The sequence below is a fragment of the Bidens hawaiensis genome, unplaced genomic scaffold (assembly GCF_021521415.1).
Source record: "Bidens hawaiensis isolate Kalapana, Puna unplaced genomic scaffold, B.hawaiensis_p1.1 tig00024639_1, whole genome shotgun sequence".
NCBI classification, from domain to species: Eukaryota; Viridiplantae; Streptophyta; class Magnoliopsida; order Asterales; family Asteraceae; genus Bidens; species Bidens hawaiensis.
The window spans coordinates 1-72089 of NW_027493898.1; the positions used below are offsets into that span (position 1 = coordinate 1).

General features: G+C 36.6%; 2 pseudogenes across 3 annotated transcripts in view; one reads left to right on the forward strand and one right to left on the reverse strand.

The window, feature by feature from the left end:
* The first annotated feature begins 7727 nt into the window (after window positions 1-7727).
* Window positions 7728-19940, forward strand: LOC143569736 (DNA mismatch repair protein MSH1, mitochondrial-like; annotated as a pseudogene). Its single transcript, XR_013141789.1, has 20 exons — window positions 7728-7853; window positions 10955-11059; window positions 11145-11411; window positions 11818-11937; window positions 12078-12125; window positions 12215-12279; window positions 12385-12460; window positions 13361-13532; window positions 13615-13726; window positions 13820-13923; window positions 14001-14076; window positions 14367-14425; window positions 14747-14814; window positions 14914-15087; window positions 15755-15961; window positions 16036-16292; window positions 16382-16525; window positions 17667-17724; window positions 17932-18222; window positions 18950-19940. The product of XR_013141789.1 is annotated as a DNA mismatch repair protein MSH1, mitochondrial-like (transcript).
* Window positions 19941-70267: 50327 nt separating this feature from the next.
* LOC143569733 (histone-lysine N-methyltransferase family member SUVH9 pseudogene) overlaps window positions 70268-72089 on the reverse strand; it is a 3531-nt pseudogene continuing 1709 nt past the window's right edge. Inside the window, exons 1-3 of one of the 2 annotated variants that reach the window (XR_013141788.1) lie at window positions 71620-72089; window positions 71118-71225; window positions 70271-70375 (exon numbers count right to left, since the gene is read on the reverse strand). The exon at window positions 71620-72089 is cut by the window's right edge and continues 1709 nt beyond it. The product of XR_013141788.1 is annotated as a histone-lysine N-methyltransferase family member SUVH9 pseudogene, transcript variant X2 (transcript). Of the gene's footprint in view, window positions 70376-71117; window positions 71226-71619 lie in introns of both variants that reach the window. The other variant, XR_013141787.1, reaches the window with a different exon arrangement.

Genomic DNA, 72089 nt, shown 5'->3' on the forward strand with positions numbered 1-72089 from the left:
AATCAAATAAACCTAGTAAGAATGGTTAAAAAGTATCTAAAAAATAAATAAACAAAAATGTATATAAATTATTTAATAAATAATAGATTAGCCAAGCTCAAGCTTGAAAACCTACTCACGAGCTGAGCTCAAGCTCGAGTTCTTGTAAGTTAAAAAAGAGCCGAGCTCAAGCCTGGTCAAGCTTGGGCTTGGCTTGGCTCTGCTCGTTTACACCTTTATGCATAATGTCTCGACTTGTCGTAAGTAATGACGGCTGTGTCGTGTTTTTAACAGGAGCTAGAAGGGCGGTCGATACGTGTTAGCCTAGCACAAGGAAAAAAGCAGTAAAAGCCACAAGATTCAAGATTTTAAGTGCAAGCACAGTTAGATAGAGGGGTCCAGTGGATCTTTTGTGTGGCTGGTACTCACTATCGATGCGCGCACTGCATACCGTTAGCATTGTACTAAGAAATTAATCAGGAGCCATGTTTGCAATGGGTATAACAGTTTGCTTAGGTGGCCAAGTTTGGTTATGATGGTAGATTTGTACGTGTGACACAAAACTAGAAACATTATAGGCATTATTTTGGAGCATTAACTTTCATGGATGATACATCCAAAGGTTCAACAAGGTACATTTACCTTACAAAAGTAGCCAAATTTATGATGGTGTCACCAGCATATAGAAAGACACATGCATCAGCAACCGATAAGTGAACTGCAATATGGAAATAAACTGAGCCAAGAAAAATAAGACCCCTTAATAAATATGATACTAATGTCTAATGATCAAGCTTATGTCATACAATCAAGCCTGTATGGATTTCAAAGTAAAAAATTAACAAAATACAGATACAAATAATAAATGAGAAATTCAGGGAAATTTTAGACATTATAGACCGAATAAAACTATTACAACAGGCCCCTTTTGAAGATACGTTCTAACCTTGCAGGATATTGTAAAGCATTAAAGCTGAGTCTTAAGGGGTAGAAAGATGCGACATAGGGGTAGAGCCAATGCCTTGTGTCGAGCAAAATTAAGTATTTCTTGCTAGTCATACACAACTAAACATATCTTATCGGTATAGTTGTTTCCGGTGAGGAGACATCGAAATAAGCTAAAATTAAGTATTTTGATACTTTCATTATGCAATATATGAATTTATATTTTATTAGACCCATGCAAAAGTTTTGGTTAATCGTATTGATGTTGGGAATGTAATACAACTATGTCATGGATTTTGTGATACTTAGTTTGAAGACGAGACACTACAAGTCACGTATGAATATAGTATATTATTACTTGACATAAGGAATTATGCGCTTCAAGATCAAGTGATGAATTATTAACCACAAAAGTAGTAGATAAACTTTCACAAAAGACCAAAACCCATCACTTATAAAGAGTTAAAGGATGTATGAATGAGGTGAAATATTATATACATGTCACTATTTTTCCCTTAGTCATGATTTTGTTCCATTAGATTTTTCAGTCAAGGTTTTTAATGAACCAACATCTCTAGTATATTCAATTAATAACCAAGGAGGAATGTTACTAATTTAAATGGTTTATCAATATTATCATAAACATGATTTATGACACAATTATGTAAAGTTACTTTCTAACCCTATAATAGTTACTATTGTATTAGCTATTACAAATCAATAAGAATGAGTTTCTTTCATTCTCTTTTCTCTTTCTCTTCATATCGTAATTTTATAATTAATTCTCATATCATATGTTACTAACTAGTTTTTATTCCCCGTATTACGGGGGGCTGTTTTACATTACTCGTTTTTAATATTTATGTACTTTTTTGGGTTTAATTTTATTTTTTGTAATGAAATTTATAATATACTTAGAGTTTGATGATAAAAAGGTTTCACAAATAACTAAGATGTTATAACCCGGTTTAAAAGTTATCTGGGTTTGGTAAGACCCAAGACCCGCTAATTTTTTTTACTATAAAATTTTTTCTTAATTATAAATAATATTTTTAAAAGAAAAATCATATAATAATTTTTGGTATACCCTATTTTATAGGATTTTCACATCAATAATTTGGTGAGAATAATTTTTAATTTAAAGAGATGTTATAACCCGTTTAAGGAATATCTGGGTTTGGTAATTGGGAGCGATCACATCGCGACACATAGGATTTTTATGTTTTCGTTTATATATAGATTTTTTTTGAACAGCAAGCAAATGTTGCATTGTTTTACAACATTTGTCTTAAAATCACTGATGATTAGATATCGATTATGTGAAAAAATGGTACTTATGAAATTTTTTACTTTTATTTTTTAATTTTTTCGTCTCATGCGATCAAACTTTATACACCGATAAAATCCTTGACAAATTAATCTTATTTAAACACTTTTGTACGCTTTGATTTCTCAGCAAAATTATGTTTTTACAAAATGAAAAAAATAAAAAGGAGGAATTTTATGTTCCAAGTATTTTTGAAGCTTAAAGAGAATATATAATTCAATTAAAAGCATTAATCAATGTGCATTACCAACCAGCAAACTAACAAAGTAAATCAAATAATCAACCGTAATAAAATGGGTTGCAGAAACTTGTGTTTGTGTGGTTAGAGGTTGGTTATGAAAAATGAGAGATATATGTCGACGAGCTTATAGCTTAATCTTGAATTTTTACCTTAAATAGTTAAAAGTTTGAATTAGATTCATAAGGCTAGGTGTAGTGGGCAAGTAATAAAGTGCGACAGGGGTGGGAACACCATCCACGGGGGCGACAAAAGGGGCAATTAGGGGGTGGGTGACTATTTTTTGCCGTCTGCCATCTTTGTTTTTCATTTATTATTATAATAGTTTGTGAGTGTGATATATATATATGGGATATAACACCATTACACCACTAAAACAAAAACACATTATTTGCTGACTGGACGTCACATAGCGCAAGTCGTCATATTTTGTAGCCCCTCCACTACACATGGTCTAAGAAGTCTGGGTGCGTAGATTCTTCAGGGAAGCTTGTGCTACCCTTCTCTCTGATCTGTTATCTTTTGACTCAGTAGCATTGTTTTATCATAGCACAATTTGTTTGTTATTCTATACCAATAATATTATCTATCTATTCTAATAAAAGACTATTATTTTTACCACTTGCCAATCTCATAGCCCTACTCACTTTTTTTTTCAACCAATTTCAATATATGGTCCTTATCTTTTAAATAATTTCAATATGTGAATTTAAGTTTATTTTTATTAAGGGGGTGTTTAGGATTTCTTATTTTACCTCCTTATAACTTTTCATTAAGTTAATAAGTTAAAACATTGTAACTTATGAAACTTTTCCTCTCACGATATAAGCAATCCCAAACACCTTATTATTTTTAAAAGAGTTAATAAGTTATAAGTTGGTGAAAATAAGCAATCACAAACACCCCTAAATGTAAATACTAATCGTTTATTCATTAACATTAATGGTGAAATAAGAAAATATCAAAATTGAAGTTGCATGCCTGTTAAAATAAAATTTGAAAGCCACATGTAATTGCAAATAAAAAAAATAAAGGTGCATCATTGTCGAAAAAATTTGGATTTGTATGGTATACTACAAATTGTTTTTAAGCAGAGATTTGAACATCAGTGCATAATTTTTATATAAGATTGGTTTCAAATTTGGATTTAAATTTTCTCATATTCATTTGAACTCTGGAAATGTGTATTTTCTTAATTTTCTACAAACATTTTGTATAAATATTACAAACATGGAGAATACTTACTATATATATCTTGATATTTAACATTAAATCATTGAAGTTGCATATTATAATTATAATTCATATGTATATCGATTTACTATATGAACTATATGTCATCTATTTATATGACTTTTTGTATAGTATAAAGAGTTTTAGTAGTAAGAAGATTAATATTTAGTTTTCAATATTTTCTTTCATAACTGAGACCAAAATGTTTCAGAAACTTACGTTTTATGACTTGATTTATACTTTTTTATAAATTTAAATATATATAATTTTAAATCCCTTTTAAGATAAACTATTTAATTAAAAGCATTTGATATTTTAAACCAAAAATTTGTTTCAATCCCATTCTGTTATTTTCGTTTTTCAAAAATCTTTTAGGATATTGAAACCTAGAATATCATTTTCATTAGTTATATATATATATATATATATATACAATTACAATATTATATTAACTTATTAATTTTATTTTTATACAGATACAATGAATTGAGGTTATGTTAGTGTTACATGTTGGTCAGTACATAATTAAAGTGTTTATTATTATTTAAATTCAAAATAATAAATATTAAACAATCGATTCATAATATGTGGTATGAGAACAATCGACTTAGACTAAATCCTGATAACGCCAGTGGCTAAGGCTTAACCTTTAATACCTAAAAATATATATGATTTTAAAACTAAAAGTTTATTCGGATTAACCCGAAACCTAGAATTCGGACCCAAGAGCCAACCCAAATTACTTCGGTTCAGCTTTGGGTTAGTATTTTCTTGGGTTCAAGTTTCTCGAGTCGGGTTAGTTTGGGTTTGGGTACGGGTTTTCTGGGTTAGGTTTCAGGCTACGGGTAGATGTTCTATAATGGCATCATTTTAATTGATTAAAAGCTATGATATTTTGTGTGTATTAATACTTTTTATTAGTTTCATGGATATATTATTATTTATCTAGAGTTGGTATGTACTTGGAGAACTTTTTTTGTCACACAGACAACTTTGCGTGACTATATAAAGAGTTATAAACATACATATTTGTTACTTTATTAAGAGTTACAAGCAGACATGGACTAAAGATATTGATTTTTTGATAAAAAATGTATATCTACTAATACAATCACAAATGTAGTGTAAAATAAGGATTTTTACTTATTGTAACATATTTGTGTAATTTTAGTTACGTAATTTTATATGATTTTAATGTAAATTGTAATTGTATCAACAATATATGATCAATTTGTTGACTGTATTTAACTAAATGATTAAAATTGAAAATTTTCATCAATTTAACATGGTATCAAAAAAACTAGTACAGTGTTAAGTCTATATAAAAGAAATAACAATTTAATATGGTATCAAAAAAACTTGTCGCTATATCATTTCAAATCAAATCATAAAACAGTTTGGCCCACTAATCCATGATCCCACGATCACTCACGCAACCCCTCATTAGTCATTTTTCTGTCACGTTTTCCCATTTGGCAAGCACAAAAACCCACCCCCCATTTTCTTCAACAAAAGTAAAACCAAGAAGAAAATGATCGCTTCCAGCGAAGACCTTATATCTGATATCCTTTTCCGCCTCCCACTTACCTCCATCCTTCGATTCAAATCCGTACACGAATCGCCGACGGCGAAGACCATGTTTTGCGTGTGAATGTGTACGAGATGTTGAGGGATCATTCGGGGTGGTTTGTCAAGTATCGACTACAACTTAATGAGCTTCTGCGTGATTTTCCGTGCTTGATCTCTCAATATGAGCGTCCGGGTGCTTTCGGGGAGATGGAACATCCATACCAGTGTGATTTTCAAGTCGTTGATGTGGTTAGAGGTAAAGAAGAAGAAGAAGAAGATACATTCTTGGTGCTGTTAACTCCCGGGAAGATAATATGGTACAATGTTCACGACAAGAGTTACATGGAAACCTTATTTTCTTTCTAGAGGACAGGTAGGTTTCTTTATGTTTTTTTCATCATGGTGTTTGAATGTGTTTTTTAAATATTAGTAATGTTTTGTGTTTGTTGAAAACGTTGTTTATTATATTATCAGGTTATGCCAAGTTTTTTGTTCTAGACTTCATAGACATTAGGATGCCCATATGATGAGCAAGAAGCTGAAAGGCTTCATGATTCTCTTACTTATTTGACTCTTTAAAGTCAAAACTCAAACAATATATTCTTTGTATTTCAACCAATCTGAACAACTGTCAAAACAATATATTCTTTGTTTTCCCAAATTTACTAAAAAGACATATTAAGAACTGAAAAAAGGTGAGCAACTTGTAAGTCACAAGAGCCCATACAAACAAAAAGACAAACAGAACAAGAAGAAACAAGCGAAACAACCAAACAATTACAAAGGAAAGTTAACAAAATTGAACATGCACCGTTCTTCCTAGTCAACACCCGTTCTTCGACTCAGATTCATGAACCATAAGAAAGAGGTTGCTTTATATCCATCACCACCTTGTCCACCAATACCGGAATATTTTTGAAGATTTTGCCATTCCTCGTTTTCCAAATCAGCCAACCACATCACTGTATAGATAGTTTGTATTAACATGCATTCATCCTCCTTCCTTTTGAACTTCACTGGATAATCTTGCAGCTCCTTTACCGAATCAAAGTCAGGCAGGCCCGGTACCTTAACCCAGATGCGGATAATTGACCAAATCCATTTGGCCACACGACAATGTAAATGTAACATTAAATGTTCGATGATTCCAGGAATAAACCACATAGAACACAAATGTCATATCCAACGCTTATACCTCTAATTAGTAATGCCTTTTTTTTTATTGGTACCAACTTCAACCCGAAGTTCGTCTCGACCACCGGGTGCCTTACGTTATCGAGCTCCCATCTGTAAATACATAGCTGTATTTTGGGAATTTGCCGTATCTCTGCAACAGCGCGCAGCTCGCCGGAATGATTCAAGATTACGGCAGCCCGGAACTTGAGGTGCTTAACTACTAATCCTTACAATTATTTGTTCCATGCCTCCCATATATGATATATCATTATTTCATCAACTTTAGAAAAGCTGAATCTTTTGCACATTAGCTTTATTATCATAAGAGTGTAAAACATGTAATGCTTTTATTCATGTCAAAACATTAACTCTAATCCACACACACTTAATATCGTGTCACCCAAACATTAACTTGTTTAATACATTTATCTAAACGTGTCAAATGGGTTGGTGAGTGATAATCAAGTCGTAAACATGTTAATCGAGTTGGTGGGCTGTAAAAAATGGGTTAAACAACTTATTTGTCGATTGTTTAACTAAACATGTTGGCGGGACGATATGTCAACGCAAAACAGCTGTTTAATTAAGCATGCCAACCAGTGGCGAAGCTTGGACTGAGGCAACGGGGGGGGGGGGGGGGGGCGGACTCAAATTTTCGGCCAAAACAGGCTAAACTTACACTACGTATAAAATTTTTCGGCCGAAAACGGGTAAATTTACACTACTGCGCAAAAAAACAGGGGGGGGGACCCCTGGCCCCAATGAAGATTCGCCCCTGATGTCAACCTGCACATGGCCCATTTTTTAAACGTGTTAGATATGCCAACCCAAAACCTAATTATTTTCGTGTATGTGTTCAAGTCGCATTTCATGTCATGTCATAAATTGTCACCTCTTTTTATATGCATCCTAATTTGAGAAATTACATAAAGAATTATATGTTGTTTTACCAGGTACTCTACAACAGGAAACCTGTAAAAGCAGAGGCTTTGCATTTAAGACCATGAGCAGTGTTGAAGATTGCAAAGCAGCTACCGAAAACCTTGATGGATGGGTATGTTTCCTTTAAAATCATTAATTCAAAGCCCGTTTCATGTAACATTGTTTATTTGTGTCACACGTTATATCAAGCGCTCCAAATGGGATACAAATAGCCCAAAGTCTTTTTATGTCAAGGAATGAGATTATTACTAAAGGCTTTCATGGTCAGTTACTCAGTTACATCCGAGAGTCTAACGGAACTGTTTTGTGAACAGGGAAATGTGGTTGGACTTTGGAGCACGGGTTCTGTATGATGGAGAAACCGGAAGGTCTCGTGGTTATGGGTTTGTTAGTTACTACACAAAAGCCGAAACGGAGACAGCAGTTCAAGTTCTCAATGGAGTGGTAATAACTAATAACTTTAGCTAACCGTGACCCTTGCATGATTAAGGGTGTACACGGGTTAAGCCGCTTGTGAGCTACTCGAGGTCGTCTTGCTTAAAGCTCGAATCAAGTTGACATTAAACAAGCTCGAGCCTAAAACTAGGCATGTTTAATAAATGAGCCCGGGCCCACGCTTGAGCTTCGATTATCAAGTTCAAGTTGGCTCGCGAGCAACGAGCCTATTATTTAAATAGTTTTAATTTAGTATACTAAATGTGTATTTGTAATAACTATTATCAATATATATAAAATTATGATAAAAATAATTAAATAATATATATTCAGAAAGAGATGCATCATCAACAGATGATGGAAATAAAATGAGACAAGAAAAATAAGACCTCTTAATGAATATGATATTAATGATCAAAGTTATGAGATACATTCATTCAAGCATGTACCAATGAGTGCATCTTTAAAATAAAATGAAATTAACTAAATACAGATTTCAGGTGGTAAGCATAGTGGAAACACAATTAATAAAATAAGGAAAAAATGATACATTTCAGATTGAATAAAACCATCAATCGAGCCCCCTTTTGTAGATAAGTTTGTTCGTGTTTGATTATCGATTGAGACTTTACAGCCTAGTTTTAACTTTTTAACTAAATGACTAAATAGGTGTGTAAAACAATCAAAGAAAAATAATCAAAATTGCTAAAATTGAAAGAACTCCGAACATAAAATCGGGGTTTAGATGGGGTTGACGAGTCACACAAAACGCCTATGGTGTTTGTAACATTCGACCCGCTTTACCATTTCCTTCCATATTTTATGGATCCATAACTTCAGATGGATATAAAGTTATGCAATTTTTTTCTGGAATGGCAAGTTGAGTCCTTTTTTAATACACGTTTTTATTTGGTTGCACCTGATATAAGTTTGTCAATTTACGTATCATCTATGCTTCTTATGTTGTATGCAATAGACGTGGGCGAATTCATGTACATGGCAACACGCAACAAATCCAGTATTCCCACTTACACTAAAAGAAAAAAATCTAAAGTTTTTTAATTTATTTGCTTGTTTAGATTCCTTGTTTACCATTAGACCATGTGTTATGGTAAGCAATAGTAAATGTTGTCACGAAAAATGTTTACTATGAGTCTATGATAGTGTGTGGTCTTTTTTAATTATTTAATGTATTTAATTAAATATTTTTAATCAATTGCTTCTCATCTAAATTGTCAATCAAAGCACGTGTCAAATAATTTATGATATTTATTTTTGAAATGCCAAAGTTAGTTAATGCTATTTGAGTTTAAACCTTATTATTATGGTTTGTTTTAACTTGTTTAGTACAAAGGTCCGATCCACGATTCATCAATTTGAATAATCAAACAAAAAAATTTGATTAGACGAAACAAGAACTACCAGATGTTATGATTGAGACGGTATTACACTTCTAGTTTAAAGAAAGACGATTTTTCTCCCAAAAAGAAATCATAGACTATTCTTTTTTCTATATACTTCTCCTGTATGTGCATATATCAATATCTTTTAGAGTCATTCTTAAACGAATACTATATTTCTATGAGAAAACAAAGCATCTTGCAGAATTCTTTCTCAAGGTTTTTCAAGACATTTTATAGCTATTTAAAATTCTTTTATGCATTATGCTAGGTCTCAAGAAAATAAATTGTTGCTTCAAATAGTAAAGAGAAGACAATGATGAACCAAATGAATGTCGATCGTAACTTGAGCATGTTGAATCTCCAAACTTACTCTCAAAAAGCCATTCAACTTTTCTTTATGTGCATGTACATAAGTCCTAAAATCAAAAACCATCTTTTAACATCACATTTTGATCTATAAATTTAAACATTTCAGATTAAATATTACTAATAAAAATATATATTAATACATTTGGTTCTTTCAACATAAAACAACCACGTTTTTTTTAAAGTTTATATCAAAATGTTTATAATTTTATTAATAAATTAAAATATAAAGAATTAGAAAACACGACACAAGGTGTTGCTTTTTTTTTTCTCTCTACCAAGTCAATTTTCTCACATTGGAGTTTTTTCACGCCTGTATTCACCATGAGTATACCCGTACATCGTGCAGCGTATGCTGCAGTGGTGATGTAGAGATGTGACACTCGCCCAAACCGCGTTCATGTGGTCTAACAAACCAGTCTTAGTCATGGTGTAACTTATGATGAACACACTTGTTTAGGAAATATCAAAAGATGTCATCACAAACAGGGGCTGCTATTAGGCTGTAAACGAACCGAATGAACACGGACAAGACCTTGTTCATGTTTGTTTGTCAATGATATAATGTGTTAACGGTTTGCGAACACAAATAAAATCGGCAGAGCCTAGAGATTGAGGTTGATTTATTCATCAATGTGAATAATGAAAGCCATTAAACGAATTGAACGAACACGAACAAGGGTGTTTTCGTGTTCGTTCATTTAACTTTAAGTGAACACGAACACTTAATCGAACAAATTTATGTTCATGTTTGTTTAAAATCTAAACAAACATAACCAAACAAAGATAAATGAACATAAATGAACAAATGTAAATGGACACAAACAAATATAAATGAACACAAACCCTTTTAATTCGATAACTCATCCATGTAATATTTATTTAATAATTATTTTCTATTAATACATAAACTACGGTTCATAAACATACGTGAACGAACGATGCTTAATTAAACGAAAACAAACGCTGCCGAACAGTCAAAAACAGGGCGAGGCGCTCGGCTACTAGAAAACAACAATGGTGACTGAAGGAAAACTCCTCTGTCTGTTTGGCATTCATCTTCTACTTACTTTTATGGCGGGAAAGCTTGACCATGGGACAAGAAGAAGAAGAAGAAGAAGAAATAAAACATGTGTTGGGTGACGGTGGCAGTGGCTATCTCAAAGGCCGCTTGGTGGCGTTCTTCCTCGCCGTTACTTTTCTTCCTGGCCGTAAGTTCCTAATTAGGGATGGATAGATATATTTGCTTCATTTAAGTAGTCCTCTTTTATTCCAAAACTGATTAAAAAAACACACACACACTCTTATATATATATTGGTCTTTTGTTTTTTAAGTAGCAGGTTTTTTGCTTCAAAGAGACAAGGGCTGCAAGCACCAAATCAGCAAAAAAGCTCAGGGAACTAAAAGATGAGAAAGATTATCCTCATATTATGTGGTGGAAGGAGGTAATGTATTATTATAGATAAACATTTAACTAGATGGTTTGGGTATTTCTTTTAATAATTACTACTGTCTTGTTTGTTGTTTCAGAAAATGCAAACATGTGTCAAGACATCTTCTGTTCAATTGGTAACGAGGTTGGTTAACTCTAATCTGCTTGGTTTGGATGACAACTTGAAGAATGGGAGGCAAGTGTTGTTTCCTTGTCTTCATTCAATATTCAATTGTCTTATTAAATCTTTGGAACTGATTTTTCTTCTTTTTTTTTTTTTATTTTCAAGTCTAAAAGAAGGAACACTTAATTGTGAAATATTGAAATTCAAGTCAAGGTTCCCTCATGAAGTTTTACTTTGTAGGGTATGTTCATACTGCTTTATCTTCTTCTATCTAGAGCTGGCTTGATGCGTGGGCTGGGTAACGCTTTGAGATGGCTAAGTTTTGGTACAGGCTTAAACGTGCCCGGTGGGGGTGTGATTGGGTTGACCCTCAAGTAATTATTTTTTCGTCTTTTAAAATTTTTGGTAAATAGGGTGCAGTTAATGACTCTAACAATAATAATATTAATCTTTGAACAAAATGATTCAAGAGGTTGTATGCATTGACAATAATCTCGGGTGAATTTCAAGTGGTTCGACCTTTCCTAAATCTATTAATTTGACTCGTTTGAGATAAAATACAGCCTAAATCAACCCATCCATGAGTAATTTCGTTGAAATTAATAGTCATAAACTCATAACTAATATAATGATGCTTATTTGTTTAGGTTGGGGACTTTTATGAAGCCATTGGATTTGATGCTTGTATCCTTGTGGAATATGCTGGTTTGAATCCTTGTGGTGGTCTTCGTTCCGATAGCGTTCCAAAAGCTGGCTGTCCTGTTGTGGTATGACATATAAATCACTTTATTAAAAGTTTTAACAACTAGCCTCTATTTGTTAAGCTTGGTTTATACACAATTGCTGTGATTGGCTATTTCTTGGAATCATATTTGAGCAATCAGTGTTATCCGTTTTTACTCTGCAGAATTTACGTCAAACATTGGATGATCTAACACGTAACGGGGTTTCAGTGGTAAGTTCTTTGACTTTTGATTTCAGTCAATTTTACTCATCATGGTTGACTTTTGATTGCGGAAAAATTTGTATTGTTTGTGGTTGTAGTGCATTGTTGAAGAAGTTCAGGGTCCAACTCAAGCCCGTTCTCGCAAAAGCCGTTTTATATCCGGGTAGCTAGTTACATACTCAAATCTCATCTTTGCAACTTGGTTCTGAGTATGTTTTTAACTGCCCTTTGCATTTGACCAATTGAATTTTGCTTATACTTTATAAAGGCATGCATATCCTGGAAGTCCTTATGTTTTTGGGCTCGTTGAAGACGATCGTGATCTTGAGTTTCCCGAGCCAATGCTGTTGTGAAAAACGACCACCTAGCCACGAACGGCAAACAAAAATGCGGAATTAAACTTCGTTTGGCTAAACTTTTTCCCGACCCGAATGAACCAATGAGGATGCAAACAAATAGGGTAAATAAAAGTAAATAGTGACACAATAATTTTTAGCGTGGAAAAACTCTCAAGGCGAGAGTAAAAAACCACGGGACTACTAGAGCCGCTTCAAATCCACTATCACCAATAATGAGAAATACAAAAGTTCTTCTCTAGATAAAACTAGAGGCATACACAAATCATCATATACTTGATACAAACAATCTTCAAGTATATGGAACCAAACTACAAAAGAGTAAACGAGTAAGAGGTATCACCAACGAGAGAATGAGTCGATCTCTGGCACATCCCTTATCTTCACAAAACACCAAAACCTTGGAGCAATAAAAAACTTCTCTTCGTAATACTTGATTCAACAGAAGAGGAATAATAATAATCAATTCTTTCGTATGTATTTTTGCGGCAGAATAAATCATCACCACAAATAAAATAACCCTTTATATGTATTCCGTTTCTTGTCCTTTACGTGAACAAGCCCATCTCCAGAAGAAAACAAAGTCACCACATATTCATGTGGGTCACAGCCCATTAAATAAACCAGCACCAATTGTTCTTTTTTTTTCTTTTAATTATTAGAACATAATAATAATTATACTTATAAGAATAATAATAATAGAGTCCATGAAGGATAATTATTGTCGGGTTTTCTCATGGGCAAAATAACCCAACAAATGCCGGTTGTTGGTATGTTCAAATTATAACTTTATTCATTTATCTCAGTAGCTATCAAAATTATGCACTTATTATTATTATTTTTATTTTTAAGTTTTCCCATGTGAACTATTCTTAATGTTATTGTTTACAATTTATAGGCATATCTCGTTCTGCAAAAGGGTATTGCATGGTTTCCGTACTGGAGACTATGAAGACATTTTCTTTAGAGGACGGTTTAACTGAAGAAGCATTAGTTACCAAGCTTCGTACTTGCCATTACCATTATTTGTTTCTTCATAAATCACTGAACAATTCTTCGGGTATTTTTTTTTTACTTTTCGATACAACGTTTTGTGTAATAAAGGCCATATCATGAGTTCATGACTCTCTTTTCTTTAACAGGGACTTCTAGTTGGAGAGAGTTTGGTGAAGGCGGGCTATTGTGGGCAGAATGCAGTGGCAGACACTTTGAATGGCTTCAAGGGGACATGCTTGATGAGATCTTATTTAAGGTTTGATACAGATTATATGTATTTTTATAAACTTCTATACTTGCATCTGTCAACATGTTATAAATAGTTTACTGTTTATGTTGTATTTTTAGGTAAAAAGAGGTATATGGGCTCGATGACAATGTGACATTTAGGAATGTGACGGTTGCTTCAGAAAACAGGTCTCGACCATTGCATCTTGGAACAGCCTCACAAATTGGTTAGATGTCATCTCTTAATTATGATGTATTTTGTATCATTGTGTTGTGTTCTAACATGTGTCATGTGCATGTTCAGGTGCTATACAGACTGAGGGGATACCTTTTTTGTTAAAATATTTGCTCCCATCAAATTGTACTGGACTACCTGCGATGTAAGTGTAGAGTCTGTTATTTAAAAATCTGTAATATAAAATGCATTGGTGGCAGAAACATACATTGAAAAGCTATGTTTACATTTATAAGTCTTGAATTGGCTCAATCTTACAGAATGCCCAAAGTTCTTGTCTTCTTTCGTGATGCTTCCCACAAACAAAATAAGAATGTCAACTAATGCAATCAATTTTTTTTATTTTTTTTTATCTTTGATGATAAAATTTTGGTTTTCTTTTCATTATTGTTTTGCCATTAAGTTTCCTTGATTTTTTTTGTGCTCGGTATACAGGTATGTTAGAGATCTTCTTTTGAATCCTCCTGCTTACACAACTGCATCTACCATTCAAGGTCCGTTTCTAGCTAACATTGGTTGGCATGAAATAATGCATTTCAACCATAATTTTTGTGTGATAGATTAGTAATCATTCATCGCATCTAGAACACATGTCTCATTGAAGGTGTGACTAGGAGACTTATGTTGGAATTTGTTATAGTTAGAGAGTTTGTCAGCTGAGATCAAACTCTTTTGACAGCGCATAAGTAACTTTGTGTTCAAATTTTGTGAATGATGTTCACAATGTTGCGAAACCTCTCCTAGAAACTATTGATAAATAATATCTGCCTTACTTTTATGTTAACTGCTTTTGTTTTCTATTTCAACATTTTCAGACATCTGCAAACTAATGAGCAATGTTTCATGCACAATTCCCGAGTTCACTTGCATCACACCATCAAAGGTATTCAAAATTGATTCAATTTTTTGGCACTCATAAATCTTTAGATACTTTTCTTGCTATGTTTCCTGAGTTCAATATCTTTGGCCCTGTATCCTGCAGCTTGTAAACTTACTTGAGCTGAGGGAAACAAACCACATTGAGTTCTGGAAGATCAAAAGTGTGCTCGATGAGATCTTACAGTTGTATAGTAACTCTGAACTCAATGAGATTCTAAGATTATTAGTGGATCCTACTTGGGTGGCAACAGGACTGAAAATCGACATGGAGACACTAGTAAGTGTTCAGTTTTCTTCAAATAATTCTTCTTGAAAGATTTTGATTAGCGGTGTAAACGAGCCGAGCCCCTCATGAGCTACTCGAGATCCAGTCGCTAAAAACTGGAATGAAGCCGAGCTTAAACAAGCTCAATCCTAACAATATGCTTCTTTAATAAACGAGCCAGAGCTTCACCTATTGAGTTTGAGTAGGCTCGCGAGCCTAAATGAGCCTGCTATTCATGTATTGTTTAATATATTAAATATATATTTACATAAATAAATATTATTATATATAAAACTATGATAAAAATAACTTCATACTGTATATTATGTTATATATAAAAATTTTAGTTGTAATTATATATAAAAATAAATATAAATGTACTAATAAACTAATAAATAATAAACGTGCTGAACTTGAGCTTCAAAAACTACCCACAAGCCGATCCCGAGCGTTAGAAATAGAGCTCAAAAAGAGCTGAGCTTGGCTCATTTAAAACCCCTACATTTGAGTATCATGATATATAAGTACAAAACAGCAAGAAATAGTTTATGCATTAGGAACCATGTACATAAGTGTATGACAACTGACAGCACTTTTATATATGCCGTAATTATACTTATTTTTTTGAAATTGACATTGACAAACGGTTAGTTAACTATATCTTGTTGGTGATTTTCAGGTGAAAGAATGTGAAAGTGTCTCATGTAAAATTGGTGAAATCATCTCTTTAGACGGTGAAAGTAATCAGAAAATGAGTTCGCATGTGAACATACCAAATGAATTCTTTGAGGAGATGGAGTCTTCATGGAAAGGCCGCGTTAAGAGGATCCATCTTCTAGAAGCTTACGAGGAAGTTGATAAAGCTGCTGAAGCCTTATCGTTAGCCGTAAGTATTAATAGTAATCTTGTTTTATACCAAACTTTTAATAACCATAACCGAACGTGCGTCTATTCTTTTAGGTTGCGGAAGATTTCCTTCCTATAGTTTCAAGAATTATAGCTAGTACCGCACCATTTGGAGGCCCAAAGGGAGAAATTGCATACGCGCGTGAGCACAAAGCTGTTTGGTTTAAAGGGAAACGGTTTGCACCAGCTGTGTGGGCCGGGACCCCGGGAGAAGAACAAATAAAACAACTTAAGCTGTGTAAGGATTCGAGGGGTAGAAAGGTTGGGGAGGAATGGTTTACCACAGTGAAGGTGGAGGATGCACTCACAAGGTTAGTGTTTTTTGTTTTTGGATTTAAGAAATAGTTTTTTATATACTTGTTCATGTTACGGAACTTGTGGTTTTGCATTCATGTTTTAGGTATCACGAGGCTGGGGCAAATGCAAAGGCAATGGTTTTAGAGTTGTTGAGGGAGCTTTCTGGTGAATTGCAATCTAAAGTTAATGTTCTTGTTTTCGCCTCCGTGTTGCTTGTCATTGCAAAGGCATTATTTGCTCATGTGAGGTACATATTACCTTTACCTTGGTTTTAAAAAGCATGAGGCATTGCTCTATGTGCAACTAGATAAGCTTTATGTACACCCAAAAGTTGCATCTCTCTCATTTCTTTTACATATTAACCTTCATCAAGTAAACCATTTATAGTATGTTCTTCCTTTTCGTTGTTTTTACATATAAGCCTCCTTCAAACCCTAATCTTGCCCCACATATGCAACTGTGCAAGAAGTGCTGCCTCCATACCCCTGTAGCGTTTTTTCTATCGCCTCGCGCCTAGGGGTGTAAATGAGTTGAGCCAAGCATAACTAGGTTTGAGCTCGGTTCATTTAGCTTACGAGAGCTCGAGCACAGTTCATGCGTAGTTTTTCAAGCTCGAGTTCAGCTCGTTTATGATCTGCTAATTAACTTATATATGCATTTTTAATTATTTTTTAACATTTTAATTATGATACTTATATATAACATAATATATATTATTTATTTATTTTTATTATAACTTTATATATAAACTAATTATTATATAACCATATTTAATAAACTAAATAAAATTTCTATATATAATAGGCTCGTATACGCTCATGAGCTCGAGCTCCATAAGTGAAGCTCAGGTGATACAAACCTGGTTACCCCCTTAACGGAAACAAGTCAGACCTGGTTGTTCCTGCCTAAATCCTTTGACTGCAATTAATTTGCATCAATGAACTAGTGGGTAGCAGTTTCATAACTGTTCATAGAAGTAGGTTTAATATATTTTTTTTCATTGGTTTTGTTCTTTGTCAAGTTTTATGATCAGTATCCTTGTAATTGGAGAATTAGCCCTTCTCGAATCGGGCCATCTATTATGAATTTTCAGTCAATAAATTTCAGAAAAAAAATCCTAGTTTGTCACCGGGCCTGGGCTCATTTAGTAAACAAGCTTATTATTAGGCTCAAGGTTGTTAAAGCTCGGCTTGATTCGAGGTCGTAACGAGCCGATCTTGAGTAGCTCACTGGCGGCTTGGCTTGATAAGTTGCTTCTCTCGTATTTCTTGTACATGGCAGTTTCTTAAAATACCCTTACAAGCGTGTGCTAGTTTGTAAGATTCTTGATTATTAGGAGGTCAGTCAAGATCTTAATATGCTTCCTGATCTCTCTGATGTTGACACAGTGAAGGGAGAAGAAGGAAATGGGTTTTCCCTGCTCTCATCGATTCGTTTGCTTCTCAGGTATCTCTCACCATTTTGGGTTATCAGTAGTTTACTGTTATTATTTTATTACCTTTTGTTTTGATTCACTATGTCACACTTTATGTTATCTATGTGAGAATATTCTATAGTAGGAAATAGAAAACCAAGTAATACAAAGGTTTCATATCATTTAACTTCTGGGGTGCAATGCAAGTATTTTGTTCTTACATTGAAATTTCGATGCAGGAAATGGGACAAACAAGTGGGATGCAGATTACGGGTCTATTACCATATTGGTTTGATGCAGCTGAAGGCAGCGGTGTGAGGAATACGATTGATATGAAGTCCATGTTTCTTTTAACTGGACCAAACGGAGGTGGTAAATCAAGCTTGCTACGTTCCATTTGTGCTGCAGCACTCTTTGGAATATGCGGGTTTATGGTCCCGGCTGAGTCAGCAACAATTCCTCAGTTCGATTCTATTATGTTACACATGAAATCTTATGATAGCCCTGCAGATGGCAAGAGCTCATTTCAGGTGGTTTAACTGTAAATTCTTCTGCCTTAAACGTAAAGGGTGTGCTGTGGTTTTAAGCTGATGTCAAATCAAAATCCGAAAAAACGTTCGGTTTATTTGTCAGTTTTCCCATATTTTGGTACTGGTACCATTTGGTTTCGATATTTTTGGGTGTTTTTAATGGTATTGGTAATAAAGTCGCTACGGAATTTGGTTTATACAATTATTCGTTTCCGGTATCGCTATTTTTGGTTACGGTACTGGTTCGGTTGTGATTTATCCTTAATTTAGGGTTGAAATTTTTGGACTGAAAAATGGCTCAAAATAATAAACTCGGGCCTAAATCTTTGAGCCTAACTTTTTTAAGTTAATTAATTATTGATTTATTACTACATGTGCAAAATTTTTGGGATACACCGTTTTTTTACATTTTTATAAATTACTTAACATTCAAAAATAAAAATTATAATCCATAAATACAATAACATAAGTCGTTTTTATGGGTCCAGTTCTTGTATAAAAGTTGGTTCAGTTTTTGCTAATTGGGTTCAGTTTTTTCGTGTTTTTGGTGTTTCCGGGACATGCAAACCGAAACAAAACGGAATTCGGTCTCTGAAAAAAATATATAACCAAATTGTTGGTTCTGGGTTGGGTTCAGCTAGTTTGGTTACGGGTCGGTTATTTCGGTTTAATGCAAATCCTTACTAGATATTAAAAAGCAACACTAATCTCGGATTAGTGATCTCAGATTGAAATGTCGGAGTTGCGGTCTATTATCGCGGGGGCCACTTCAAGGAGCCTTGTCCTTGTGGACGAAATATGTAGAGGAACCGAAACCGCCAAAGGGACATGCATTGCTGCTAGTATTATTGAAACTCTTGATTCGACTGATTGTTTGGGCATTGTATCAACTCACTTGCATGATATCTTCAAGCTGCCATTGAGCATAGCGAATACAGTTTTCAAAGCAATGGGAACTGAACACGTGGATGGTCAAACAAAACCCACATGGAAGTTGACCAATGGAATATGTCGGGAAAGTCTTGCGTTTGAAATGGCTAAGAACGAAGGGGTTCCCGAGGCAATTATACAAAGAGCCGAAGAGCTTTATGTTTCAATGCACACGACATATGAACAGGATTTATTAATGAAAATGGGTCTCATAAAACCGACAAAAACCCGACTCTTGAACTGACTGAGCCGAACGAATAACTTTTTGGAGGAAGTTGAGGATGTTGTTAGCATGATATGTGAGAGGGGGCTGATTGAGGTTTGCAAGATGAGAAGTGAATATGAAGGTGGAATAAGATGTGTTGTAATTGCTCCTAGGCAACAACCGCCACCATCTGCAGTTGGTGCTTCGAGCGTTTATGTGATTATAAGACCCGATAACAGACTTTATGTCGGACAGGCAAGTCATCTCACTTAACTATTATTTTGAAGAATTTTTTGATTTTCCGCTAATGTCTTTGATATAAATTATTATTTCAGAGTGATGATCTGGAGGGGCGGGGTGCGTGCTCATCGATCAAAGCAGGGAATGCAAAATGCTTCCTTTTTATATTCTTAGTGCCGGGGAAGAGCGTGGCGTGCCAGCTGGAAACTCTTCTGATTAACCAGCTACCGAAACATGGGTTTCAGCTCACGAATATAGCCGATGGTAAGCATAGGAACTTTGGCACCTGTGATGTCTCGATAGAAAGTGTAAGCTTACAGAGGTGATTAACGGAAGGACTGCGTAAATTTTTTAGTAATTGATGTATCGTAGTTTCAAATACTGATGAAATGGGTAATTTTGTTGTCAGCCAGCCACCACTAATTTGGCGGGCCTGAAGGTTATAGCTCTTTCACCATCTTAATGTAGGAATTTTGACCCGTTTACTTTTGGATGGATCTGTCGGTCTAGGTTGTGTTTTTGTCTCATAGCATACATTAAAGAATTAAGCTAGAAGTGGCACGGGCCGAATTGAGTTGAGGTTGTCCAAAGTCGATTTTTATATAAAGGCCAATCACTTGATATGTATGTTATGTCTTAACGTCCTACTAAAATGACCCGTTTTCAGACGTCACTATCAACAAACTACTGTCATGACTCGCACGTCATCCGAGTCTTTTACTGTGGTTCGTGCCTCTGAGAAACTGGTAGGTACTTCCGGGTTATGTTAGGTATACGCAATAATAGATTATGTATGGACTTCATCCTATTATATAAACTGGCCATTAGTTCTTTTTTAAGTTTTCGTGTGGTTTCAAGATTCTACACAATAAAACCCATTTAGGCACTCACTATTGGGATTCCTTATTTAGAGTAAGATTAAAATACAAAGGGAGACAAAAATGAGAGGTGTGAGAAGTATTTGTGACCAAATAAAAAACTTTTTAAAAATAAATTCGAAAAAAATAATAAAAAAGTCATAACTCAAAATATATATAAAAAACGAAAAAATATTAAAAAGTAAAATGTTTTCGCCATTAATCCCGTTCAACAAAAAAGAAAAAAAACGAAAAGACACAATGCCGAGATCAAAGACACAATTATAACTAAAATAAGACACAATATATCGCAAAATATAACACAATACCGAACAAAATATAGCACAATGTTGAGTAATATAACAAAATATAAAGAAAAATGACACAATCATCGACGAAAACAAACCCAAAACACAATGATAAACAAAAAGACACAACTTTTTTCACCTACCATTGTTTTTTTTCGAAGGAGAAAGACGGTGGAAATATTTTGGTGTTTTTACCTTTTTAATTCTTTTATTAATTTTCGAGTTATGATTTTTTTATTAAGTTTTTTTCCAATTTTTTTAGGGGTTTTTTGTGTGACTATAAATTCTTCTCATCATTCTCATTTTTGTTTCACTTTGTAGAATAACTTGACCCTTATAACCTTCTTATTACTTATATAAGTCATAAGTTTCCAAGTTGTAACTTCTGATTTATCCACTCATAACCTTTAACTTTTTTAAACATCTTATAACTTAAAAATCATAAGGAGATAAAATAAGCAATCCCAAACACCCTCAAAATTGTCCTTGTATCTCTTATGGGTTTCTTTAATTTGCAAGCACTTATATAACTTGCCTTGTATCTCTTTTAGGTCTCTATCATGACATACTTGGATTTTAAATACATATAATAATATAAGAAAATTCTCAAAATGTCTCACTTTTAAAGAGAAATTTCAAATATGTCCATTCAAAATTAAAATTCTTTCTTTCTCTTTATTAACTCGTCGTCGACTCTACGTTAGGAAATCGAGATGATATGTTTCTTAACTCGCCGTCTACCCTCCATATTAGCTCATAACATGTCGCCTCCCCGCCATGTTAGCTCAAAACTCATCGCCTCCGCTCCATGTTAGCTCAAAACTCATCGCCTCCACCCTTTGTTAGCTAAAAAATTAAATCTAATATATCTTGTTATTTACTAAATACATATAAGAAAGGTACACATAAAATAATTTGATGGTATGCATGATTTTTCTAGATCATACTATTATCCAAAATTCAATATACAAGAACTTAAAAACCAATAAAATTTAAAATATTCAAATATTTTTGTAACATCCCGAAATTTCTAAAATAATATTATATATATTATTTGCGTCGGGTGAAATAATTGAGTTAGTGGATAATAAGAATAATAAATATAAAGGATAAGTAGGCTAATTAAGGGGAATTAATTATGGACCAAAGAAAGAAAGATGGGCTTTGAGCCCATGGGCTTAAGGGAGTATAAATACCCCCTTAAACCCTAATCCTTTCCATTCCATCCATCTTATCATCCTAATCTCTACACACTCAAAAACACACACATACTTCCTACAACATATACGGCCGCGAGCTAAGGAGCAATCCGAGACCAAACCGAGCCTATAACTTAATAGATCTTGAGCGTGAAAGCAAGATACAAGATTTTAGTTTATCACCAAGCTAACCGTAACCTTAAAAACACGTAAAGGTATGTCCTTTATCCTTAAAGTTTACATTTTTATGAACGGTTATCCGTGAAACTCGAACCTAGCAAAGATCGGGTATAAACGAGTATTAAAGTAGCAAACTTGACGTTAAAACAAACCTAACGAACCTATAAACATGTACGGTTCGTTTAAAGAAAACCTTAGATCTTGTGTTGAACGTTTTTAGCTTAAAGGTCCAAACTTTATACTTTTCCGGGCCGAGTTTTCCCCGATATCGATCATGGAAATGTTCACGGGGTTGGTTAATATCATTTCAAGGGGTTACACGTTAAAATGAAGATGATTATGGGGGTTAAGGACGAACAGTAGCCGCTGCTGGGCAACTTCGCCTGCAGCCAAGTTCGCCAAGATAACTTCGCCTTAACCCAATTTAAGTTCGCTTGCAGCCAAGTTCGCCAAGGTAACTTCGCCTGCAACTAACTTTGCCTGGTGATAAGTTCGCTTAACACTAAGTTCGCTTACAGTAAGTTCGCTTAATGTTAAGTTCGCTTAATGTTAAGTTCGCTTAATGTTAAGTTCGCTTAACACTAAGTTCGCTTACAGTAAGTTCGCTTAATGTTAAGTTCACTTATTGTTAAGTTCGCTTAATGATAAGTTCATTGGAGTTAGCAAATTGGAAAATAACTTACAAAAACCTTATGAAAAATGTGTTAAGACAGTTAATGGAAATAAAATTTTTCCAAGCTGACCTGGCAGCTCGACCCCAGCCAGGGGCTTTGCCTCTTGGACCCTGCTAGGGGCTGCCGCCCCTAGAACTCCGCTGCCAGGGGCGCTGCCCCCGGACCCCCGTTCGTTGTGGGTTATATGAAGATAGAAATACAACATGAGTAGTAGTAGTTAACTGATACATGTAAATATTATACAGTTAGCCGTGCACAACTCAAGAAGGGAATAACGATTAACAGAGAGCGTAACAGGATTCAGGTGAGTTTCTAGCCCCATTCCTTGTTATGTTTTCTGGGCTGTGTGCATACTCAATGTGTTGTTAATACATTTATCCTAAGTGATAAGTGTATGCCATATGTGATATATGTGATAGATATGAATGATTGCTTGTCGGTACGCGAACGATCTTCGGATATTGCGCGTACTGTCAGGTTAAAAATAAATGTACGAATATTATATATCGAAGATGTAAGAACATTACAAATGAACACTTGTCGGGGCGTGAACGATCTTCGGATATTGCACGTATCGACAAGGGGTATGGTTGTTAAATGAATGATGTAAAGAACGCCTAGAGTGTTCTTATGCTATAATGTAATTATTTTATATGTGAAGTATGTGTATACAGGTACACTAATGGTATGTGAGTCCTACGTTCGACATAGTAAGTTAGGATGGCGAATCCCTCTAACTTCTGTTGGACATAGACTTGGCAGGTGATGGCGTAGTTAAGGACTGCGGGCCTTATACGTGATGTAGATGATAGATGTAAACATAGATAGGGACGGTGGGCCTTATACGTGTTATAGGAGATAGACGCCAACGTAGATGAGGACTGCGGACCTTATACGCATTATAGATAGGCGTCAGCACAGGAAAGGACTGTGGACCTTATACGTGCTATACTTGTGTTCTGGTAGCATAGGGGAAGACTGCGGACTTCGCACGTGCTATGGGTTAGGTTGCAACATAGGGAAGGACTGAGGACCTTGTACGTGTTGTCAATATAGGATTGTACAGGGAAGGACCGCGGACCTTGCACGTACCATAACTGGTGAACATAGTTAAGGACTGCGGACCTTTTACGTGTTCATGATCTTGAGTACAGGTATAGACGGCGGACTATGAACGTACTCTAGGTAGACTGAGGTTAGTGATTGTAGATATGTACGCATGTATGGTAGTAGGGTAACGAATTAAGTATGGATATGTATCTTCGGATATGTATGTATGTGTATGTATTATATGGCGTCCGATTAACTAGAACTCACTCAGCGTAGCTGACTTTTAGCATGCACGCAGGTGAGTAGATTGAGACAACTAGCTTGAGCGGGCACATGGTGGGCGAATAGGAGACTGGCATCTGAAGACTCAAGATGTTTTAAATGTTAATTGACGTTTATTTTGAAAGACAAGAATGTTTAATTAAGGCAAGTTTTGGATTGCTGTAATGTTTTATGAAAGTTTTTATATTCCGCGAAGGTTTTAATTAACTCTGATTTGTAAGAACTGTATTTATGAGTAAATCCGACGCTAAAGTAGGGCTACCGGGTTCAGGGCCTTACATTTTTTAATTAAGTTTTGGATCCCTGTTTTTAGTAAAGATAAGGTAGATTTTTTTTAGCTAACATAGGGTGGAGGCGACGAATTTTGAGCTAACATGGAGCGGAGTTGATGGGTTTTGAGCTGACATGGCTGGGAGGCGACGAGTTATGAGCTAATATAGAGGGGAGACGACGAGTTAAGAAACATATCGTCTCGATTTCTTAACGTAGAGCCGAAAATGAGTTACTAAATGGACAAAGAATGAATTTGAATTTTAAAAGGACATATTTGAAATCTCTCTTTAAAAATGGAACATTTTGATAATTTTCCCTAATATAAATATATGGTATCTATGTACAACCTAAATAACTATATATACAAACTCTTTATCTACCTTGAATATAATGAGTCACATGAGCATGATGATGATATTAAAAAGCAACTTTTACACTACTTGCTACTTGATGTTCATTTTCGTTGCTATTCATTGGTTGGGTATATTATATTATAATTTCAAGTCTATTTTCTACTATATATTTATATATATCATAAAATTACATTAAAAATTATTGTATTTTATCTCCCATATATAATTAAATAATATCCTTATATCTTATTATTATATTTTCCCTCTCATTCACTCACAAGTACAACCACTTTCAAAAAAATATTAAAAAATTATATGTTATGAGAAGTGAAATCATAAATTTAACTTTTCAATATAACATTTTCTTTCTCCTTGATGTGCGAAAAGCTATATATATAAATATTAAGGCAATTCGTAGTGGGGCTAGAGTTTGGGCGACAAATGGCGAGAAGGGGCGCGAACACCGCCCCCCCGGGCGATTTTTGGGCAAAAAGGGAAGGGGGCGGGATGTATTTGTCGCCAGAAAGGTGTGAAGAATATTATTAATTTAATATGTTGTGTTATATATATATATATATATATTATATTACACACACACCCACACATATATATATATATATATTATTACTATTTGTAGCCCCTACACCATTACACCCCAAAAACAAATTCCCACCTCTTGCTGACTGGGCGCCACACGGCGCAAAACGCCCAAATTTGTAGCCCCTCCACTACGCATAGCCTAATAACTAATTCTCCCAATTCACCACAAAGTCTTAAATTTATAAACCCAAACAATCCTAACTAAACTTTCCACAAACGGCAAGTGTACCGATCGCGTAGCAGCACAGTCTAATGGAAGCCCGGATGTCGAGCACAAAGATACGTGAGAACGGCTAAGATAATTAACCCTAATCTAAGTCCTGCCTAAATAATATATTTATTATCTTAATTATTTAAACTAACTTAACTAACTGTGAAACTTAACGGAACTAACGATAATAAGAAAATGAATCACCTAGGTAGGATGACTTAACGGCTATAAGATGACACGGGTGCTAACATGTGGTTGAAACTAAGGTTCTTAAGATGAGCTAACACAGGTGAGGTCAAGGCAACTGGGTCCCTACGGTCAGTTTTACCAGAAACCCTAACAACGTCTAGATAACTTTTAATTCGTGGTTGTTTATCTACATACCCTAATGACTCATCACTTGGTCCAAGTCTAAATCACAGATCACACTATGGCTCGAGCTAATTACAATGTAGGTTCCCTGGATGGATCTGCACGAGATATCTCGATCTACGTAGGTGCGGAATCCCTGCGTAGGTCGTTACGAGCGTAGAAAACTAATCGATAAAACACACGATACGAATAAACGAACACACGTTATATTATAACCGAAACACATGATGTAATATCACTGATTACAGAGAACTCTCGAATACACGTCTGACGACTTACAATTCACGAACTGAACGAACTAGATCATCATCTTAACCTAAGCCGTAACCTAGGTATATATACACGACAACTTCGCCTGATATGTTCAGGCGAAGTTTTTGCTAACTTCGCTTGACTAACAAGTTCGCCTGATAAACGAACTTGTCAGTAACTTCGCTTAAACATAAACAAAACACAATTAACATTACAGACTCGATTACAGACACTAGACTATGAACTACTGACATTATGCACCAACAGTCTCCCCCTTGGCAGTAGCTTCATATCTTTATCTTTAAGCACTTGTCTTGTAATCTTCATGCATGCACTCCCTCTCTTACACAGACCATGACTACTCGCTGATATTTCCTCGCTTCGTCTTTCCAAGCAGGAATATAGAATATCTTCTTCTCGTTTAACACCTGCAGATCAGCTTTAGATAAATTAACAAGATGCATCGGATCATACACTCTTAGCACTTCTTGTTCGTCTTCATCTTCCATCACGACTTCAGCAGTCTGGCAATCCACATACCACCATTTCAGATCTTTCAGCACATCTTGAGGCATAGTCTTCATTGGAACCTCTTTCAAACACCGAATCGGCTTATATTTCATCACCATCCAAGGTTTGCCATCTGCTCTCATTCCTCTTTCAGTATCTTCAACTAATTTCCCTTTCTGTGGTTTTAACAACTCAAACTTTTTCTCTTTAATACTTTCTTTCCATACTATCTTCCCAATAACTCTGGCCATATTATCATCACTTCTATTAATCAACCCCAGTCTGGCCAAATCCTTTACCTCACACTCAGGTAAGGTATTTAGAGATCTCAACGTCCTCTTAAAGTATTGGATCCCATCATATCTTTTCACCACGAACACTTTTAGCTGTTCATCATATAACCAACAGATAATGCCTTTCTTTGACTCAGCGTACCCTTTAATATTATAACTTTTCTTGAACATTGTAGGTACCACTGGCTTCTTCGTTTTGATAAACCAATGAGCATAGCCTTTCTTCCATCTAGGCTGCTCCTCCCATTCTGTATCATCAACTACTGTATCTTCACATACATTCGACTTCTCAACGGTTGGAAGCTCGTGTTCAACATTCTCCTCTACAATTTCACCTTCTTCAACATCATCTTCTATCACTAAGTGCACCAATCTTCTCAATTTCTTCTAATTGCAGCACATCATCATCACACACATCATCAACATCTAACATATCATCATCCAACTCCTTCAAGGCATCGATCACATCATCTCCCATCTCCTCGTCATCTACCATCACCACCTCATCACCACCAGAACCGCCAGCTGCACCTGCAGACTCCCCCTGAGCTGTGGTTGTCCCAAGAGCTTGAGTAGTTCTTGGCAACTCATCACCTGCACCATTCGATGCATTGGGATCATCGTCTCTGTCATTCTTCTTCTTTGTCCTGAGCTCGTCGCCTTTACAGCTCGTCTCCCCCTGAGATGCCAAGAACTCCTTCATAGCATCTATAATTTTTCCATGTTCAACTAGGAGGGACGACTGTAGTTGATTTTCTGCTACTAGGCGCTGAATAGCCTGGGTCTGGATAAGATTTATCCTAGATTGCTCTGCCACGACCCGCTCTAGTGCAGCTATTCTTTCTGAGTCTGATAGGGTTGCATCGAAATCGAACCTCATGTGAGATATGTCTTGAGAATACTGAGGAGGGATTTCGAATGAAACCGGGACATCAGAAGTAGCTGTGGACGTAACCGCAGGTGGTATCGTGACCGACAACCCTGCAGTGTGAACCACTGTCGACTCAATAACCTGTGCAACAACCTCCGACGGAGTAAGCGTTGGAGGCGGCAACGATACAATATCTGGAGTCGTCAGCTGGAGTGTGATGGATGGGAGGCCAACAGATGATGATGTAGCCACCACGGGAACGTCCGTGGCGCTTGGCCTTGTGATCTGTAATGGTGTAGGGACAATTGACATACCGGACAGTGCGGGCGGAGCGAAACGTATGACTCTAGAGCTCTCACCAGCTCCCCTACCTGCACCTGTCCTGTCCCTTCTTGAACGTCTGATCAACTTATGAATGTCTTCTTCTTCTTCTGACTCACTGTCGTCATCTGTCCTCTTTCTCTTCCCATACATCCTCTCTTGATTCACCATCATACGTCTTGCCTCATCCATTACATCATCAAAATCTGAGTCATCCACCGTCGTAGCTGCTCTAGTAACATTTACTCCCATACTCTGTGGAACCGAGACCTGTATATTTTCTTGAAGATCAACTCGGTCCATGTAAAAAAATCCTTGGCCGCCAAAAGCAGCGTCAAGGTCTATCTCTTCTTCAGCTGACACAACAGGCGCATCAGGTACAGCTTGAGGTGCTCCCGCCTGTTGTGTTTGAGGATCTCTAAACTCGTCCCCGTTAGCAGGAACATACTCCGGGTTGATTAAATACCCAAACAGTGGAGTATGCCTAGGACGCAGTTCAGGCTTGCTTCTAGCACTCGAAGTTCTACATTGAGCAAAGATACGCTTGTTCACACTCTCCACGTATCTGATAGGGCGACGTTGAGGCAACGTGGGAGCAACATGATTCAAGATCATTTGGAGAAATCTTGGATACATGATGAATCTCTCACGCCCCATCGCCCTTCGCTGTCGATCAATCTCATAGAAGACCATCTGACTCAAGCTGTAACGCTTGTTATAAGTCAGAGCAGTCATCGCCGACTGCAAGGTCGCGCCCATCCCGTCAGTACCCGCCTTCCTCCCTGACATGCAGACAATCATTACGTGCATGAGGAAGCGCCACTGATCGAGCAAGAAACCTTTCCTTCTTTGTGTATCCCCCAAGGGACCAGAATATCCCATTCGTAGAAATGCTCCATCACGGAACGGAGCAACAAACTCAGTTGGATCATCCCTAGTCTCCTCTCCGAACTGCAGAGCCACCCGGATTTGTTCAGACGAGAACTGAACATCCTGACCATTCACCGTTGCACGCATCACCGGGGGGTCGACGCGGAAATCATATTCCACCGTCTGCCAGAAATCCTCAATGTTGGGCAAGGAAATCGGCAGAGTTGTCGTAATGGCGTGGAATATCCTCGAGCGAAGGAGGAATGTAATTATCTCGCGGTAATCCTCCACACCACTCGCATCTGGGTCTAATGTGATATACATGTTATGACCCGGGAAGAACTGCCTTTGATTATCTTCTCCCTCATCTCCTCCAGCACCTCCAGCACCTGCTACTGCAGCCATATCTGCAACAAACAGATCAAGTTAGATGACCGTCAAGGCAAACCACAAGTTCGCCTGTTACCATGAGCGAAGTTGTGATTATTCTGTATAGGCGAAGTTAAAGGTGGGGCGAAGTTGGTAAACAACTTCGCTTCAACTGTAACTTCATCTATTAACTTTTAAGTAAAAGGTCCAGGCGAAGTTAATGATAACTTCTCCTAACCACAACATCGCCTCATATACTGTTGCATAATTCATTATCAGGCGAAGTTAAACCTTAGGCGAAGTTACGGATAACTTCGCTTAACCTATAAGTTCGCCTGAATATGAATCGGCGACAGTAAGCAGATTCAAGCTCGGAAATCTGATGTTTCATGGTTAGTTTGACGATTGAGGGGTCCGAAACACATGATTTTTAGGTTATTTAGACGATCAAACTGATTAGAACCACGTAAAACATTTTTTGAAAAATCCGATTGAACCGTCCGACGGTCCGAGGTCCACAACCGGGTCGAAACGACCACTGATTAACATCGGAGAACAAGGATTATACGATATAATGATAACACACACCTTGAAATCGAAACGGAAACTGGAAAAATAAGCACAAGGATCGAAAACGATAAGTTCGCTGGAAATAATGAACTGTTTGAACTGTTTGACCTTAAGTATTCTTTATATAGGGGCGGAGTTACACAGGCGAAGTTGTGGATAACTTCGCCTAGGGCAGGCGAAGTTAATCACAAGTTCGCCGATTTTACAAAATAAACCCCTATAATTTGAACAATTTGCAATTAAGTTTTAAAACTTCCTTAAAGAATTAAATGACACGATCAAGTCCAAGTAACCAGTTATAAAATCTTAAACTACCTAAGTACGAAAAACTTTTAAAAATTAAAGTACAAGGGATCAAATTTCAGTCTAGACAGGGACTACCATGTTTTAGAAAAGATCCGAACAGGAATCATGCTAACTACGTGACTGTCACATAGATCCGTGTTTAGCTGTATTATGACATAAAGAAACAGGTTGTAGGCAGGTAAATAACTTAAGATGGTTTTCATCGTTTCTGTGATACGAGTTAAGTTCAATTAAGCTCAAAAATTAAGTGGGCAACAACTCAGAGATTATGATGCCTCCTATCTATTCTCAAAGCGTATTTGGCTTTCCCCAAGTCACCCCGAATTGACTTCAACCCATAGTGTCTGATTAAGTTTGTAAGAACTCTTCATCTGCTTCCCGTTCTCTTTCTTACTCCATGATTGAGATTTTAAGTTAAAGAATGTCTCAATGACTTATAATTTTTTTTTTTTTAACAAACACATAGAGAACAACTGCAAGTCCCGAATCTGGATCACTGCAGTCTCTTGACACGCTTTCTTCACGGGAATCAGAACACTAACAGGCTCGTGTATGACTGAGTAATCGCTTTTCTGCCTATCATTCGGAAAGATATATATGAAGACATGCAGAACTCTTAAGAAGTTTCCACATAAAATCGAGTAGATTTAGTTTGTATCACATCTACTTTTACGCACCATAAAAAGCTACCATGACATACAATGACTGTTCTAAAGCCTTTTAAGCCTAATAACTTCACTAGTTAAGCACACAGAATCAGTAAATCTATCATTTTCCAAGGTTGGATCAATTTTCTGTTAAAACATAGTAACAGAACTTCTTACGAAGTAGTAGACTTGAAAAATAATTTTATTTCCCCTAAAAAATTTTTTTGACTTCAATCGCCCCGATCAGTTCAAAGTCTTCAGGTAAACGGTTATCCTGAGGATCCAATGGATCCGCTGGACCGACCACATACAAGTATGTGTCCTTCTAACTAAGTATGAACGACTAATTTTCAGCGAAAGAATAAAAACACATCATAAACCGCCCCGGTCACATTCAGTCATCTGGTTAATGGCAATCCTCAAACTCTACAAGTAGAAAATGAGGACCAAACATATCCGAGGATATGTCCTTCAAACTGAGGTAACCGACATAATTTTAAGCGATAGTGACATTTTTTTTTATATATATGTGCACAAAAAGCATGGTTACTCAGGATTGATCATCCCATTCAACTCAACAAGGTTTTGAAATCTTGATTTGTCAAACGCTTTAGTATATAAATCAGCGAAATTATCAAGCGTATCCACCTTTTCAAGCACAATCAGTTTCTTCTCAGCACAATCCCGTATAAAATGATGACGTATGTCAATATGTTTAGTTTTACTGTGCTTTACGGGATTATTAGTTACTGAGATCGCAGCAGTGTTATCAATACAAATTGGAGTAAGTGAGAAATTCAGACCATAGTCGCGTAACTGTTGTTGAATCCACAGAACCTGGGAGCAGCAGTTGGATGCTGCCATGTATTCTGCCTCACATGTTGACATGGCGACTGATGTCTGCTTCTTGCATTGCCAGGACGCTAATCTGCCTCCCAGAAACTGACATCCTCCAGTAGTTGACTTCCGATTCTGATTGCACCCTCCATAATCAGAATCTGTGTAAGCTACCAACTCCAAGTCTCCTCCCTTCGCGTACCACAACCCCAGCTTAGGTTTGCCTTTGAGATATTGCAAGATCCTCTTCACACCTTTCATGTGAGATTCCTTTGGGTTTGCCTGAAAACGAGCACAAAGACAAACTGCAAACATAATATCAGGCCTAGAAGCAGTTAAGTACATTAAAGAACCTATAATAGCCCGATACTGAGTTGGGTCCACATCTGCGTCATTGTCTGTCTCAGCACCCAATTTATGGTTGACGCAGATTGGAGTATCGAATGGAGTGCTGTCCTCCATCTTGAAGCGTTTGAGCACATCATGGACATACTTGGTCTGATGAATGAACATCCCATCCTTCTTCTGATCAACCTGCAATCCTAAAAAGAAAGTTAGTTCACCCATAGCACTCATTTCAAACCTTTTCTTCATGACGGCCTCAAACTCCTGACACATGGAGACTTTTGATGCAGCAAAGATAATGTCATCCACGTAGACTTGCACCAGCAGGAAGTCATCCACGTGGAGCCTTCATCACAATCCACTCCTCTGGTATCTGAAAACCAGGATGCAACACAATCGCCTCATTCTTTGTAAAATGTACGGTGTACTCCTTATCACAGATCTGCGACACACTCAGCAGATTGTGCTTCAATTCTTCGACAAAGTTTACTTTCTCTAGAGTCATCTTTCCATTAGACACCGTTCCCATTCCTGTAATCTTGCCTCCACTTTCTCCAGCAAAGCTCATTCTCCCTCCTTGAACAGGTTTCAAATCGTGTAACAAGATTTTGTTACCCGTCATGTGCCGGGAACAGCCGCTATCCACAACCCAAAGATTATTGGCAGCCCTGTTCAACTGTTCCTGCACAATTAAAGCAAAAGATTAGAATCTAGGGACCCAAGACCAATTGGTCTTGGATCTATACATCCCGAACTTTGGCTTTCCAAAGTTAGTCTCTGTATAATTCCTGTAAGTCATATTAGTATACCTCCTTGTAGATTGATTGTGAGGCCTTCCAAACCTTTGTGAATTGAAAGAATTATAACTTACTGTTTGGTTATCAGCAGTGTGAAACTGAGATTGGTTTCTTTGAAAACCTGAATTAGTCTGATTTCTGAATTATGAATGGTTTTCACTTTTACCAGTATTATAATTACCATTAGGCTTAGTCTCAGTTTTGGTATGCCTCACACCTCTGAATTGCTGCTTCAGAGGGCAATCTGCAACTAGGTGCCCTAATTGATTACACCTAAAACAACATCTATGCTCAACTTTCTTTTCAACAGTTGTTTTGGATGTCGAGGCTGTACTACCGCCCGTTCGTCTCACATATGGTGGGACATACGGGTTTAGCGGAGAACTCTTTTTAGTTGTTTTATCTTTCTCTCAACTATTTGGTAATACAACCTCCTCCTTTGTCTTACCCGACTCGAATGACTTATCCGAATCTGATGAGACCGGACTCGGAACAGAAATTTTAACACTTGACACAGGCGGACTTGTTTCGCCTCTACTAACATCTAGTTCTTTACTAGTTACCTTAATTGGAACTGTCTGAACAACCTCAAAGTCAACAGATTTCTGATTACTAGGATTAAAAGTGTAATTGTGATTATAAGGTGGTGGAACCTCATGATAACCAATTCCTCCCCTCTTAACAGAGGAACCTTGATCACTAACAAGGTGATCAAGAATAGCAGAGGAATTTCTGAACTGCTCAAGTTTTCTATTCAGTTCCACCACTTTCACCTGGTGATCAGCAATCTTTTTTCTCTTTCAGCTATTAGTTTGGTTTTTTCTTCCAAAACTTCATAGCTTAGATCAATCACTTGAATTTTTTCAGCAAGTTTTGCTTTTAGACTTTTAATATCTTTTTCACAAGCTTTTATTTTAACTTTATAGCTATTTTCTCTTGCTTTTGTAAAATGATGATCTTCTTTTAGAGTTTTAAACTCAGCATCCAAACTAACATACTGATCAGTTATAGTTGCTAATTGCTCAGACAAGTTTTCACATTTAGAACAAGTAGGTTTAGAACATACCTCGGAGAGCTGGTCTTTAGCATCAGCCATGAAAGCTTTTTCTTCTCCAGTAGCTTTCTCACTTTCTTCATTTTCCACATTCACCAGATTTGCCTGTTCAAAGATTTCTTCAGAATGCAGGTTCCAGTTATATTCACCATCTTCCTCGGAAATCATGGCACTATAATCTTTACTACCCCCATTATGCTGTGTAGACTTGCCTTGACCACGTTCTACACGCTCATTTCTGCACTCCTTAGCAAAGTGGCCGTTTTGCTGACAGTTGTAACATCTTACCTTCGTCTTGTCAAACCCTGGCCTTCCACCGACAAACTTTCTTCCGGTCTTTTTCATAAACCGTTTCACTCTTCTCACGATCATAGCCATCTGCCATTGCAGATCAATTTCTTCCAGATCATCAGCATCAATCTGGTCATAGTCTTCTTCCAACATAGCTGGATTAACAATCTTCCCCTGAATGTAGTTCTCATAGGAAGCAATAAAAGAAGCATAGAGAGCAAACTGCTCTTCAGCAGATTTGACACTCATAGGCATCTTAGAGTAGTTGTTGCTAGGAATACTTGGAGAGCAACTACTCTTGCTTGCTTGCGGTTTAGATGCACTAGATCCACCTGCTACAAAGCAAACATCACCATTCGTGTTGACTGACACATGCCCCTCATGTGATGAGTTGGCGCCCGACTCTCCCTTCGAGTAGTAGGCAGCTGATTCAGTCTTCGAACCTGAACTAGAGTTGACTTTAGCACCATACATACCTGGATCTTGAACTTGATCCGTAGGTGTCTCCTTTCTAACCATGTTAAGCTCAAAGGTTCGGAGCATGTTAACTGCTGTCTCAAGGTCATAGTCAGCAAAGTCTTTATCTTCTCTCATCAACACAGTATACATCTCCCATTTTGGTGGGAGAGCATCAAGAAGCTTCTCAACAATCTCATCTTCTTTGTATGCAATTGAATAGTTGCTGAGTTCAGTCATCAGATGATAATATCTGGTGATGATATCATCAAGTGATTCGTTTTTCAGATACTTGAAGACCGAGAATTGAGTTTTGAGCAATTTGATCTTCGAAGCACGGATTCCCACATTTCCTTCAAACCGGTTCTCAAGAGCTTCCCAAAGCTCTCTTGCTGTCTTGTACTTTCTAAAAGTATGAAGGATCTCTTGTGGAAGAGCCATAGTGATAGCAGCATGAGCCTTGCTCTCGGCCTCATACATTTTCTTTTCTTCATCTTCCATTTTGCTGTACTTCTTGATCTGATCACGACCTTCGTACTCCATAGTTGGTGGAATATAACCATCCTGGATGCACACCCACATCTTTGCATCCTGGTACTTGACATATTGTTCGAACCGATCCTTCCAAGCAACGAAGTCGGTTCCTTTAAGTAACTTTGGGGCCTTAGTAGCTGACCCTGCTTCTACTTCCATCTTAACTAACTCTGAGATGTTAATTGACGACATCTTTCTCAAAAACTAAGAAACCCGGAAAAAAAAATTTCTTCTGAAAAGTACTGTAGGCGAAGTTACGGATAACTTCGCTGAAGTCTTAACTTCGCTGAAGAACTTCGCTGATTCTTTACTTCGCTTGAGGTAAGCGAACTTAGGAGGTAGGCGGAGTTGTAGAGAACTTCGCTTGAGTTAGGCGAACTTGAGAAGGTAGGCGAAGTTGTGGATAACTTCGCTTAACCTTATATCTTCGCCGAAACCCTACGAACAGTGACGGCAACTTTGCCTGATGAACACGAAGTTTCTGCAGATCTGATTTCTGGGTTTTTCGAGGTTTTTGACGGTGTAAAGGGTTGAATACGATGGTAGGAGGTAAGAATGACACAAAAACACAGAAAACACGTCCCGCGAATAGTCGAAACGGGACGATTTCTACACCCGCGTGAATATCCCGAACCACACAATCGAGCAAAAGCTCTGATACCAATTGTAGGTTCCCTGGATGGATCTGCACGAGATATCTCGATCTACGTAGGTGCGGAATCCCTGCGTAGGTCGTTACGAGCGTAGAAAACTAATCGATAAAACACACGATACGAATAAACGAACACACGTTATATTATAACCGAAACACATGATGTAATATCACTGATTACAGAGAACTCTCGAATACACGTCTGACGACTTACAATTCACGAACTGAACGAACTAGATCATCATCTTAACCTAAGCCGTAACCTAGGTATATATACACGACAACTTCGCCTGATATGTTCAGGCGAAGTTGTTGCTAACTTCGCTTGACTAACAAGTTCGCCTGATAAACGAACTTGTCAGTAACTTCGCTTAAACATAAACAAAACACAATTAACATTACAGACTCGATTACAGACACTAGACTATGAACTACTGACATTATGCACCAACATACAAACCTAGGAGAAGAGGGGTAATTCAATACTAAAGACAAAATAACTCAACTTACAAACTAACTTAGTCAACAACTAGAAAACCGCACGTGGTCTCGCAACGACTAACCAAATCAACTAAACCCGCAAGATAAGCCGACACATAAGGTTTTGGTCCAACTCAAAGGTGGTGAACCTACTGGAATTTAATGATCCAAGAAACACAAACCTTAATGGTATGCCTACCACAATCAATCAACACACAAAGTATTAACCGAAATATGCAATTAACGCCTACACGAAACTAATTCATGCAATAATCAACCACACGGGGCACATGCAACCTAAGATACATCTATGGCAGTAGGTATACACAGAATAATATCACAAAATATGAACTTTACAATAGAATAACAATCAACCACTTGTTAAGCACCCAAAACTAGTTAATTTAAACCGTTAAACATCAAACCTAGGCGATTCTAACCAATCTAGCCAATCATAATCAATGAACAGTAGAAAATATATGTAAAAGTGATAAACATGTTCATATAAATCTGATTACAAAAGGTTTGAATGATTAAAAACCAAAAACGAACTTAAAATCGTTAAAATAGTCAAAACCGACATTTGAAGGATAGAAGATAGAACCGTAAGCTCGTCCTCATTGGTTTCTCCCCTGGAGCAGGTGTGGTGGCTGATGGAATGATCTCTCATTCGTTCATAGGTTTTAAATCCTTTATATATATGTTTAAACACCTCATTCCTAATATAAAATAGGTTAAAACAAGCCCACAAGGCCCACTAGAAGACAAAATAGTCGTTTTTATGATTCATGGCTGTTCTTGGGCACTTGGGGCGCCGCATAGCGTGACCATGGTCGCGTGGCGCGGCCAAGTCCATTTCATATGTTTCTTCATTTTCTAGCTCGTTTATCTTCGTACGCGCATACCGACTTCATTAGATTCCCGTTTGAGCTGACTTCTTCTTCATTTAGACTCGTTTTTTGCTCTCCTCAACCATGAAACCTACAATAATCACAAACATGTAATTTCATGCAAGAATAATAAATAATCGTTAACGGTTTACGCACAAACAACACAAAAACGGGATAAAAAGCTATGTGTTTTGCAACACATCAAATATCCCCACACTTGAATCTTTTTCGTCCCTGAAAAAGTAATCTGCACAGGATCATACCCAAGAAGAAAATAACAGCTCTCATTTTTATATTATTTTATTTTATTAAAGCAACAGAAACAAATTGACGTATTAACCGCAATTACCGATATATTGATCCGCTTTATCCCCAACCACCAACCCATCGAGCCCCCAGTAGCATATAGCATTAAGTTCAAATGATCATCAATAAGCCTATGGAAGCCTCACTCAGGAGTGGCAACTAATGTTAACTGTATCTCAAACATAGGGAGCTAGCTATGCTAGAGTCGATGCAAAATGGTCCGACAAATCACCGTAAGCAAATGGCTCTTTAATGGTAAGAAGAAAGTGCACTAGATGGAAATTTGAATGATTAGTCATGTGATGGTTATACAAGCAGATCCTACATATTCTTGGAATTTGTCCTATATGAACCTAAACTTTTATTTATTGACTAAGAACTTTCAAGCCCCAATAGCGATAACCTCAGAGTCACTATCTGATATGGTTTAAAATATACATAATTTATATAAATATTTCTTATACTTTTGAGTAACCTCGAGGTTGTTTTTATTAAATCATATTCGTTTTGACTCATATTCCATAGGTGCGTTATACATGAGCATTTTTCTTATTGATTCTCATAATTATGAGTTTTAAATATAAATAAAATGAATGTTACATATGAAATGTGTATACAGTATGTTTACTTATATATAAATTGAATTTAGATAAATGGTTTAAATAATGTATACATCATAAGTATGTCTCAAATTAATATGCAGGTGTGAGATGAGGTGGGCTGCCAAGTTGGTAAATTTCATGGGCTTTCTAGAGTAATTAAACGAAAAGGAGATAATAATAAAAAGAACCCTACAAGAGGATGGAAGCGATATACATAAAAGGAGATATAATACATATAATACATATATAATACATAAAAGAACCCTACAAGCGTCACGCATCACGTCGCCCCCACCATCCATCCTAGCCCTGCTTGCGGTGCGCACATATGATGTATATATGTGTGAACCCTCGGGTGGGCAAAAGTGAAATTGCACTAATTTTGACGTTATTTTACTAATCTCGTGAAAATAACGTTAAAAGTGACGGACGGTTAATCAGGCATCATGTAGTGGCGTTGATAGCTGAAAGATAAGGGTACATGCACCGATCAGCCGGTGTCCCGATGATTGAGTGCTATGTGCCTTATGTCCAAGGCTTGATGCAAAACTACTATCGAGCCAGGGGTCTCACCGGAAGCAGCCTCTCTATCCCTATGGGGTAGAGGTAAGGCTGCCTACATCTTACCCTCCTCAGACCCTACCATAGCTTTGCTATTGGTGGGATATACTGAGTACGATGATGATGATGATGATTTAGGCATACGTGAGCAGGGGGTGGCCGCCCATTATTGGGGTTTTGGCTGTCCTGATTGGAAGGCCACCCCTGCTGGTGCGTTTGAGATTTTTAAATAAGCAAGCATACACCTTAAAAAAGTCACGGCCAAACAAATTCAACAAACAGCCTAGCACGTCAAGCAACCTAGCACGTCAAATAAATCCACGGCCAAGAAAGAAAAAGAGAATTATTCAAGCAGGCAGGCACGTGAATTAATTTAAGCAAGCAGGATGCTCAATTAATTTAACCAGGCTAGTAGCTCAATCATATTTATATCTTTTTACGATGAACTGCAATATATATTTTATCTTTGTTTCATTCGTAATTATGATTTGCTAAACTATTAGACTGCCTGGGTTTGGATGAATACTTTTTAGACTCGTTTTACTTTTGGTTTATTTATTGATTGGTTTATGTTTTGGTAAATTTTTTATTGTATTTGGTTGTGATGCATATGCGTATTTGGTATTAATTTATTATCAATTTTTGTTCCATATGTGTCTTTGTGAATGTCTTTCATGTATGGATGCATGTTAGGTTACTTACTGTGTGTTTGTAACTAGTTTATGGTTTATAATTAACGTATTCCATAGGAACGGTAATTGCGAGTTTAGAGATACCAAGTATTCTGTCACTTGAGAGACCGAGAGGTAAATAAGTGTCACATGTTTTGGTCTTTTGCGGGTTTGGGTAGTGATTGCACGGGAGTGAGTTACCCTAGATTCCATTAGATTCTTACATATCCGAATTATAACCGAATTAAATAAGAATACCCCTTTACGCCTTAAGGTGTTTTGTGATTAGAGAGACCGGGAGGTAATTTAATCTTTGGGTACCTTAGCATATTTAGGTAATGTGAGACCGGGAGGTGATCCGAGCCATTAAACCGTCAAGCTTTACATGATTTTTAAGATTCTTAGGTATTGTTGGTGAGACCGGGAGGTGATCTAACATACTTTAGTTATTCCTTAAGTTTCATATTTTTAGTAAACGGTACTATTCATTAATCCATTGCCGAGAGTTTACAAATTGACTAGTAAGATTCCTTGCCTAGGTAGTTGTTTCCCCTATTTGAGTTGTAAACCAATTTGTCCGTGTCTAGTTTAGTTTAAGTATCTTTTTATTTTTATAGTTAATAATAAAAAAAGAAAAAAAATCAATTAAATCAATTTATTTAAGTTATTAGTCAGAGTCTAGTTTAGGTGTCGCTAGTGTCTTATGGGTTTGACATCCGGACTTCGTTAGGCTTTACAACGATTGATAGGTACACTTGCCTGTCTAGTGGTCTAGCATTAGGAGAGTCTAGATTTATAAATTTAAAACTAGAGTGTCTAGGTTAGGTTTTTAATAGACCGCGTTTCGCACATCAAGTTTTTGGCGCCGTTGCCGGGGATCGAACCCGGGTCACCCTTGGCAACGCGTAAACTCTCAGTCCTGTCTAGTATTGACAACTTTGGCCTCTTTTTCTATTTTTGGATGCTTTTTTGCATCTTTTATTTGAACTTTATTTGATAATTTTTTTTTTTACTTTTTTTTTCTTTCTTTTCTTTTTTGAATAATGCCCTAAATATATAACTAACTCTAACCTTGTGAAAATATGGACTTTTGGCGGGACGCCACCACTCAATTTATTTTCATAAAAACGACTGGTGTGCTGGATTTTAAGTGCACTCAATTCTCACCACCTCAAAGTAAAAAGAGTACGGTAATTCTCCGTATATCATATTGAATTTTAGCTACGCCGCTTCCCCCCAAGATGAGAACCCACACAATTTATGAATCTGTTAAGGTACAATTAAAAATACTAAAGGGAAACTTTGCAAGATTAGTTGGGCCTACCGACACATCCCAAATTATATACACAATTTTTATAAGTTATTATATATATATTATATATATATATATATATATATATATATATATATATATATATATATATATATATAAAGAAAACACCAAGAGATTGTCAAAAACACTAGGTAATACTATCATTTCCTTTTTAATGCAGAAAAATTTGAAAACAAGGGGCATTTTAAAACTCTTTTACTCTTTTTTTATTTAATTTTTCTTTTTAAACCTTTCCTTAGTTTTATTTTTGTTATTTATTAGTATATTTAAAACATCAATTCCCTATCCCCACACTTAAATTTCACATTGCCCTCAATGTGAGACAGGAAAACGACAAAAATAAAATAAATAAAGAAAAATGGAACATACTCCCCTGGTAAATAGCAGTGAACGTATGTCATGATACATGTTTTGTGCCTTCCAATTCGAACGCAAGCCTCAAACTCAAGTGCTCTCTACCAAGCAGTCACTCACGAACAAGCGCGACTCTCATCTAAAACAAGTGGCATCCTTACACTTGATTATAATCATCTCATAAACCGTCATCAACCAGCCATAGAATAACCTGCAAACAAGAAAAGAAGCAACTGGAGTATCGGAGAAACAAACCAAAACTAAAATAAAATGAAACATATTACCGGGTTGCCTCCCGGGAAGCGCTAAATTTATATACGAGTCTTCAGTTGGACTCACTCCCTAAACGTCAATCAGGAGGCTTCTCCATTATCCTCTTCCCATCAATGCTCCTCAACACTCCCCGTTTACAATTAGTAGGGAAGAAACCAATTGCAAAACTCATGTGGTCCTGAAAATCTGAATTCAGCTTGAACCACCAATTCGTGAATTCCCCCGGAAATAATTCAATAAAGTGAGGTGGGGAATTCAAATTCGTCATCAAACAATGATCCTTGAGCCCAGATATCTTCCTTCTAACTCTTTTAGCCAACTTTTTAAATCTCTACACGTCCCGAATGGAGATTGAGTATGGTTCATGTTTTGGTTTCTCATAATCAGGGTGTACTGTTTGAAGGACTAAATCACCTACTACCTCATAGCTCTCCTCACAAGGCTCCTTCTTGATCCCCATACTTGTCTAGTTATATAATAGATCTTCAAGTAACTTTAAATCACCAAGTGGGTCAAACTCTCCTTCATCCATCATGGTAAAATCTATCAACTCTTCACCCCTAAACTCGTCTTCCCACGAGGGAACATACTCCCCTGACTGCTTTTCCATCCCTGCATCTTCAAATTCGAAACTGGCTCATTAAGTTGTGACTGACTCATTAAACCAAGCCGAATTCCATCTAAAGCTTGTTGGGTCGGAAATGGGGCATTTGGATTTGTATCATGGATGATGTGTAACCAATCAAATATTACTTCATCAGGATCTGGTATTTGCTCAATGAATTCACCGGATGAGTTTTCATAACCCAGAAGATTCCGCCTTAAATCAAACATCAAACATAACCGGGGTTTCACTCGATTTTTCGATTTGCAATCCAAAATCCTCTGTATCTCCATCTGCCAAATGGTGTAACATTTTTGTTCTTTGACTCCATTACCATAAGTCTCCATTACTGCACCTTAAACAAAAACAGATCACGTGCACCAGATAGTAGTAGACTAAAATAAATTAAGGTTAAAATTAAACTGTTTAAAAGAAAACTAAAATAAACTATTAATCTAAATATATCTACAAAACTATAAAAAGCAAGTCCTCAACTCAAGTCGTTCTCCAATCGCCTCAAAGCGTGTCCCCGGCAACGGCGCCAAAAAACTTGATGTGCGAAAAACTATATATATAAATGTTAAAAAATAATTCTCGTAATTCAACACTAAGTCTTAAATTTATAAAACCAAACAATCCTAACTAAAATTTCCACAAACGGCAAGTGTACCGATCGCGTAGCAGCACAGTCTAGTGGAAGTCCGGATGTCGAACACAAAGACACGTGAGAACGGCTAAGATAATTAACCCTAATCTAAGTCCTGCCTAAATAATATATTTATTTATCTTAATTATTTAAACTAACTTAACTTAACTAACAGTGAAACTTAACGGAACTAACGATAATAAGAAAACGAATCACCTAGGTAGGATGACTTAACGGATACAAGATGACATGCGTGCTAACATGTGGTTGAAACCAGGGTTCTTAAGATGAGCTAACATAGGTAAGGTCAAGGCAACTGGGTCCCTACGGTCAGTTTTACCAGAAAACCTAACAACGTCTAGACAGCTTTTAATTCGTGGTTGTTTATCAACGTACCCTAATGAATCATCACTTGGTCCATGTCTAAATCACAGATCTCACTATGGCTCGAGCTAATTACAAACTTAGGAGAAGAGGGATAATTCAATACTAAAGACAAAATAACTCAACTTACAAACTAACCTAGTCAACAGTTGGAAAACCGCACGTGGTTTCGCAACGACTAACCAAATCAACTAAACCAACAAGATAAGCCGACACCTAAGGTTTTGGTCTAAATCAAAGGTGGTGAACCTACTGACTTTAATGATCCAAGAAACAGAAACCTTAATGGTATGCCTACCACAATCAATCAACACACAAAGTATTAACCGAAACATGCAATTAACTCCTACACGAAACTAATTCATGCAATAATCAACCACACGGGGCACATGCAACCTAAGATACATCTATGGAAGCAGGTATACACGGAATAATATCACAAAATATGAACTTTACAATAGAATAACAATCAACCACTTGTTAAGCACCCAAAACTAGTTAATTTAAATCGTTAAACATCAAACCTAGGCGATTCTAACCAATCTATCCAATTATAATCAATGAACAATAGAAATGATATATAAAAGTGATAAACATGTTCATATAAATCTGATTACAAAAGGTTTGAATGATTAAAACCCAAAAACGAACTCAAAATCGTTAAAATAGTCAAAGCCGACAACTGAAGGATAGAAGATAGAACCGTAAGCTTGTCCTCCTTGGTTTCTCCCCTGGAGCAGGTGTGGTGGCTGATGGAATGATCTCTCATTCGTTCATAGGGTTTAAATCCTTTATATATATATATGTTTAAACACCTCATTCCTAATATAAAATAGGTTAAAACAAGCCCACAATGCCCACTAGAAGACAAAATAGTCGTTTTTATGATTTCCGGCTGTTCTTGGGCACTTGGGGCGCCACATAGAGTGACCATGGTCGCGTGGCGCGTTCAAGGCCATTTCTTCTGTTTCTTCATTTTCTAGCTCGTTAATCTTCGTACGCGCACACCGACTTCATTAGATTCCCGTTTGAGCTGATTTCTTCTTCATTTAGACTCATTTTTCGCTCTCTTCAACCATGAAACCTACAATAATCACAAACATCTAATTTCACGCAAGAATAATAAATAATCTTTAAAGGTTTACGCACAAAACAACACATAAACGGGATAAAACGCTATGTGTTTTGCAACACATCACTCCTCTACTCACAACCACTCATAACTATACCATATAATTTACAAACTCTTTCACAAAAATATAGAGAATAGCCTGAGAATGCTCTAAGATCTTAAATTAACCGTGGATTAAACAATATGGGTTAATAAGAAATGTTTGATCTTTAAATATAAAAATTTTGCAAACTTAACGTGTAACGCCTAAGTTAACACAGCCAACGTGTGTGAGTAGTTTAACATTTTGATCTAAATTATGTCCACATTTTAATTTGTCATAACTTGTGAATCGCGAGTTAACACGCCGAACATGTATGGAAGGTTTAACGTTTTTGGTACGTTTTAACAATCTCATCACAACACGCGGGTTTCGAATGCTACTTTCAATTAATTCACAACCAACCCCAACTTAAAAAAAAACTAAGTTATCTCTCCTCCAACTATACAATCCAACCAAACTTAATTTTTCACTCTCATTCAAAACTCAATCCATACCATTTTTATTAATTAAATATGATTTATAGTTATTTTTTATCAATGGATTAGATTCATTTCAAAAGTATTTTTTTATTGCGAGATGTGCGAGAAATGAATTCAACTAATCACGTTTTTTTCTTTGATTTTACCATTTTCTTAATACTAAAAGTATTATAGTATTTTTTTTTAATTTTTTTCATATTTGGTAGGTCATAATTTATAGAGAATTTACAATTAGTTTGTTTTTTATTTTATTTTTTAATATATAGATAAATAAACATATATTGAATTATTGTTTTTTTATTCTATCAAATTCAATGTTGTCGATTTATTCATAATACTTTTTATATTCTCGTAATTTGAATTTCATGCTTTTATCCATATAACAGTTTTTAGTTTTTAAATTCAATGGCGTCGATAAAATAAACATAATGATACATGAACCTACACAGTACATAAATGAACCTACACATAAATAAAATTACACACACACAATTCAAAATACCACATAGAACGTACGCAAGACATAAATGAATCTAAACACGATAAAAATATACATACATGATTCAAAATATCATCTACACATTACATATAGAACCAACATAGTACATATATAAAACACAATTCGAACCTACAAAATATATAAATAAACCTACACATGATAAAAATTAGACATACACAATTCAAAATAAACCTACATAGTTTCTTCTCAAGGATCTGTTTTGGGTTCATGGAGCTTAAAATGGTAATTATGCCCTGCAAGTTACAATTCTTTTGTTGTCTGAATGCAAAATGAATTCAGAAATCCGAATAGATCGATTAAAGTTAATTGATATATATATTATTGCAAAATGATATTTTTCATTCTCGCATTTGTTTTCAGCCTAACTTCATGTTAATAACATGATTGGTTTCTTGATTATTTGTTAAACCAAAAGTAGTGCCTAAAAAACTTGGGCATTGTCTACTTTCTCTCGAATTAGCCAATGCCTTTTACTTTTGTACAAAATTCCAAAAAATTTTAAAATTTATAACTTTTTATAAAATTTAACAAGCTATTGTTTCCATGATAAAACATATAGTAGATTTGATTCTCTTGGTTTTCTCTTAGTATACAGTTCAAACAAAGGTTGTAGGCTGAGCAGTGGATATTCATAGGTGGTATTAAAGCGTTTGCTCACAAATCCTTGGGGTCCACCAATACGTTTTTCAACGAAGTACGTATAACAATTCTAACTTATAAATCATAATTATTCTTTAGTGACAACGAATCCATGTATCTTGTAGCCATATGCTGATGAGCCAAGGAATCTTGCCCTCCAGGAATTTATTTTTAAAATTTTATCATTTAATGTGTGCTTCAACTTTCATTTTTGCATGTAACCACTCATCAGTTGACAAAAAAGATTGCATCAGGTTGCTATGGGAGACAAGAGTAGTGATTGGTTTTGAAATATAGGCTACTCTTGCATAATAATTATTAATCTGTTTTATCAAATTTAAAACTATTTTTTATTATAGCAACAGAATGAGATTATAAATTTATATTATTCATGTAATGCTTTAGTCATTTTATATATTTTTTTTTTACTATTATTCAAAGTTATTATTTCTGGTCCGTGTGTTACACGGATCACTAACCTAGTAATAGGCATATGAACATACACGATACAAAATAAACTTTTTTCTATTTCATTAAACTACTCATAATAAATAACAAATAATTATAATAACCTATATTTATAAAATTTTCACATATACATTCTTGGTGTCACCTACACAATACATATATAGACCCTACACATTACAAAATAATTTTTTATTTTTTATTCTTCGTGTTAAACTACATATAATAAATAACAAATCATGTTAATAACCTACAATTGTAAAATTTTCACATATGCATTTGGGATTCCGCCTATACAATACATGAATCCGTGTAGGCAATACATGTTATATGACACATTTGAAGGAAATATAGTATTTGATTAAAATTATATTTGTTTACGATTACTTTGATTAATAAGATCAATTAGAAAATAACAAATAAAAAATTTATAGGTAAGTTTTAGTTAGCTAGTAATAATAACAAATAAATGTTTTTAATGACTTAAATTTTACTTTGAAAAGTCAACAAAGTAAATACCAAACTACCGGACTTTATTAAAATCTTGGTACATTACTGTCTTCATAATTATAAGTTTGTCATAACTTTTCTAATACATTATATATATATATTTGTAAGTTACCGTTTACTCACAATTCTACACTGTTCATAAGAAATACCTATATGGTTTTAACAAGTGTGCAAAGCACCACTACTTCCAAGGTGACAGTTGCAATTATTATTTGTTTATAGTAAATAGTAAATAATAAGGACTAAATAAATTACTCTATGTTTACCTATTAGTTTTGTGCTTTCCACTTGGCGTGTTGTTGCTACAACAAAGACAAGACCAATGATAGTGAATAGATTGGTTAGGCTAACAAGCTTTAAGCGTTCAGGTTAACCAAACGCAGGTCGTGGTGTCCCTCTACGTTTGCAAAATGTAGAGAGAGGTTCACTAGTTTATTATTGGTTGTTATAGTTCACCGGAGATCCAAGACCGAGGTGTTTGTGACCGGTTTTGGATGAAGTTCTTGGTGAAGCTATGATGTTATTGAAGTGATAAAGAAATAAGCAAAGTGCATATTTCTCAAGGAAGAAGAGAAGATCAAAGAGTATGTGTTATCTCCAGATCTGATGATCTCTTGTTTATGGCTAGTTCTCCTTTTATAGAGGGAGAGATGCAAGCCTTTTATCCAGTGTATAAACTAGTCAACCTCCAGTTTGCTTAGAGAGTTGACCTTTTATAGGCGAGAACCTTTTGACCGTTGGTCTATGATTATAATTATATTACTTTTTCTGAGTATGTCCCTTGTTCAGAGTGAACAGTGATGTGAACAGTGATTTGACGTTGTACTGTTGCACGTGCTTACTGTTCACGTACTTGTTTACATAAATTTGGGCGGGAAACGAAGCTTTTAACCTTTTAACCCTTTTAGCGTTAATATGTGAAAGCCATTTTATCAATTCCTTGGGCTACCCCCGTCATCAGCCCCCAAGTCAGAGGTGTTTGAGAAGTAGGCTCAAGGGCTTCTGACTTTTGCACACATTTTTTATTGCTTAAAGGTTTCGAGGCTTTGTTCAGTTTTAGTTATTTTTGAATTTCTGACAAGATAGTTGATTGGATGGTTACTGCATGTTGCAATTCCCAATAACTGCTCTTAATAGTGGTTATAACTGTTCACTTTCTTCAGAATTTCATTTAAACTTTCACAATACTCTCTCAAACATTCATCAAGTTTCTTTCAATTCTTCATCAGGTTAGTCAAAATCCTTCCTTTTTCTTTCGATTTTATGGGTGCTCGTAAGGATTTGTCGGTCAGTTTTCTCGATTAACCCAAGAGGAGGTTGAATCTTTCTGCCTCGATTGGGGTATAGGTTTAGATCTAAAACCGGTCGCTCAGCCGGCCGATTCGTCAATCGATCGTTGTCCGGCGGGTTTCGTCGCTCTTTATTGCCGGCATTTTGAATTCTCGAATCTCCGGCATCCGTTTTCGATTTTTGTTTTGAATGTATTGGAGTATTATCGCGTGTCATTTGGTCAGATTCACCCCTTAGGGCTTGCTATGGTTTTACACTTTGAGGTTTTATGTAGAGCCTTAGGATATGATCCGTCACTCTTGGGTTTTCGCCGTTTCTTTCATTTGGCGAAAAATGGTGACTGGTACAATTTTGAACATACTCAGATTGATACGTGTTTAGTTTCCTTGACGATTACGACCCTTGGTTTTTGGAAGGACCGTTTTTTCTTTGTTTCCGACTCCATCCTTCCTTTTAAATCCGTCTGGAGACAACCCGAGGCTGTTTGAACGAACCAGAGCCGGCCGAATCAGAGTTGAATGATGTGTTTCTGAAGTCGATTAGGAAGTGTCCATCACGTCTTCGTCCTCTTCCCGAACATCTTCTTGTGTTGTTAGGAATTAGCAAATTATGGGATAAGCCTAATCGGGATCCCATGCTTATGAGGGATGATAAGGGTATGCAATTGCTTATCTTGTATGTGCTTTGTTTTCCTTGTATGCTTGTTGATAGATGTCTTTTGTTTTTGTAGTTATGTTGGCCTTGGTTTTTTTGAAGAGTGATGATACTTCAGACGTTGGATTTACGGATGTTGCGGTTACTCCTGGGGATGATGCTGTGGTTCGAGGGAAAGAGGGTAGGTTCGAAGGTTCAGGGTATGTTGGGGTTCCGAACGTTAAAGGCTTTACCAAGGCTGCTGCTCCTAAGGCTTCAACTCGTCATTCCACACGGCGTTTGTTGAAGTCTGTTGGCCCATCATCTTCTCACGAACCGGTTGAAGTTAGTGATGATGTTCAAGTTGCCGAAGATCAGGGTCCGAGTGTGGAGGTGGAAAAAGTGCAGGGTTTGGTTGTTTCTAAGAAGAAGAAGTCAGCTGGTAAGAAGGTTGCGATGGCGACGTTTCAAGGGTTGGATGGGAATGAAGTTTATGTGCCGGAGTGGAATGTGAAGGTTGGAGATAGCTTCAAAGATCCGGAAGTCTGTGCTGATGTGTTGGCTAACTTTGCTCCTCCAGGGGTTCGTAACACTATTTCCGAGATGGAGGGTGATTCCATGTTGTCGAGGTTGATCTTGAGTTATTGCAACCTTTCTGCCCTTTTGGCAGATGGTGTGACTCGTTTTCGAAAGGGGATGCAAGAGTATGAGGATTTTTCGAAGAAGAATGAAAAGATGAAGGCCTCTATGACAGCTATGAAGGAAGAGGTTGATGGTTTTTCAAAGAAGGGAGAGGGTTATTTGAATAAGATTGATGAGTTGTCCCGTGGACACGAGGTTGAGATAGAAGGGCTGAAGAAAGCAATGGAAGCTGATAGAGCTAAGTTGGATGCTGACACGGAAGCCTTTGAGGTGCAGAGGAAAGCCTTTGAGATGGAGAAAGAAGGCTTGAAGGCTTCAGTCACCCAGACTACTAACTACAACCGGTGGCTAATTGAGCACGGGTTCCATCAGGTCGTGACTTACCTGCTTCATTGTTCTGAGTTTAACTCGGTGTTGGGCGATGTTTATACGAAGCTGCTGGGCTATGGGAAGCATTTGGGCTTTGTTGCTGGATTCAAACATCACTAAGCTGGTCAACCTATGGACCCATGTTCAACCGTGAAGCTTCCAAGCTCTTCTCAAACTCAGTTCGTGCAATGGAAAGGCTCACTTACCCTTATGTGGGTGAAGTTTCGTCATGCTATGGTAAGCCTCTTTCTGTTTTGCAGGGCTTAAAACCAGCCGACCTTGATGAGAAAGTTTGCTCTGAAATGCTTGAGTCCTTGTCTAAGAAGCGCTCCCGTTCTGGCGATAGTGAATAAAATTTATCCGAAGACAGTGATAGGTCTCATGTGGCAAGCCTCAAAAGTTCGGCCGTTGCTGGTGGTGGCCCAGAAATGAAGAAGCTGAAGAAAGGCAAGGGTGGTGAGGCTAGCACTTCAAAGCCTGTTTCTGATGTTTAAACAGCTTATTCATAGCTTTCTTAGCATTATTAAACGATGTTATGTATCTTTGAACAATTTTAGGTTCAGCATGAAACCCTTAAGGTTTCTGCTTTTATGGTTGTGTTTGGACTTTTTGGCCCTTTGAACATTCTCATGGGAATCCTTGTGATTTCCTTTGTTTAGCCTAAATGGCTTATCATGTATGATGCTGGTTATAGCCTTAGAAAGCCTTTTTATCAATCATAATGATCGATGTTTTATGTTTTTGTTTTCTTGTCTTGTTAGTTTGCTATGTTTTTAGCTAACTTTCCTTAAGAAGTTTTAGTGCTGCAGTCACTTAGCTTCAAGGCTTCATTAGGTAAAAAGCACATGCTGTCTATCCTTTATACCATTACTTGGTGTATATTTGTTTCGTAAACTTTTTTAAAGCTTAAGGAACGAATTCATGTAGGCTGTTCACACCCGCCTATGAGACAAGTTTTGTTTGAAAAAAATTTCTAAGTCTCATGGAGTTGGATTGATATAGAAACTCACCCCTTATATAGGTTCATTTAACCCTTGAACCTATTGAGCGATGTGGCCTGGGAGCTCATCCCCTTACATGGCCCTTGCCATGGAGTTTCTTGCTAGGTTCTCAACCTGATTATAGGATAGTTAAGACAAGTGATGATAAAGACTTCATCATTCATTCAAGAGATATTTGTTTACAAAAAGGAGAGCTATACATCTCTTGAAATACATTTTAGGATCTTGACTAGGCATGGAACCTTTTAAGGGGTTTACCGTTCCAGTGCCTTGGAAGCATTTTGCTTCTGTGTCGGCCAGCTTGTAGGATCCACCTTTGTGAGTTTCAAGGATTGTGTATGGTCTTTCCCACTTTGGGCCCAGTTTTCCTTGGTTTTCTTTCTTGCTGGCCTCATTGTTTCAGAGTACAAGGTCTCCTGGATTGAAACGTTCATGTTTCACTCTCGCATTGTAATAAGCTTCCATTTTTTGTTTGTACTTAGCCTCTTGTATTGCGGCTTGATCACGGATTTCTTCAAGGAGTTGCAAATTCAACATGGTCTCATTGTTGTTTGATTCGAGATCCATGTTGAGTGTTCTTGAGTCACAACTCCGACTTCGGCTGGGATTACAGCTTCTGATCCGAACACTAGGCTGTAAGGTGTTTGTTTGTGGCTTGTTTTTTCGGTTGTTCTTATTGCCTATAGAACATTTGGGAGTTCTTCAAGCCAATTGTTGTTATGTCTTCCCAGCCTTTCTTTGATACCTTCCACAATGGTTCTATTTGTTTTTTCAACTTGGCCATTGGATTGTGGGTAAGCAACTGAGCTGAACACTTGGGTGATTATGAATTCTTTGCACCATGTGCTAAAAGGCTTCTCAGAAAATTGCTTCCCATTATCCGTGACCAACACCCCTAGCAGCCCATAGCGATAGATGATGCTTTCCCATACAAAGTCGATGACTTGTTTGCCCGTTATTTTTGTAAGTGGTTTGACTTTAGGCCACCTGGTGAAGTAGTCCACGGCTACTAACAAAAATTTTACCCCACCCTTGGCTGGTGGGAATGGACCAACGATATCCATTCCCCACTTGTGGAATGGCCAAGCCGAAGAGATGGGGACTAGATCGTGTTTAGGGCTTTTTGGAACCGGTGCATGAATTTGACAAGCTTCACATTTCTTGAGCTGTTCGGTTGCATCTCGGTGCATGGTGGGCCAGAAGTATCCAAGGTTCATCAACTTTGCAACCACCGTTCTTGGCCCAAAATGAGCTCCACATATTCCCTCATGAACCTCTTTGATCAGATATTGGCTTTGTTCAGGGCCCACACATCTTAGTAGTGGTGCAAGGTAGGCCTTTTTATAAGGGGTTTCTCCTTGTAACACATACTGTCGGGACTTGATTTGAACCCTTTCAGCCTCTGTCTGGTCCAAAGGTAACTCACCATTTTTGAGGAACTTTTCTATGAGAGTCATCCAATTGGACCTTCTTCAGTGATTACATCTTGAACCTCCAGTTCTTGGATTGAAGGAGTCTTCAACACTTCAACCAAAACTCTCTTGGTGAGGTGTGCAATTGTGAGGGATGCTAGTTTGCTAAGGGCGTCGGCTCTTTTGTTTTGTGATCTTGGGACTTGCTTGATAGTGCACTCTTGAAACGTGGTCATCAACCCTTTTTTCCTTTTCACGATACTTCTTCATGTTGGGCTCTTTTGCTACATTGCTATCATTGACTTGACTTGAAACAAGAAACGAGTCTGTGAAGACTTGTAGCTTTTGGATCTTCATCTCTTTGGCAATCTTCAGACCAGCGATCAATGCTTCATATTCAGCTTCGTTGTTGGTGGTCTGAAATTCAAGTCGTAGAGCATATATAAATTATAACCCTTCGGGGTTGATTAAAATGAGCCCAGCTCCTGACCCTAATGCTGGAAGCTCCATCGGTAAAAAGCTTCCAGGCTTCAGGGTCAGAAGGTTCAGTGGCAGTTGTATGTACTTCAGGAGTGACTTGCTTCGGGATTTCTATAATGAAATCCGCCAAGACTTGGGCTTTAACAGCTTTTCTTGGTACATAGGTGATGTTATGTTCACCTAGCTCCACAGCCATTTGGCCAATCAGCCTGAATTCTCTGGTTTTTCAAGCACACTCTTGATCGGTTGGTCAGTGACAACTTGTATAGGGTGTGCTTGGAAGTACCTTCGAAGCCTTCTGGCAGTTTGAATTAAGGCCAGGGAAAGTTTTTCCAAAGGAGGATATTTGATCTCTGCCAGTTTTAATGTTTTACTAAAGAAATAAACGGGTACCTGAACTTTGTCTCGTTCGATGGTTAGGACCGCGCTTAGTGCTTCTTCAGCGACTGAGAGATAGACAGAGATCAGTTCTCCCATTTCGGGAGCTACATTAGGTGGAAGTGAAGCCAAGTGTTGCTTCATTTATTTGAAGGCTTCTTCTGCTTCTTCTGTCCACTTGAAATCTTTTTTGTTGGTGCAACCCTTTAGCGTCTTGAAGAAGGGTATGGATTTTTCAGCGAGCTTGGAGGTAAAACGCTTCAAGGCTGCAAGCCTTCCGTTCAGGATTTCCACTTCATTTTTGCTTTGTGGAGATTTAGTTTCAAGAACAGCCCTGACTTTGTTGGGATTGGATTTTATGCTTTGTTTCCCCGCAATGTGTCCCAAAAACTTGCCTTCTTCGAACCCAAATGAGCATTTTCCAGGGTTGAGTTTCATATTGATCTTCCTCAAGTTTTGGAAGGATTCTTCTATGTTATAAAGCATTTGATGTTCGGTTTTTCTTTTGATTACCAAATCGCCAACATAAGCTTCTAAGTTTCTGCTGATTTGGCTGGCAAATGCTTTGTCAATCAAACGTTGATAGGTTGCTCCGGCATTTCGTAGGCCAAAAGGCATCTTTTGATAACAAAAAATACCATTGTCCATGTGGAAAGCGGTTTTTTCTTCATATTCCACTTTCATGAGAATTTGATGATATCCCATGTAGGCGTCAAGAAAACACTTGAAGGGATGGTCGGTTAAAGAGTCAACCTTGAGGTCAATTTCGGGTAAGGGATAGCAATCTTTCGGGCATGCCTTGTTCAAGCCTTTGAAGTCATTGCACATCCTCCAAGACTTGTCAGGCTTTCGAACCATGACTGGATTAGCCACCCAAGATTGATATTTGACCTCTCGTAGGATTCCAGCTAGGACAAGCTTTTCAACCTCTTGGCATGCTGCCAAGCTTCGTTCAGGAGCCAGGCTCCGTTTCTTTTGGACAACAGGCTTGACATCGGGTGGTATTTTTAGCTCATGTTCTGCAATGCTTCGAGGGATACCGGTCATGTCTTCCGGGCACCAAGCAAAGACATCGTTATAGTGTATCAGCAGCTTCTCAAGGCGTGAGAGAGTTTCTTTGGAAAGTCCTGTGTTTACCCGTACCTTTTGTTCAGGATACTTGGGGTTTATGATAAAGCCTTGTTCGTCATCTTTGTTTCTTGAAATTTCCCCTTCAACCGTGTAAACCTCTTGGGTAGGTTGAAGGGTTGCAATTCCCATATCGGTGGGAAAATTTACGACACTTTAACCAACCGAGATAGCCATGTTGAACGCACATTGTCCTGGCTTTCCTATGATTACATCATAGTTGGAAGGTATGCTGATAACCACAAAAGTGAGTGGTTTGGTTTTCTTCATCTTGCCTTCACTAAAACAGACATCAAGGGTTAGTTGGCCTAAAGGCTTCAAGGGTATATCGGCGATACTTTTTATAGAGGACCCGGAGGGTTGAAGCCTTGAATGTTCTTCCCTGCTTAGTTGATTGAAGAACCTTTCATACATGATCTCTTTGGCCGCCCCTGTGTCGATGTAGGCTTTTCTTGTTTTTAGTGTTCCCACGTTCGCTTCTACCACCAAAGGGTTTGAGAGTAAGTCACCTTGAGGTTGTGGGAATCAGACGCATTGAAGCTCCCAAGCCTCCAAGCGTTGTAGTTTATGGGGAACACCTTGGTCTATATTCATCATATTCACTTCTTTGCTTTTTCTTTCGGCCATGTTGTCTTTGACCCCTTTCACCAAATGGGCCAATTCTCCAGACTTAACGGCTTCCTCAATTCTTCTCTTGATTTGAAAGCAATCGTTGGTGTGGTGACCTTTTTCTTCGTGGAACTCACAGAACTGGGTGGAGTTTTCGTTTTTCTTGCTTTTGGGCAAGGGTCGAGGAGGTCGGAAGTTGTGTTTAACCTCTTCGGTGGCAAGGATCTCTTGAGGGGTCTTGGTTAAGGCTGTGAAGTTCACAGTCTTCTCCCTGCTTGGAGGTTTCCGACCTTCAGGCCTTCGCTGATCTGAGCTCTTTGGGTATCTAATAGGGATTGAAACTGACTTTCTTTCGGTTGGGGTTGTTGCCTCACCAACTAGGAGCTCTTTTTCTTTGTTCTTTGAAATCAACGGCCTCTTCTCCTCGGATATGGGCTTCAGCTCGTTCGAGAGCTTCTTCAAGGGTTTTAGGTAGGCACTTGTTAAAGTCCATTGTGAGGTACTTAGAGGTGATGGCGTTCATGAATCTTGCCACCCTCATTTTTTCATCAGCCCCCACGTACGTTAACCCTTATTTCTTATACCTTTCGATGAAGTCTCGAAGGTTTTCGTCATCTCTTTGATTTATCTGAAAAATTACCATGGCATCCTTGACATACCTCCTTTGTTGTGAAAAGTTGGCCAAGAATCCTTTGCTCAGATCATCGAAGCTTCGAACGCTTTGGGCAGAAAGGTCATTGAACCATATCCCGGCTGATCCGACAAGTGTTTGCATGAACATTATACAACATTCAGCGTGGGACCACTTTTCGATTCTGGCAGCACCGGTAAATACCTGGAGGTGGTCTTCAGGATCCTCGGTCTCATCATATGTTTTTATATGGGGTGGCATATTGATTTTCATTTGAGAGTCATAATTGGCGATTTTTTGAGAGAAGCATGACAGGTTACCAGGCTTATAGGCTTATAGGGCTTAGCAAGGTCTTCTTCTACCCTTGTGGCAGGATTATGACTCGTTGTTCCTTGGTGAGTACCCAGTGCTTGGTTGATGAGCTGGGTCCAAGGAAAGTGTGCCATCATTTGAGCCATCATCTGAGGCATGAGGTTAAAGCCTTGAAGGCTTTCAGGGGTTGCGGCAGTTTGGTTTGTTCCCATGGGGGTGCTCATTGATGCACTCCGAGCCAAGGGCAAGACCGAGATGGCCTGCTCCCATGTAGTGGCTATAGGAGGAACACTTGAAGCTGGTGACTGCCATATTTGATCGAGAGTGGTATCGTGCCCAAGGGGTTGTGAAGTGAACAAAGGGAAGGCCGTTGGGCTTGGCCTCCCGTAGGTATACAGAGCTGGGTTAAAGGGTTGGCAGATTACACTTGGACCAGCTTCTAAATGAGAAACAGCCGGTCGTGAGCTGGTTAAAGGGGAAGGTGGACGTCCGAGCGACAGTGAGGGCTCCGGATCGTCATACTCCAGCCTTATTCTTATTCCCTTTTCTCTTTCTTGGCTCACGTGTTGATTAAGAAGATGTCTTAGTTTCAAGAAATGCCGTGATACCCCTTCTATCGTCAAGTCGACACGCTCCGGGGTGTCCGTGACTCCGGAATGGGGAGAAGGAACTCCAGATCGTGAAGGGGTTGGAGTTCAGAAAGGTGAAAACTCGAGGAACAAAGGTTCCGTCGGAGTTCCTCCCGGAGTGGAAAAGATATGGAAGTCGCCAGAATTTCATGGCCGGCACTTGGTGTTGGTGTTCTTGACACTTGGCCGACTTCATCGGGAGATCCACCTTCTGACATGGTTATTTTAGTAAAAATGGAGCTACACTTCTGGTCTTTAAGAAAAAGTAAGCGGCATAGCCCCACGGTGGGCGCCAACTTGTTGCTACAACAAAGATAAGACCAATGATAGTGAAGAGACTGGTTAGGCTAACAAGCTTCAAGGGTTCAGGTTAACCTAACGCAGGTCGTGGTGTCCCTCTACGTTTGCAAAACGTAGAGAGAGGTTCACTAGTTTATTGTTGGTTGTTATAGTTCACCGGAGATCCAAGACCGAGGTGTTTGTGACCGGTTTTGGATGAAGTTCTTGGTGAAGCTATGATGTTATTGAAGTGAGAAAGAAATAAGCAAAGTGCATATTTCTCAAGGAAGAAGAGAAGATCAAAGATTATGTGTTATCTCCAGATCTGATGATCTATTGTTTATGGCTGAGTTCTCCTTTTATAGAGGGAGAGATGCAAGCCATTTATCCAGTGTATAAACTAGTTAACCTCCAGTTTCCTTAGAGAGTTGACCCTTTATGGGAGGGAACCTTTTGACCATTGGTCCATGATTGTAATAATATTACTTTTTCTGAGCATGTCCCTTGTTCAGAGAGATCAGTGATGTGAACAGTGATTTGATGTTGTACTGTTGCACGTGCTTACTGTTCGCGTATTGTTTACATAAATTTGGGCGGGAAACGAAGCTTTTAACCTTTTAACCCTTTAGCGTTAATATGTGAAAGGCATTTTATCAATTCCTTGGGCTACCCCCGTCATCACGTGTATATCCATCCGTCCTTCCTCTGTACTCTCTATAGAGTGTGGATAAAAGTTACAAGTCCCTTTGCTAAATGTATTGCTTTGTAAACTTACTTAATTGTTTTTTTAACTTTGTTACTTTAGACTTTTAGTTAAGGCTTTGTTGCCTTTTCTTTTTTGTTATTTTTTTCTACATATTTGTTTTTAATTTTTAGTTGTTTTACTTTTATAACTTAACTAATTAGTATTTTTTTGTAAAAAAATTATATAATGATTATATGTTAGATAAATAACAAAAGAAATCAACGATGTAAACACATGTCAAAGTTATTTTCGATAAATTAAATTACAACTTGATTTTGTTGGTTTTTTGCTTTTCAGTATTGTAAAAAACCTAACCGATAGCGACCAAATTCGTGTCGACTCACTACCATAATGGCTGCGTTTTTGCCTTTTTTGGGTTTTAACTTTCTCACTATAACGAACGTAGCCGATAAACATCATTTTAAATATTTTATATTTTTTTTCATCGTAAGATATATGAGTGTCACTACTATTATGGGCGTTTACTAATCTATTTTTTGGGTTGTGCCAGTATTGGTACAAACTTAACTTATACCGACCGAAATTGTGTATCTTTGATCATAAGTTGTGTGCGTAACGATATTGTTTTGTTTTTATACAAAAATTGTCTTGATAAATGATCCTGACCGAATTCATGTGCCCTCGCCGCATTGCGGAGGGTTTTTTTTACTAGTTGATTACAAATAATCAATGGTCCATATTAATTTTTCACATATCTTGATGTAACTTGAGTTCTCGCATGAACCATCCATGTCTTTTATTCTATAAAATTTACTATAAATATTAAAATTAAATTATTTTATTTCAATTAAACTTTTGCCATATATACTAAATAAATCGTTTCAGAGTGTTAGGAGTAGAGAATGAGAAGTGGTATGGAAATATGCCAATATTATACTTTAATAAATAGAGGTGGGGTATTATTAATTCCGGTATCTTTTTATATTTTTGGAATTAGATAATGTTAAATTATCAATTTGGATCATATTTACATGTTCACTAGCTTTTAGCTCGCGTGTTACGCGGGTTAATTTTAGTTTTTTTTAATAATTATTTTTTTAATTATTATTTATGTATATTTTTCATATAGGATGAGTTTAGGTATTAAACTTAAAGGTCACATGAACTTCTAAAATATGTTATATTTATTAGCTGTAGTTAAAGTATCAATTTGTTTTGCTTTTTTTATATCTCAAATGAGTCTTATTGGTCTAGTAGTTAACGTGCATATTGTTATTTAGGATGCGAATTTTCGTCTTAATATACATGAATGCATAAAGAAATTTATATGGTTTGTGTTATTTTCGTTTGCATTGAGTTGTTACAGTTCGTTGGTGATGCAGAACGTATATGTTGTTTAATGGATCACCAAAAATGGGCTCTCATGTGTCGGTCAATTAATGTAGCCCAACATTTTGTTTTTTGTTGTTTAAAATATGTATTTTGTGCTTGACAGTGAATAGAACTTTTAATACATTGATGTATTTGAATTTCTAAAGGTCAATTCTAGTTCCACGTCTATATGAGATGTGTACGTCATGTGTTATACTTTCATTTTTGTGTGAATTATTAATATATTATATTTATTCTAGTATGATGTTTAGTTTGTGATTTTCTTATTATTTTGTATCATTGCATGTATTTGTTGTATTTATAAATTTTGTAGTTTAGTTATTGTTGTGTATTAAAAGAACATTTAATTTGTAAATTAGTTTTTATTCTTATCAAATATAATAGAAGTTATATTGGTTTATGTATTATATTAACGAAAATTTTATGATCATATGTAAAAACTAATTTTTAAAAATTTAATTTTATAAATAATGTATACGTTTTTAATATTTTATACATAAAATTTTGTATTATGAAGTTTTGTAGATTTATTTCTTTTTTATATTTAAAATGGATAATAATTGGAAGCCGTCATTTGAAAGTGACGCTATAATGATAATAAACCTTCTTGAGAAACTCTTTTCTCGTCTTCTTTATCAAATTATTCGTTTCATCTAACAATTAGAAACCCTAAGGGGGTGTTTGGTAGAGGGATTTGATTGGGGAGAAATGAAATTAGAAATATTTCTTTTGTTTGTTTTCCACTTTTCATTTCTATTTCTCTTTCTATTTCTCTAAAACTAGAGAATTCCATTTCTCTTTAAAACAAAGAGAAATCCATTTCTCAGCAGCCTCCTCATAGCATGTCACCACCTCGTCTCCGGCCACCACCTCGTCTCCGACCACCAACTCGTCTCCGGCCACCACCTCGTCTCCGGCCGCCACCTCGTCTCCAAGTCTGCAACCGTCACCTCGTCTCCAAGTCTGCAACCACCACCCCGTCTCCGCCGTTCGCAGTGGTGAACACAGAGATGGTAACCGGATGTAGGTTGCAGGTGGTACGGGTGAACGGAGATTAGGGTTTCAAGTGGTGGTTCGTGGTAGGTTAGGGTTTTCAGATGGTCGGGTGATTGTGGTCGCAGGTGGGTGACAGTGGTGGTGGAAATCGGCGGTGGTCGCAGGTGGCTTCTGATTATCATCATCATCGTCGCCACCACAACCACCACCACAAAATCTCCAAAGAGGCAGTGATGACAGATCTGAGCTTCCTTTTTCTATATCTTATGTTCCAAAAATTTGAATCTTTTTAATTTCTTGTGTACTGTGGTTGAAGAAGGGGATTTGGTGGCGGCAGCCGGTGGTTGTGGGCTGTGGTTGAAGAAAGGGCTGTGGTGGTGGTGTTGGTGGTGTGGGGCTGTGGTGGTGGGGCTGGTGGTGGTGGTGGGGCTGTGGTGGTGGTGCTGGTGGTGGTGGGGTTGTGGTGGTGGGGCTGCGGTGGTGAGTGGTGTCAGGTTGGGTGGAGGTGGGGTTGGGTATGGAAGAGTTCTCTGTTTATTTTCTCGTGTACCAAACAAGAGAAATGATTCTCATTCTCCATACCAATTCTCTTTCTCTACAATTCCATTTCCATTTCTATTTTCTCTCCTTTTCCATTCTCTGTACCAAACACCCCCTAAGTTTATATTCCCCTTAATTAGGACGGATTTTGTTGTTAAGTGGATGTTTTTCAGGTTGTTGAAGGGATTTGTGTTTGCTCTTAGGTTATTTAATAAAAAATTGTGTCAATAACAATTTACAACTACTTTAAAAATAATATATTGGTTTTAAATAATCTCAACTATCACCTTTTTGCCACTGCCGATTATAACTAACGAAATGAGTATGACAGTCCCACCTTTTATCCATTTTTGTTTCTACCAATGAACCCTGACTAACGAAATCCTAACGTTGTTAGTTTTCATGATGTGACATTTTTATTTGGCATATACGTGGCATGCTTACGTGACATATTGCATTGCCACCACCACCACCATGGCAGTCACCACCACCGCGACCTCCACCACCACCAGTTTCCTAAAAATAATAAAATATTTTATTGTAACATCCCGTTTTCTGGTTCTGTTACTAAAATGAAAATAAGAGTTATTACGAGTCGGGCTAGTTTTGGGTTAAATGGATATGGGTTATGGACTTGGGTTATGAAGGAAAGAAGGAAAGACCATGGGCTTAAGCCCATGATCCATAATTATATAAGTCATAATTACCCATTTAATCATTCATTTCACACATATTCCATACACCACCAAAATACACAATTAAGCTCTCTCTCTAATTTCTCTCATTTCTCTAGCTGAACAAAGATAGAAAACCGATTCCGATTCAAGGTAATGATAGTACGATGTTGTATGAACTCAAACCCATTAAATTTAGTCACGAAACAACGAGCCGACATCGTTAAACCGTTAAATTCACGAGATCCTGGTGGAATCGGGTATAAACCGAACCAAAGATGAGCATAGGGTCACCCTAGCTTACTGGATCGAACGGGACAAAAAACGGTGGAAAACGAGTCAACTCTCGTTTTCCGGTGAAGCCGCGGTTTTATGGCGACGGCGCTGGAAAGGCGGCGGCTACGAGGTAGGTTACGTAAGAAAATGTTTCTGACATTCTCTGACCTAACCATAATTCGTTAGCGGAGGTCTAACGAACTAGCTTTGATTCGTGAACTGATTCGTTAAGGAAAGACTGACGAACTAGCCCCAGTTTGCTAAGTCCAATTCGTATGGTGACCAGTTCGTTATAAGGTCTAATTCGTTATGAGGACTGATTCAATATAAGGGTTCAATTTGCTAAGAAGTTCAATTCGTTAATCATACCAAACGAATAAGGTCTAGTTCGTTATAAGTCCATTTCCCTATAAAGGCCAAATCGTTATGAAGTAATGAATTAGCCAATTCGTTATGGAAGACAGAAGTAACGAATGAACCCCAATTCGTTAAAGAGCATAATAACGAACTAGACTTTGAAAGAATTACAGAATGGTCCTTGGACTTAGAAAAGAATGAGTTAATTACAAAGAAGCCCTCGAACTTTTGAGTTGGCAAATTAAATAATAACTTAAAATCCTAAGGAAAAATGTGTTAAGACAGTTAACGAAAATAAAATTTGAGGGACAGCTTAACCCCAGCCAGGGGCTGCCGCCCCTAGAACCCCGCTGCCAGGGGCGCTACCCCCGAAACCCCCGTTCATTGAGGGCAATGTTGTAAAAGTAGGATTACAAGGCCGAGTACTCGCTACAAGGTATGTCGTCGATGCAGGTTTCTGTAAATCCGCCTGATTACTAAAAATCGGTCAAATGTGGTCAACCTCAGCCAGAACCACATCTTATCGGTGAACTTGGACCAATTTCAACTCAAAAAAGTAAAACATAGTTCGTATTTCAATAATATTAAATAACAAATATCATTTTTTTAATTAATGATTAGTAATGTTTAGAATATTTTATTATTTAAAACTGTATTTATTTTATTTATATTGATATTCACCTATTTTTTTATAAATATTAGTAAACTTATGATATTTGATATATATATAATATCCAAAAATTCAATTTCTTTATATTTACCATGTCCGAGTACTCCGAGTACACCCAACTCCCCAGTCGCCCGCCTAGGGTCCGCTTAGGGACTTTTGCAACCTTGATTGAGGGTAATAATTAAACTAGAAAAATGATATGGGTAGTGATAATCAAATTGATACATGTAATTGTTATACAGTTAGTCGTGCACAACTCAAGAAAGGGATAACCATAAACAATGAACGTAACCGAATTTAGGTGAGTTTCTAGCCCCACCTCCTTGTTATGTTTTCGGGGCTGTGTGCATACTCGATGTGATAGTTAATACATTTACCTTAAGTGGTAAGTGTATGCCTTGTATGATTTATGTATGATGATTGTTTGACGATGCATGAACGATCTTCGGATATTGCATGTACCGTCAAGTGATAGTTAAAGGAATTATTGATGTGTATATATGATAAGTGAAAGATGTATGCATGCTATGGTGATAGTACATGAACGATCTTCGGATATTGCATGTGCTGCCACGTGATAGTCAAAGCTATGACTATATATATATGTGATATATAAATGGTATGTATGTTATGATGATGGTACGTGAACGATCTTCGATATTGCACGTAATATTAAGAAAGGTATGTAAAGACAGGTATGATACAATGTACTAAATATAAGGAACCGACCCTAATAATGTCGGCGAATGAAGGGAACCAACCCTAATAATGTCGGCGAATGTAGGGAACCGACCCTAACAATGTCGGCGAATATAGGGAACCGACCCTAATAATGTCGGCGAATGTAGGGAACCGACCTTAATAATATCTACGAAGGTCATAGGGCGAAATACTCTTAAAACGTATATGTAAGAATGAAAGTATGTATGTAAGTATGAAAGAAAGAATGAAAGTATGTGTGTATGTAAGTATGTAAGTAAATATGGAGGTATGTACCTTCGGGTGCATATGTAACTATGTGAATGTATTGTATGTCGTCTGATTAACTAGAACTCACTCAGCGTAGCTGACTTTTAGTATGCACGCAGGTTAACAGACTGAGACAGCTGGTTTGAGCGGGACACATGGCAAGATTGAATAGGCTGGCATCTGAAGATTTGTCGTGATGTTTGAAATACTATGTTTTATATTATGATTTTAAAAAACAAGTTATGGATGTTTGTAATAAATGGTTGACTTTTTTATTATTCTGCGAAAGTTTTAATTAACTCTGATTGTAGAACTGTGTTTATGAGTAAATCCAACGTCCAATTTAGGGCACCGGGATCGGGGCCTTACATTTATATATGTTTTATTTGGTGAATTTTGATTTTTGAAGTCACGCCAACAAGTTTAAAAAGAAGATAAACTGTTAATATGAATCTTGTCACATAACTTCTAGAGTTCACATGGTACTTCAATGAAGCAAATGATAATGCAAGCTTTAACCTTGATGGCTCATCCTGCCAAATATGAAGTTGATATCATGATTCATTTATAAACAGTCCGTTACAAAGCACGATCACAAAGAAATTGTAGATACATGTTGTATCTTCTTTATCAGAAAAATTATATTTTGAGGATACAATGTAGCATTCATCTTCTTTCAAGGTATTCATAAAATTATGTCAATGTTAGGTCGGACTGCGCGAACCCTTTAGCATGACTACAAAAACACAATGCAATAAACTTCAGACGACTTTTAACCCGTGTGACCCATATGACCCTTTTAGGGTTATGTTTTATTCTTTCTTCTAGTATTATTCATTAGAGCTTGTAAATGTAGAAAGTTTCTAAAAGTGTTTATATAAATATATTTATAGTTACTACTATAAAAATACGCTATTTATTATAACTTCTAGATGTATTTTCAATCAGCTTACATGCTAATTTAAGCCTATAAAAAAACCGAACTGTTCAGCTGAAAGTTCATCTTCGTGTATTTAAAAAATGAACAAACATGAACATGCATTTTGTTTGTTCATTTATGTTTTATGAACATCTAAGTAGTTATATATATATATATATATATATATATATATATATATATATATATATATATATATATGAAATAAAAAAGGGCTCGTTAAAATGAATTAGGTAAATTTAAGCCACTAATTTACATGTGTTTTCTGGATAAATTGTGATGTATCAGCCTTGTTCATTTCTGTTGCTAACTGTTCATTTAGATTTTAAATGAACTAACTTGAATGCACACGGACATGCCTTTATTTTTTATGAACGAACATGAACAAAGTAAAGATAAGGAACCTTGGAATACCAAGGATTCCATTATGCCAACGGCAGACTGTTTCCCATTTTCTGAAAGACGAAGCTAAATATTTCGGTCTAAACGTAAACAAAATATGTAACCTCCATTATGACCGAATCTCAATCAAATACGCTTCTTGTTAACACTGGTCTGTTTATGATTTATGACCCGCATCAATCGAGAAAGAAACCAACACCTTAAACTTTAACTTTCTGAACTTGTTGTATTGATGCATAAAGATATTTATTTCAGAATTAACATTTTTCCAACATGCTTGATATCTGAAGATAAAATATCAGTAAGTTGCTACTCGCTACCCAAAACAACATCAACAATGTTCTTGAAATAAGATTTTTTAATCATGTCAAATGCTTCAACATTTTGGGTTCTTTTGCAATAGAAAGTTTGTATTACCTACAAGTGATTATTTTCTTTTTTAGTTTTTTAATATACATATTATGGTAGTGATCATACTATTGATGTAACAAATATAATTATCAAAGGTAAAACAAAGTTGCAAACCTTTTCTTTTACCTAATTATAAAGACTTCATTCCCGTCTCATAAAACATGTCTTGTCTCACACGTTTGACACTACAATTAATGTAAAAAACGGTTTTAAACTACATATTACCAACATACAAAGGCACACACATACACAAGAGCACATCATAAAAACATATTACCTATAGAGTAGAAACAACTGACCTTAAGTGTAGTACCAAGACACTTTCTTAAGATTGCTACTTCAAAGAAATAGCACGCAACTCAAGTTGCAAGAACAATTCTCCATTCGTAATATGCGAACTAATATTATTTCTTTATTTATGTGCAAAACTGCTGATAACACTTCCGTTCAATTTAGATATTTAAACATACAAATAAGTAAAACATGTAGTAATATTGAATTGAAAGTGAAGTTTCAAACACAAAAAATATTTTTATATAAAAATATATTATTAAACAAACCATATAAATCCAAAATTCAAACAAACAGTTGTGAATAAAAACAAAAAACGTTGCGAATAAAATAAGCATCTAAATTAAAGTTAGTTCTGACCTCAAATAAATCAGGAGATAAAACAATTTACAAATCCTTAAAATAAGTTTTATCTAATCTGCATAAAAGAAATTATTTGACCATGAAACCCAAAGTTTACTGAAATACCTCACTGAAGTACTAAAGTAAATTAAAACCAATCAGCATGAAATTAATTTTTAAAAATAAATTTTTGATCATTAAAGTCAAACTCCACCAGAATACCATACTGAGGTGTTTAGCCCATAGTTACCAAATTCGCTCAAGGACCCGCGAATCACGTATTGGATCGCGATGTACCCAATAGGAATTCGCTACGTACCCAATCTCTCCGGTACGTCATTCCAATCGATTTAAATCGGTGTTCCAATTTGCTCTGATAAATCACTCCAATCGATCGAAATAGACCCATTTTTAAAGTTAGACGGAGCACAAAGTGTACGTCGGTGGTTCAATTTATGCTGGAAAGATGAAGAAGAAGAAGAGAGTGGCCAGAAAGACAAAGAAGAAAAGGAAAGCGGCGTGCTGTGCGTTTTGTTATTTTACCTGGGTTTATTGATATTTAACCCTCCCACTCTTTCACTTTTCTGATTTAGTTCTTCAAGTTTATAAGTTTTTAGTTTTCACATAAGAACTATTAAAAAGTGTAAAATTATAACATTATATATGTATAAATTATAAATAACTATTTTTTGATTTATGTATATTGAACCGAACTACATGGTACACCATACCGGTTCGTACCGAAATGAGCCTACCCCCTTCCAAACCGAATACGTTACCTTTAGCGAATTGCGTACCCGTACCGGAATGAACCGTGAATTAGGTAACTATGGTTTAGACCAAAATATTAATGCTACTATATTCAATAATATGATACTTTAACTTTGAAAGTAAACAAAACCTAATTCACTTCAGCTTGAAGCCTCTGATTAAAATTAAACATAAATTTGTAGATCACAATTTTGGAGTTTATCAGTAAAGCATCTAACATAAAATCAAGACGAATCTGGATGTGGTCAAACCTATAGAAACAAAGATTAATAGTTGTAAAACATAGTACTTGTAACATCAGATCTTTTAACATCGATGTATAGTAGTGATGGCTTTCTTCTAGCTCAATTAGAGTTTCATTGTAACAAACCGCTCCAATAATAATAATAATAATAATAATAATAATAATAATAATAAATATACATGATTTAGAAGGGTGTAAAGTTACAACAACTTATCCAGTCATGATTTCGTTATCGGGATCATAAACCTCAAATGATCTTCAATAACTAACAAAGGCATAACGAAAAATAACCTTAATAAGAACACTAACGGAAATAACCTTTTGAAATTGAATACAATAATAATATATATCATAAACCCATAAAAAATAACAAAAAAACCTAATTAATAATAACTATGAGTCTTTAATAGTTAACAAAGGCCGATCTAATATAGAACAAAAGCTAATCAATTTTAGGCATACATATAGATTAGGGGCAATGATGCAATTTACTTATTGAATTCGATTTGAAATTAGCATAATAAGAAAAAAACGCGTGCAAAAAAAAGGATTCAAAATTAGTGTCCAATTAATGTGTTGCTGAAGTGATGAAATCGCACCATGGAATCGTTGATTGAAAGGTAAGGTTTTGCAATTGTAAAGATAGAGAAAGACTTTCAATCCACCATGACCTTCGCTCAGTCTTCTCCCTGTTTCAATCCACACCAGCGATAAGGTGGGTGTGGGCAATGTCTCGCAGACAGAGGAAAGAGGATAATGTTAAGATTAGTGTTATGACCCGTGGGCTATCCGGGTTTCATTAGAAGTCTCATACCCGTCAAAGTGGTTCAAACGCATAAAAAGACTTCATTTACAAATGAAGCAATCTGGTGGCTTGAGAGGGGGCGAGGAGTGACCAGAGCGCGACACGTAAGATATTAAAGGTTACGTTCGTAAAATTTAAATTTAATTTTTAGTATATCCCTATTTTATAGGATTTTCATATCAAATATTTGGTGAGATTAGTTTTTTAATTTAATGAGATGTTATAACCCGTTTAAGGACTGTCTGGGTTTGGTAAGGCTCATACCCGTGAATTCGGGTCAAATGCATGAGAAACCTACATTTAAAAATCAAGCAAATTTAGTGACTCCAAAAAGAGGGGAGCGACCACATCGCGACACGTAAGATTTTTATGTTTTCATTTATATATATTATAGATAGATTTTTGAACCAGCTAAGATTATATTTTTTATAGATAATAAATTTAATCTAAAAAATATATATAATTAGACTAAACAGTGTGGAAATCATTATGTTGTTTTAACTATTGACATGGTTGGCGGACACCACCCTAATGTTATTGGGGCCACCAACGGCGGAACTTTTGTGGGATTTTCACCGACCAAAACTCCGCCCGACTTCATCATTAAAAAAAATCATTTCTTTTAACATAACCGTTACCCAACGGTCGAAATTTAAAATAAAAAATGATTAACTTATCAAACCATAGAAATAAACATCTCTCATTTTTTTCTCACTATAAATACAAATCTCTCTATACTCATATTCTTAATTCAATTTTAGTATGGATTTTTCATCCGATGGCGAATCTAGTCCGGTCGCATTTGTTGTGGCCGCAAGTAGCTGAAGAGAGCGAAAATTCGACATCAATAACGAGAAGAGGTCGTGAAGCAGGTCACACGCGCCTAGTAGTTGATTACTTTGCCGACAACTAGGTATATAACGAAAAGATGTTTAATGGGCGTTTTCGTTTGAGCAAAGATTTAGTCATAAAGATAGGCAGATAGCTAATCATTTAGTGGTCTACCACCCGTTTTTCATATTAGAGATGGATGCTGTGGACGTCGAGGTTTTACTATTTATCAAAGTTACACTACCACACTATGTCAAATGATATTCAACAATTATACGAAACACATGAATCTAAGCATGGTTTCCCCAGAATGCTTGGTAGCTTGGGTTGTATGCATTGAGCGTGGTTAAAGTGCTCAACTGGTGGAGATGTCAGTACAGGAGAGGTGATCATCCTCAATCAACAATGACTTCATTCAAATCAACAGCCCGAAATCAAGGTTAAGCCAGATCTGAGTTGGATCTTTTCTTGATCGGAAAACAGCTCATAGGATTTTGGGGGTAGAGTTGCAGGTGGCGGCTTTTACCAATGGAATAGAGAGACGGAAGAGAGAGAACTCATGACGACGTCAGAACCATAAGTTGCCACCACCTCTTGCTTCATCGCATACCACTGTCCGTGTGTCTATTGGCTCGACTATACCTTCTCTTTCCGTCATCAAGCCTCCTCACAAGAAAACCCAAAGCAAATCCTAGCCTTGAAACAGAGAGAGAGAGAGAGAGATTTATATTGTTTAATTTTTATTATTAAATTAATTGTAAAATTACAACATTACCCGTATATACATTGCACATGTCCTGATTTAACAAGAAAAATTAACCTGGTTAGTGTCAAATGACGTAACGTGAAAGAGATTTGAAACATGAAGTATGTTTTCTACCATTTCTTTCGCTAAATGACGTTCACTGAAAAAACGCTCAAACATAAAGAACGTATTTTGTTATTCTGACTATCTTTTTATACTTTATAAAGGTGGTTGGTGTAAGTGAAAGAGAAATAAATGATAATGATAAAAGTATAAAAAAAATATTATTTAATTGAAAATAAAACTTTTTCAATCTACATATCTATAACCATCTATCATTTATCTTCATTTCTATAATTACTCAAAAAAACACTACATTCCTCTCTCTGTTCAACTAAATAATATTTTTTTATATTTTTATCATTACCGTTCTCTCTTCTACTCACAACCAATTCAACAAATATTAAAAAAATAAATATGGGCAAACTTTGTTTCTCCAAATTTACAAAAATCATTACATTTTTTATCCCTATCTTATAATTTACACTCATAACCGACCAAAATAACTACATTTGCTATATAAATTTTTTTAATAATTTACATTTACAACAACTAACTACTCTGCTTAAAAAAATAAAAAAATAAAAAATAATGGTATAAGGTAATTTCATGTGGGCCATAAGCAACTTTAGGTTGTTCCACCAAACCGGTTGGCACCTACATTTGATTTTTTCTTTTTTTGAAATTGTTTGATACCATACTGACCGAACAAAACTCCCCCAACGGGTATGCAACCTTTTATCATTGCTAATTATCACTTTTTAATTATTTGACATCCCATATTCAGACTGAAAACACACAAAAAAGGCATTAACCAAGGTAATAAATAATACGTCTGCTATATCTTCCAACATTTCTAAACTCAGTTTACAAACAAACAAATCACCCATTAAAAAACAAACAGGAATCCCCAGAAATAGAAATTGTACTCCTCACTAGTCACTACTATACATAATACATGGAAGAACATCTATAAAATCTAAATCCAATATGTACAAAGCTATAATATAAATTTAATAAGTCAGATTAGCAGTCACAAGTCTTCTACAGCAAAACAATTTTATTGACTCGTGGACATCGTATGTTAATGCATATATCATCAACTGTTTCATACCTGCTAACGCCCCTCGATCCCTTTATACTCGCTACTTATGCCCTGTTAACTTGCATCCAGATTAAAAAAAAAAAGAAGGTAAATCCACAACAACATCACATGCCACATAGTGTCGAAGCCTTTTACTTCAATATCTTTACTATTTCAAGAAAATCTAAGATGTGATTCTTTTTGAGTGGTGAACTGCAAAATGGATGCTGGGAGATTGTTCATTGTTCTATGCCACCTACAAAAGCAAGAAATTTCATTGCAGAGTTAATATCCACAGGCAAGAGTGGAAAGTTCCATGAGATATGCTATACAATGCTTTACGGGATATACAATGACACGATTCTTATGGCCATGATAAAAACCACCAATCTTATTAAATAATTTATATACAAGATTCAGCCATAACCATCTTACGTCTAGGTGTTTTAAGAAAACGTTAATTAAATTTTATTCAACTCTTTTATTAATATTGGGTGCTTCGCAGTGCACATATGTTAGTGCCCCGGAGTGTCTCACGCTTAGAACCAAACCTCAATTGATTGATCCTGACAGACTAAGGATGTCGATTTGTATGTCATCATGTTTTACCATAAAGGGAGGTTGCATGATCCAAACTTCACATGTATGCTTGACTACTTGTCCCTATAGATCATTTGCGTTGTATATTAACTTACCTTGCTTGTGCATAAGATGTAAAAATGTTGTGACAATTTAAACATGTGGACACATGAGATATATACATACAACATCCATCAGGGACCATCCAACCATCACCATATTAAGGTATTTCTAATCCGCTTCTAAAGCTTCTATACTCAAATACTAATAAACTATATGCAAACCTAAATAAAAAGGGCAAAACACATTATGTCTAGCCACAACTCATTGATCTCCTGCCACTAGCTTATTTCAGCATGCATCATTCAATTTTTAACTTGTTTTTTTTGTGTGTGTGTGAATTCAAAAGAAGCGCTTACTGGATTTGAGAAGACAAGCAGTACGCAAGTGAAGTGGCAAGTAACCCAACGATGTTAAGGCGATACACCAGGACAATTAAAGCAAGAAAAAGAAGATAAGGGTACAGCCTAAAGAGCAATATATAGATTAACTAGAGTGCAACCAAATGATACGTAAACTGAAGATAATAAATTAAGTAGATGCACGCTTATGGAACTAAGAGAACACATATGGTTTCTACAGCCAGCAAACATAGAAATAGATTCACAACATAGGATGTAATCGCAACCCAGAGTTGTCACTAAAAATAGACCACGGATGAAAATAAACTACAGTATTAATAAACAGAAATCTAGACATTTAAATTGTCACAAAATGAGATAATTCTAGTTGTTATTGACCTTAATTAGTCAAAAAGATAAAGCAGAACTTTTTAGCCTAAAATCAGGTTTAAATTCTCCCAAAATTTATTTTCAATGCATAAAACCTCTTATATCATTTTACTGTAAAAAATACATTTACCTCGGTGCATCATGCATCCATGAACCTACAGACACTACATAAAAAGCTACTCCACGTTTATTTAGTTACAAATGGCCAACTTCCCGGTCCATTCATCAGCCTCTCCATAATCGAGACTAAGTTCCCTCATCGGGGGAATATTCTCCATAGCAAACAACATAAGATGAGGAAACGAATAATTATAATGATCATACAACACCAACTGAACCAAAACATTCGGACACGCGCTATGACTCATGTAACACGCAACATTCCTCATTCTAGAAACATCCATTGCAAAATCAAGTGGCGGTACAGACGGATAAGATGGACGCACATAATCCGAGAATATTTGGGACAAATCTCCCCATTCTGCCCATCTCTCAACAAAGCGATTCGGGTAAATCAAGCTATCACCATTCATGCTAAAAAGTTGTGCTTGTTCTCGAGTGAGAATAACGCCCGTGTATTCACAAATAAACGAACCCGCT